At 46.2% G+C, this 71,753-nt stretch overlaps 1 protein-coding gene across 1 annotated transcript; it reads right to left on the reverse strand.

The window, feature by feature from the left end:
* Positions 1-238: 238 nt before the first annotated feature.
* On the reverse strand, positions 239-51,728 carry LOC114588079 (alpha-2-macroglobulin-like protein 1). The gene is made up of 37 exons (XM_077921568.1): positions 51,570-51,728; positions 48,894-49,077; positions 46,553-46,603; positions 46,035-46,173; positions 45,104-45,156; positions 44,604-44,624; positions 41,048-41,222; positions 40,051-40,135; positions 38,854-38,980; positions 36,719-36,833; positions 36,101-36,210; positions 34,135-34,296; positions 32,325-32,552; positions 30,243-30,306; positions 28,632-28,777; positions 28,291-28,437; positions 26,303-26,485; positions 23,853-23,949; positions 23,421-23,562; positions 22,916-23,141; positions 21,821-21,947; positions 21,209-21,330; positions 20,805-20,856; positions 20,350-20,433; positions 17,266-17,442; positions 16,133-16,214; positions 15,167-15,323; positions 14,822-14,896; positions 13,312-13,474; positions 8,199-8,359; positions 7,522-7,737; positions 5,945-6,066; positions 4,851-4,941; positions 3,164-3,232; positions 2,181-2,283; positions 779-820; positions 239-572 (listed from the first exon to the last, which is right to left on the reverse strand). Exons 1-37 carry the CDS (start codon positions 51,635-51,637, stop codon positions 547-549), a joined length of 4,392 nt encoding a protein of 1,463 aa, XP_077777694.1. The 5' UTR covers positions 51,638-51,728; the 3' UTR covers positions 239-546.
* Between the last annotated feature and the right edge of the window lie 20,025 nt (positions 51,729-71,753).

Below are 71,753 nucleotides of genomic sequence, written 5' to 3' on the forward strand. Positions count from 1 at the left end.
CAAATAAAATGAGTAACGCAACAATAACAAAAATAATGGTAGGCAAAGAAGATCGCACAGGGGTGAAGTACTGGGGGGGGGAGGTGAAGGGATTAATTGAAATTGTTAAAGATTGGTATAGGATTTAAGAAATTTAAATTTCCATAAAGCTCCTATAAGGGAAGCAGAAAGCAGCAAGAAATATCAAGTAAAGGTATTGGAAAAGAGATCAGCGTAAATGAAAACATGAGACTTATGGTTTTGCTATATATGATTTTATTTTGGAGTTGTCTGTTGTAAAGAATGTATATTATGTGAATAAAATAATAAAAAATTAAAGAAGAAGAAGAAGAAGAAGAAGAAGAAGAAGAAGAAGAAGAAGAAGAAGAAGAAGAAGAAGAAGAAGAAGAAGAAGTGCTTTTGTGCTTGCACACAGTGATCTTTGGAGCCAAGACATCATCTGTACATGACCTAACAAAGCAGACTCAAAACAATGACCTAAGATGGGAGATCTCCTGCAGCAATTGTGCTGTTCATCTGGGTTTGCTTCACGCCTCGGATGCAGAGCTAGTGGTGGTCTTTCTTTGTGCTCTCTGCGGGAAGAAATACGAAGAAAATAAGGCACCATATCTTAAGCCTTTGTGGGTCCAGGCCAGCCACCCATCATGATGTGGAAGGAGGGGAGTTCTCCTTGCACAGTGGATGCCTGCACAATTCCACCTAAAGCTCACCAGCGGCCATTTTGAGCATTATGTGACTCTCCTTTCTGACATGTGCCCAAGCCTCGTTCCATCCTTACCTGTGCTGCAGGGAGCGTTATATTCAACTTCCGCACTGTCATCTGTGTATGAGAGAGAACAATTCATGAGACAGAGATCGAACCCCAGAGCAAACCTCTCTCCCACCCCCATCAGCAGGAAGTCAGGGTCCTCCAAAAGTTTCTGAACTACAACTCCCATCATCCCTGACAATTGGCCGTGCTGGCGAGAGCACATGGGAGTTGGAGTCCTGTGGCATCTGAAGGACCTGAAGGAGAGCTGAAGGATAACCTGAGACTTCTAATCCCAGGGTCATGGCTTTGAGCCTCACGTTGGCCAAGAGATTCCTGCATTGCAGAGGGTTGGTTTAGATGACACTCGGGGTCCCTTCCAACTTTACAATTCTATGATTCTGTGTCCACAGGTTGCTTATCCCTGTTGCGGAATCCCACTCGGGGAGGGCGGTGTGAGAAGGACACAATGCCCCTTCCACCCCAGCCTCGCCCTCAAGGGGCTGGTGTCAGGGAATGGTCTGAAGATGAGGACTGGGGAATGCATTCCATGGCAGACCAGCTTCTCTCTGATGGAGAGCTGGAGGGGGAAGAATCGTGCGCTCGCCCTCTTGCCCACAGCATGTTCAGAGAGAGAGAGACAGAAGCTGAACAGCTTAGAGGGGGAGTTACCCAGTTATGAGATAATGACTACAGAACCAGAAAGGAGGGGGCAGCTAGCTGAGACATCTCTTGAGAGCGTGGAGGGCTCCCCTCCCCATGGACTTAGAGGTCTGAACGTATCAGAGAACAAAGGAGTCAGAGGGAGGGAGGAACTTCTCATTGGCGTCCAAAATGCCACAGAAGCCAGAAGGATGATTAGACTAGGCAACCATTCTCCTTGCGGAGAGCTATGTATTTGCGCTGGCAACATGATGCTGTAATTAAAGGACTATAAATCTATCAGCTGCTTGTTAATTCTGATCTGTGAAGTTATCAAAGGGAGGGGAGGACTCTCCATGCCTGACACCTGGGATCGAAGTGTGTACGGCTGCTGAAATCCTTCTCACGTTGCCCTCCCCAAGCCGCGTTGCGAGGCTGGGATCCGTTCAGATCGCAGCATCACAACGCAGTGCAGGGATGGCTCAGGGATGGCAGCGTGAGTAGCGCTCTCTCCCACCCCGATGCACCCAGGGCAATCGCCCTGGCAGAACCCACCACCACCACCACCCTTGGCAAAGGTAAGTGTGGAGAAGTCCAACTAGCATGACTTCACACATGCAGATGCTTGGCATGAAAACAGACGTAGAAGGATCGCAATGAAGGGTTCCTGAATGTCCCTGGCAGAGTTCTTTGGAGCGCGTATGCTTAGGGAGAAGGGGATTGGGAGACAGGCAGGATTGTGGTGCACTTTGAGATGAATGGTACCCATTTCCAGCAATGAGATGCTTACCTGAATGGTAATAATCATACACTTTTACTATTGCTGGCTTTAGATCCATCACTTCTGTTTCTTGTTCCACAGACACACTGTAGTTTTGAACTTCACTATCCAGCTGAAGACAGGAAAGAGGGGTAGGAGATAAACATGGCAGGAAGTCCATCAGAAGGGGTGGGGTGGCAAACAAATCTAATTAGGATCAACCACAATATGGGCTCGTCCACACGTCCATTTGCCCCACTGCTTTTGCCCCCAAAGAAATCTGGGGTTTACCGCTGAATCAGACCAAATGGCAATCGGGTTTTCCATGGCTTGATGTTCGTTCTGACTTAGCAGCAAAAAACAGGTTTTCCAGGGGAAAGCTGCTCGAATCCACATCTCCACCCCCATCATTCAGCCCGGAGACTAAGGTCCAGCTCCAAGAGCCTTCTGGTGGTTCCCTCCCTGCAAAAAGTGGGGTTACAGGGAACCAGGCACAGGGCCTTCTCAGTAGTGGCACCTGCCCTGTGGAATGCCCTCCCATCAGATGTCATGGAAATCAACAACTACCTGACTTTTAGAAGACATCTGAAGGCAACCCTGTCTAGGGAAGTTTTTAATGATCGATGCTTTATCGTGTTTTTAATATTCTGTTGGGAGCCTCCCAGAGTGGCTGGGGAAACCCAGCCAGTTGGGCGGGATATAAATAAATAAATTAATATTAATATTAGCAGAAGACAAGCAGAAAACTGTTCAGAACTGTACTTTCTAGGCACAGGGCAAGCAGAAGTGTGGATGAGCCCTTTGATAGGCAAGTTTTTGAGTTCCCCAGGACACTTCTTCTGGCTTAAGGAAAAAGAGGGAGTAAGGAAAGGTCTCCCAGCTAGGGCGGGCTTTGCTTTTGGTCCTTACTTCCATGCCCTCCTTGCCTGACTCAAAGGTGGAGCATTACCCCAGAACCCCTTCCACATATCCCTGATCTTTGTCAATCTGATAGATATCTGAGTAGGTCTCACCTGATCCAGGTAGATGTGGATCTTGTCAGGCTCAAACTCCACCTTTTTGACGAGGGGCTTCATTAGGAGCTGTCAGAATATGGAAGAAATGGGCACTGTGAATGAACAAATTAAGCCAGCAGCCCTAGGCTGCCATCCCATAAAACGTGGGCTCGTACAAAACAAGGACAACAGTTTTATAGATCCTCACAGTTGTTGCACAGATAATGACTAGAAGGTTCAGCACTCTGAGACACCTTACTGCAGAATATGGTACATATACGATATACAAAAGAGAAAAGAAGGATAAATATGAGTACATGGGACACTTTATAACATGCTTCATACAGGAACAGGGCACTGTTTGAAATGTGGAACTTCCCACACCTAGAAAAATAGGGGCTCAGTGTCACTTTAAATTGCGGGGACCAGACACCTTAATTCTGTCCACATCTTTGTCAGGATTGGCTACTTGGGGAGAGGAGTGGGCCACAGAACCTGTGGGAAATCTGGGCTTTGGACATTTCTCCCGCCATCCTACCTTCAGAGGGACAAGGCCAAACACTCGCCTTCTTGGGCCTGGGTTCAAGGCCAATGCCCTTCCATTCATTTGCAACATGAGTTGCAGGAAGGTAAAGGTAAAGGTACCCCTGCCCGTCAGGGCCAGTCGTGTCCGACTCTAGGGTTGTGCGCCCATCTCACTTAAGAGGCCGGGGGCCAGCGCTGTCCGGAGACACTTCCGGGTCACGTGGCCAGCGTGACGAAGCTGCTCTGGCGAGCCAGCGCAGCACACGGAAACGCCGTTTACCTTCCCACTATAAAGCGGTACCTATTTATCTACTTGCACTTAGGGGTGCTTTCGAACTGCTAGGTGGGCAGGAGCTGGGACCGAAAGACGGGAGCTCACCCTGCCGCGGGGATTCGAACCGCCGACCATGCGATCGGCAAGCCCTAGGCACTGAGGTTTTACCCACAGCGCCACCCGCGTCCCTGAGTTGCAGGAAACAACCCAGCAAAGAAGTTTTGCACTGATCAGTTAGGTGTTATTGGTGGATAAATTCCATGTTGTATATTATGCAGTGCAGCAGCAGCAGCACATCCGGAAAGAACGTGATTTGTTAAGAGAGGATAGTAATACATATACAATTTTATCTAAAACAGATGCACACAAAGACACACGTCAAGCAAGCAAGCAAAAGCAGGGAAGTGGTACAAACACACTGCCCTCTGCACATCCAGACAGTCTACCTCATTGCCTGATTCCGAAAGGAGAGCAGAGAAGAGAATGAAATATGTAGAAGGACCAGGGGAGAAGGCTGTGCCTGAGAACTGGAGATCAGCTGGTTTAGGAGGAGGAGGCTGGGCAAGTGGGGATGGAGTCTGAGAATTAGTCCCTGGGAGCTGGGCAAGGGAGGAGGGATGAAGAGAGATGGATGAATGGCTGAAGCAACCTGGAGCTTGTGTCTCTTCCTCAAAATGGACCCGCAGGAGCCAAGATCCCTCCTGAAATGCTCTGCTAACAGCTTAAGCTGTTTTTCGGACATCTTAATTTCATTCTTCAGTTCTTACTGTTGCTTGTGGATCTTAATTTTGCTTTTGCCTTATAGAAGCCATTCTGAATGACTCTACATAGCAGTGTTGTGGGATGAAACAACTAAAACGAAAGGATTACTGAAAGATGGGGAGAAGCCAAGCCAAATGGTCTTACCTGCTTCGCAGACTTCTTCACAGGGATATACCCAGACAGCATATGCACCTCTATTAGGACCATGTTGGTTTCATTGCGCTCCCCTGTGTAGCTAACGGGGGAAAGGGAAAGAGTGGCAGCTGAAAATCATCTGGGGAGATTTGGGATCCAGTATAGTCGAACCTTGGTTCTCAAACGCCTTGGTACTTGTATGTTTTGGCTCCTGAAATGTCCAAGTTTTTGAATGTTCTTTGGAAGCTGAACATGACTTCTGTGGCTTCCAATTGAGTGCAGGAAGCTCCTGCAGCCAATCGGGAGCCGGGCCTTGGTTTTTGAATGGTTCCAGGAGTCAAATGGACTCCCAGAAGGGATTAGGTTCAACAACCAAGGTACCACTGTAGTGAACTTCCTTTCCCCACTGCCTCACAAGTGAGCAGCCTGGAGGATGGGTTTAATCAATGTCTCGCTCTAGGCAGGGCCACCCTGAGGTGATTGCTGATGAGACTCACTACCCAGCTTGCTGCTGAGACAAAATGGTGGCTACAGCCATCAGAGCTGAGTGCTCCTCTCAGCCTGGGTGGCTGTGAGCAGCAAGCAGAGGCCCATCACTCCAGAGCCTTCCCCTTGCTTCCATTCAGCCTAAATTGAAAGAGCAGACCTCAGAAGATGCATGGCCTCAGGCATACATGCTACCGCCTCCATTCCTGTTCTTCGCAAATCTCCCCCCTCTTCCCTTCCAAATTCTCAGGCTCAGGGACTTAAAAGCAAAGAGCGAGAAGGCTTGCAAAAGCCTTTGCTAGTCTTTCCCTCCCTCCTTTCCCTTATAAGTCTCCATTCCATTGCGAGTATAAGGGATTTTGACAAGTGGGCAGCCCTATTAGCTTAGACAGAGCTCATGAATCTGAACCCGGCTCCAGGGGAACTCCAGCATGGGATGAGCTGGGAGGCAGAATTTTTTTATTTTTTTATTATTATTATTTTGCAAATATGTTGTAAATAGGCAGAACATATTTTTGCATGCAACTATTCACATGTTCCCAAAGCTTCACAAGCTGCTTCACCAGAGATGTGATTTTTGGAGCCCCTTCAGAAGCAGCTTAGCAGAAGTACAGTACCTGACTTGTACATGAACATCAAAATATTTCCTGGTAGTCTGGTTGCATTCCTCTGGTGATGTCTCTACACTCAGAGCAAAAGCTTCTGACGGTGGAGGCTCTTTGTGGTATCGAAGAGTAGTCTATGTGGGAGAAGAAAACTGCTGTATTCTGAGCTGACTTCTGGCGTCTTCTGTGATGTGTAATATAATGCTTTCATCAATAAGGGCCACTAGCTGAACGATAACCTTGCTCATTTGATTGCCCTTTTTACACATCACTGTCTTTTTATTTGTATATATTGCTTGTTTTATGTTGCCATGGCCATTGGCTAATGCGAATAAAGTTTATCTTATCTTATCTTTCATCATGTGCGCTATACAGTGGTACCTTGGTACTCAGCCGCCTTGGTTCCCAAACGCCGAAAACCTGGAAGTAAGTGTTCTGGTTTTCAAACGTTTTTCGGAAGCCGGACATCTGATGCGGTTGTTGGCTATTGTTCTGGGGCACCTGCACCAATCAGAAGCTGCACCTTGGTTTTCAGACATTTCAGAAGTCAAAAAGACTTCTGGAATGGAATTAAGTTTGACACCTTTGTTTTTGCTATTTGTTTTGCGTTTTTGCTTTTGAGGCTTTTTCAGTTAATTTGTTTTTGTGACTTTGTGGAACCCAGTTCAGCTACGGATTGATTGATTGTGTGACTGCGGAAATGGATACAAGCCCCCCACCCCACCCCATCCAAACAATGACTATCATCAGTGCATAATTTTAATTTTTATCATCTACAATACTGTCTTATTTCTTTTATAGTACAGTACACTGATTATTGCTTTCATTTTATGGATCAATGATCTCGTTAAATAGTAAAGCTCATGTTAAATTGCTGTTTTAGGGGTTGTTTTTAAAAGTCTGGAACTGATTAATCCATTTTGCATTACTTTCTATGGGAAAGCGCACCTTGGTTTTGGAACGCTTTGATTTTGGAACGGACTTATGGAATGGATTAAGTTTGAGAACCAAGGTACCACTGTAATATGTTTTTAAGACCTCTCTGTTGTTTGTTTGTTTGTTTGTTTGTTTGTTTGTTTGTTTGTTTGTTTGTTTGGGCTATAACCCATATTTGGCTGACCAATAAAATCTGATAATGATTGTGATGATGATATACAATATGGGCCACTCAATGAGTGTTCCATCACATTGTTTTCACCAGGAACTCTGTTGGAACTCTGGCCTATCCTATCTATTAACTGTTGGCCAACTTATACTCCCATTTATTTATCTAATTATTTCTGTTACTGGCGTTATTAACATCCCATGGCAAGAACCACCATCTGCTGAATCTGTGCTAAGGAATTGCCTTTCCCTTCAAACTTGCAACATTCAGTATGTTTCATTGGCTGTTACCCAGCTATCCTGCTGTGGAGCACGATGAACACGAATGCTCTTTTCATTTTCTCAGGACTGCTCAGGATCTGAGATAGCCCCCCCCCCCCCGTCTCTCCTTCCTCTGTGACAATCTGAAAAGTGCCTCAGTCTGTTGTTTCTATCCTGCTCCCCGTGGATCAAAGGTGAGCCTTGTTTGCGCCTTGTCCCCTTACCTGCACATAGGCACAGCCGTTCCCTGACACCTCCAGCTTGTATTGACCAGGAATCTCTGCAAGAGGGGCCTGTTGCAACACCAGCCGGTTCTTCTTGCCCACGTGGAACTCGTGCTGGAAACCCCCACTGGATTTCACCAGCACCTTCACATCTTCTGCCTCACGATAGGTCAAGGCTGCATACTTGGATAAAGCCTGCAGGGCAATCACTGTGTTCTGGGGAAAGCAAACAGTCGTCTTGGATGGTGGGGTGGAGATCCAGGAGACAAATTTTAACACTTACTGAGATCTTATAAACAATAACTCCTTTTGTCCCTCATCCTGCCACACCACTGCAGCCATTGAACATGGTGAACCTCAAATGATGGCTTTCGAGAGCCCAATAATTTTCATCACTTAAACACCAGCCCTGTGCTAGAATGTGCATTTCAAGGTGAATACCCAGGGATGACTGCAAGCAATAGCAAGGGACAGTGGGCACTCCCCCTAAATACTCCCTCCAGCTTTTTGGCAGAGTATATTCAGGCGGATTAAATCTTTCCTCCTTTAATCCTTCCCATCTCTTTGCTCCCCCCAAGCTAGTTTTTGTTCTGGAGTCATCCCTGCATTTGGCACACCCAAATACAGAAATTTGGTACCCTGCCACACCTCTTCCCTTGAGAAACAGCTGTCGCTACCTGTGTGGATGAAAGTCCTCCATAAAGACCCTGTAGGCTGGTGAGAGAAGGCACAACTTCAGAGGCGTGGTTGAGGACATCTGTGGACACCTCAGGTGTGCTGAGGAGAGCCAGCAGATAGTAGGCTGTTGTTTCTACATCTGACAAGGATACAATTCCATCTATAGAGGGGAAAGAAAAGAAGATGGGCTCATTTCAACTCCTGTAATAATAACCCAGAGCAGTAATTGGAGTGGGAACTGCTGATGCTACTAAGCCTTTATTTATCTACCATCTATCCATCTATCATCTATCTATCTATCATCTATCATTACTAGGCTGCCCTCTTGGATTCATTCATTCCAGGCACCAGGGATGGGAGCCGAGATTTAAAGTCTAATCATCCCAGCCACCAGCTCAGGAAATATTGAATCTTCTCCATATACACAGTACAACAATTAGCATTGGGGGGGGGAGGCTCCTGTTGACCCCAATGGAGGCTTTTCCTGGCACAAATTGCCGCAGCTGCATGCAGTTGTGATTTTTACTGAGATGGCCGCTATGGAGAGAAGACTTATACTTCCCTGTCCTTTTCAAAAAACTAAGCAGTGGGATTGCCGGGTTGTTGTGTCAAGTGTAGTTAGGCCCAGAGGCCATTCAGACTTGTTCTCTGCAGTGAGTCATGTTGGGCAGGGCACCACACCTTGAGTCTAGTCCCAAACCCCAGCATAAAGATATCTTTGTAAGGCAGCTGGAAAGGGGTACTCCCCTGTGTGAGTGCCTGAGGGCCCTGCTCCTGCCACTCACCACCTGGCCTAGGGCGGGGCCTGAAGCCTCAAAAGGACTGCTTTGCTGCCCAGGAGGACTCCCCTGTGTGAGTGCCTGAGGGCCCTGCTCCTGCCACTCACCACCTGGCCTAGGGCGGGGCCTGAAGCCTCAAAAGGACTGCTTTGCTGCCCAGGAGGACTCCCCTGTGTGAGTGCCTGAGGGCCCTGCTCCTGCCACTCACCACCTGGCCTAGGGCGGGGCCTGAAGCCTCAAAAGGACTCCTTTGCTGCCCAGGAGGACTCCCCTGTGTGCGTGCCTGAGGGCCCTGCTCCTGCCACTCACCACCTGGCCTAGGCGGGGCCTGAAGCCTCTAAAGGACTGCTTTGTTGCCCAGGAGGACTTCCCTGTGTGAGTGACTGAGGGCCCTGCTCCTGCCACTCACCATCTGGCCCAGGGCGGGGCCTGAAGCCTCACAAGGACGGTTGCTGTTACTGCTGCTGCTGTCCAGGAGGACTCGGAGGGGCGCAGAGTTCTTTTTAAAATGTTTTTAATTTTTTCTTTTGCTATTTTTGTATGTGGGGGGGTGGGGGTGGGATAGATGTTTGTTTGGGCTTGGGAATTTGTTTGATTTTGATGTTTTGTAACTTTTACAGTTTTTTTGTTTGTATTGCTTTATTGGGTTTTTGTTTATTTTTAAGGTTTTATTTTGTTCTTAAGGGGAGGGCTCAGGGCTGCCGGCGAGTGGGTCCCAGCCAACAAAATGACTGGGGCATGTTCCACAGAGGGGGATGCGCTGGGACAACCGATCTCAGTGATCACAGGTAGGAGGAGGAATTACGCTAAGACCAGACCATGTCATTACAGAGAAGGCAGGTTTAGTCGTTGTTTGAGGTCTATCCCTGCCTCCGGGTCTGGTCCTAACCGGGCGGATACTAGAATCAGCAAGGGATACCCACATGACTTGAAGGTGCTGCTGTGCAATGCCAGGTCAATGATTCATAAGACCACTGGCACCCATGACTTGATCATGGATGGAGGACTTGACCTGGCATGTGTAACAGAGACTTGGTTGGATGAAGTAGATGGGCCTGTCCTTGCCCCTGCTTGTCCACCAGGTTTCTCTTACGCACAGCAACCCAGGCCTTGTTGGCGGGGAGGGGGGTTGCAGTGATTTTTAGGAAGCTATTAGTTTGCACTAGGCGTCCTATTAGGAAGACCCAGTTCTCTGAGTGCATGTTCTGGAAGTTGGGCAATAGGGGCAGTACAGGATTTTTTTTTTTGTGTACTGACCTCCCCGCTGCACCAAGGATTCCCTGCCCGAGCTGCTTCAGGTCATGGCGGATGTTCTCCTGGAGACACCTAGTTTGGTTGTCTTAGGGGATTTTAACATCCATGCCGACACGACCTTACAAGGGGCCGCTCAGGACTTCGTGGAAAGCATGGCCTCCATGGGGCTGTCCCTGAATAAGTTTGGCCCAACCCATAGCCACGGACATGCCTTAGACCTGGTGTTTACCTCTATGGATGTGGGTGATCTGACACTAGGTAAAAGCGAAACGAAAGAATGCCATGGTCAGATCACTTCCTGGTGCGACTGGACTTCTCCATGATCCATCCCCTCTGCAGGGAGGTGGGACCGATTCGGATGGTCCACCCCCGCCACATAATGGATCCAAATGGCTTCCAGAGAGTGGTAGGGGATGCTTTATCCCATGTTGATGGCCTTTCAGCTGATTCCCTGGTGGCCCGCTGGAATGTGGAGTTAACCAGGGCTATTGACTGTTTGGCTCTGAAGCGCCCTCTCCGATTGCATGGAGCCCGGACAGCCCCGTGGTTCTCCACGGATCTGAGGGCAATGAAACAATCGTTGAGACAGCTAGAGCGCCGGTGGCGGAAAACTCATTCTGAAGCTGACCGGACACGGGTTACAGCTCAATGTCAAGCCTACCAAGTGGCGGTAGCGACAGCGAAGAAGACTTTCTTCACCGCCTCTATTGCATCTGCAGAAAACAGCAGCAGGAGACTTTTTCAGGTGGTTCGCAATTTAGCGGAACCACCTGCTCCATCGGGGCCCAGTACGGGCCACATGATCTCCTGCAATGATTTTGCAAAGTTTTTTGCAGATAAAGTCGCTCAGATTCGGAAAAAGGTAGACTCCACCGTGGGAGCAGGGCAGGGGCGGGAGAGTGCTAGAGTCCTGTCTAGTCAAGTTGTGTGGGATCAATTCCAATCTGTTACCTCCGAGGATGTGGACAGGCTGCTTGGACGAGTGAAACCAACCACCTGTCTCCTTGATACTTGCCCATCCTGGCTTATAAAAGCTAGTCGGGAAGGGCTGGGCGATGGGCTTCGTGGGGTGGTGAATGCTTCCCTCCATGAGGGAGCCTTCCCAGACCCGCTGAAAGAGGCGGTTATTAAACCGCTTCTTAAAAAACCATCTTTAGATGCGGCCACGATGGCCAACTATCGCCCAGTCTCAAATCTTCCATTCTTGGGCAAGGTGATTGAGCAAGTGGTTGCTGAACAACTCCAGGCACGCCTGGAAGAAGCGGACCATTTGGGTCCCTTCCAGTCGGGATTCAGGCCTCATCATGGGACTGAAACTGCCTTGGTCACACTGGTTGATGATCTCTGGCGGGCTAGGGACAAAGGTGAGAGCTGTTTCCTAGTTCTGCTGGATCTCTCAGCGGCGTTTGATACCATCGACCATAACATCCTTCTGGACCATCTTGAGGGGCTGGGAGCTGGGGGCACTGTCATACAGTGGTTCTGCTCCTTCTTTCTGGGCCGTGTTCAGAAAGTGGTGGTGAGGGATGAGTGTTCAGACCCCTGGGCTCTCACTTGTGGGGTGCCTCAGGGTTCTGTCCTCTCCCCCATGCTTTTTAACATCTACATGCAGCCGCTGGGAGAGATCATCAGGGGGTTTGGGCTGGGTGTTCATCAGTATGCGGATGATACCCAGCTCTACCTCTCTTTTAAATCAGAACCAGTGAAGGCGGTGAAGGTCCTGTGTGAGTGTCTGGAGGCGGTTGGAGGATGGATGGCGGCTAACAGATTGAGGTTGAATCCTGACAAGACAGAAGTACTGTTTTGGGGGGACAGGAGGCGGGCAGGTGTGGAGGATTCCCTGGTCCTGAATGGGGTAACTGTGCCCCTGAAGGACCAGGTGCGCAGCCTGGGAGTCATTTTGGACTCACAGCTGTCCATGGAGGCACAGGTCAAATCTGTGTCCAGGGCAGCTGTTTACCAGCTCCATCTGGTATGCAGGCTGAGACCCTATCTGGCTGCGGACTGTCTCGCAAGAGTGGTGCATGCTCTGGTTATCTCCCGCTTGGACTACTGCAATGCGCTCTACGTGGGGCTACCTTTGAAGGTGACCTGGAAACTACAACTAATCCAGAATGCGGCAGCTAGACTGGTGACTGGGAGTGGCTGCTGAGACCATACAACACCAGTCTTGAAAGACCTACATTGGCTCCCAGTACATTTCCGAGCACAATTCAAAGTGTTGGTGCTGACCTTTAAAGCCCTAAACAGCCTCGATCCAGTATATCTGAAGGAACGTCTCCATCCCCATCGTTCTACCCGGACACTGAGGTCCAGCACCGAGGGCCTTCTGGCAGTTCCCTCACTGCGAGAAGCCAAGTTACAAGGAACCAGGCAGAGGGCCTTCTCGGTAGTGGCGCCCTCCCTGTGGAACGCGCTCCCACCAGATGTCAAAGAGAACAAGAACTACCAGACTTTTAGAAAACATCTGAAGGCAGCCCTGTTTAGGGAAGCTTTTAATGTTTGATGTATTTTAATATTTCTTGGATGCCGCCCAGAGTGGCTGGGGAGGCCCAGCCAGATGGGTGGGGTATAAATAATAAATTATTATTATTATTATTATTATTATTATTATTATTATTATTATTATGGCTTACATCGCTATCTGTAAAATGGGAATAATAGTGGCAGGTCTCAGAAGACTGCCCTTACAGATAAACAAGACGAAGAGTTGGAAACATATAAAAACACTCTGAAATGCTTCTATCATCACAGTAATTGTGGATAATTCATTCTGGGTCACCAAAGGACTACCTGAACTGACATGTTTGTTTAGAAATAATAGAAACTACTGGGGAACTCAGAATTTACCCCAATAGCCTAAGCAGAAAAAGTTGCTACTCCAGATGTAGCAAAACAGCCGTCTCTGGAACAAGGGCTGTGTACACACGCCTGTCTTCTCTGCATACACTGCACTCCCCCTGCTAGTTCCCCACCAAGATCAAATCCTGTCCATGGTGAGAAAGAGCACAACCTTGTTGCATTTTAGGTCAGTTAATGGGCACACAGCCTTCCATTGCTCTGAATGAACCCCTCCTACCTGTTTTGTCAGCCCCTTCGCGCAAGTCTTTCAGGAGGTTCTGCCGTATCTCTGTGTCCCCAGACAACGTGAAGACGTAAGCCAGCAAGGCCTTGGGGTAGGCATCGTCCACAGAACTCAAGTTCCTCTTCAGGCAGCCCAAGGCATCATCTACCATTGTACGCTTTAACACAGTTTTAAAAAGACTCTGTTAGGTTGCTGAGTGGGATATGATCCCAGTCCAAGAGAACTGCACTTCTCTTAGGAGGTCCTGGGGGTCTTCTCACCAAAGTATACTTCCCGGGAATCCACAGAGGAGGCTATGAGAGCTATAGTGGAAATATATACAGTGGTACCTCAGGTTACATACGCTTCAGGTTACATATGCTTCAGGGTACAGACTCCACTAACCCAGACATATTACCTCGGGTTAAGAATTTTGCTTCAGGATGAGAACAGAAATCGTGCTCCGGCGGCGCGACGGCAGCAGGAGGCCCCATTAGCTAAAGTGGTGCTTCAGGTTAAGAACAGTTTCAGGTTAAGAACGGACCTCCAGAACGAATTAAGTACTTAACCTGAGGTACCACTGTACAGTGGAACTTCGGTTTTCAAACGTAATCCATTCCGGAAGACCGTTTGACTTCTGAAACGTTCAAAAACTGAGGCGCCAAGGGCAGTCTGCCAATTCAATAGAAAAAATTGTGGGAAAACAACAGATACACACAGTGGAAGCCATTCAACCTCCGAGGCGCGTTCGAAAATGGAAGCATTTACTTCTGGGTTTTCAGCGTTCAAAAATCGAAACATTCGGCAACGGAGATGTCCAAAAACTGAGGTACCGCTGTATAATTATCAGGTCAGACATCTCCCTGGTGTTTCTTAGATGGACAGAAGGTGGAGATCTTGTACTCCTGCCCTCTTTCACAGAGACTTCCAGGCTACAAGGAATTCCCTTCCAGCATCTGGACACAAGTTGAACATACAAATGACTCAGCAAAGAGTAGCATTTTATGACACATCTGGTGCAGATGTGGTAATTTTGTGCCCATTATCTGCCCGTACCACCATCCTACAAACTGGGGTCAGAGACATTCGCTCCCCCCCAACTTGAGGGCTGCATTCCCTCACGGACAACCTGCAAGTAGTGTTCAGAGCCAGAGGCAAAAACTGGACAGAGCAATGGAGGGAGTTTGTATGGTAGGCTACATTTGAGGCATGCAAAAGCCAGGTTTCTACAGAAGCATCAAGAGGCATCATGACTACAGTTTGAGGCATGTCTCTCCATCCAGACAAGCTGAAGGCACACCAGACAGGGTGGGAGGCCAGTTACTAGAACCTTTGAAAATCTTTGCCAGTAAAGTGGTTTCCCAGATGCTTCATGGAGTAGCGATATGGGGCATGGACCCAAATGCTAACAAAGCCTTAGAAATAGTGCAAATACGGAGCTGGTAGTTCTGCCCTGAGCTTTGAGTTGTACAAGGATTGATGGGGAAGTCACAAAAATTTGTGGAAATCCTAAGGAAGGACTTACATTCTCCTTCATGTTGAGCTCCAGCAGTGAGGCAGCAACGTAAGCTGTTAGTGAAATCTCATCATCCACGCCACCCTAAGGATGTCAGAGGAAACACAAGAGAAAAGTAAAGGCGCTTCCAGACTCCCACTGTTTTGAGTGGGATTCCATGACAGACCAGAAAAATGGAAGTTGTGCGATTGAATTAGTTTCGAGACAGCAAAGCTGCTCCCCACCTCTCCCCAAACTGGACCTTTCGTGATCAGGAAAGTAACAGGAAAATAGATTGGGAAGTGTGGGATAACAATTGCTTGATCTCATGTTGTATAATTTCCCCGCAAGCAAATGAATGCTCAGTGAAGGTACCTTTATGGCATTGTTGAAGACTCTTCCCACACTTTCAAAGCAGCCACTGGGAAGTTGGTGCTGCCCCAACCAGCGCACAGCATCCTGAATGTGCTTCTCATCAACATAGACATAAGTCTTGGCATGGCCAAAACCCTTAACCACAGCAGCCGTCAGCCTGTAGGATTGAAGCAAGAATAAATTTTAAAATGAGGGGCAACTCAGCTTCTGAACTACAAGGGATCATGCCCCACTATTTTTCATCTCAGCTTTTCTCCCACAACACTGAACAGAAAACAAGAAAAGTGACAGAAGCCGTAAGGAGAAAGCTACTAACTGATGTTGCATGGGGACTTCCTTCCAGCATGGCACTGACTTAAATTAAATAGGTAAATCAATGTGGGGAAAGCAAAATGTCACTTAGAGAAGGAAATAGTTTCCTTGAAGCTTTAAATTGTTTTATTCTGGATTGTTTTGTTTCATGTGTTAATGGAGCGTTTGGGGATTTTTTTCTTTAAAATTTAAAGTGGTATAGAGATGGAATTAATAATAATAATAATAATAATAATAATAATAATAATAATAATAATAGAAGAAGAAGAAGAAGAAGAAGAAGAAGAAGAAGAAGAAACATGTTGGTCATAAGGTTAGGCAATGCTGCGCAATAAAATGCTACACTAAACCTCAATTTTAATTCCCATTCCACCTGATTCCAGAAGTAGTAATAGTTTGATTTTGCCTCTTAGGGGACACCCAAGACCACCACCCACCCACCCACAGATTGATGGTAGGCTTCTGCCTCTTTAAGAGGCAACATCACCCTGAGACCAAAAAAGGTGCTAAGTGGGAACAAGGGCTGGCAGATCGCAGGCTGCAGGGTTGCCTGTATCACCTCCTTCTCCAATTGCTCGTGACAGCAAACTGCTCAGCCTGAATGGCCACCCTGACAGCTTGGGCTGGCTGGTTCTAGCTCTGCTGCCAACTCACCAAGTATTCCCCTCAGCATCATGCATCCCAAAGGCACTGTAAGAGCCGTTATCGCGCTTGTAGAGCAGCTGGCGCTGATACCCTGGCAGGAGAGAAGAACAAAGTGGCACTGGCAATGCTAGGAGGGACCCTGATTTTACCCGCTTACGGTAAAATTATTTAAGGGATTTACTGTTTTTTAAAAACCACCTGACTAAGTGGCCGACGAAGTTAAAACAAAACAACAATCAGCACAGAAAACAATGTAGGACTGCAGCAGTGGGAAGATGATTATAAACCAGTTACATAGGCAGCTCAGCATCTTAAAAGGCCTGGGAAAACAAAATAGAAAGAAGTGTTCTTCCGGTGCCGAAAAGACATCATGCGCCACACAGGCAAGGTTTTGTTAGGTTTTGTTAGTTGTATTAAGTGTCTATGAGACATTTGCAGTGAAAGATTTGGCTGGTTTTATATTTGGCTGTTTATACTACATAGGGCTCATAAAGAGAAAACAGCTCCAGGCTGTAATGGAGGCTGTGGGGAGAGAGAGACCTCTGATTTTAGGTCTGTTTAGAGTTATTTTAATTTAATAGGAAGATAATCCCATGCTGGACATGCACATGATGCTATTCAACTACTTAGAGGTATCATTATTTGTATCCTGCTCATAAAACATTGAATCATTTCCCCCTTTCCCCCTTTCCTTGTTTTTCTGTATCACTTTACCTCTTTATAATTGAAATTCCTTCAATAAAATATTAATACCCGAAAAGTGGACCAAGGGATAAAGTGGTTGTGGGCTGGGGAAATTATAGGACTACGTCAGTATCTATCAAATGGTGAAAAGAACCACCAAAAACACAATGGATTGTGATTGCAAATTCGCCATGAAATCTCCACTCCCAGCAAACACTTTTTGATCTATGAAGAACAATCATAAATACATCCTACAGATAAAACTGAAATTCCTTTCTCCAAGGCTTCCAATGTCTTCTCAAGAGCACCTCCCATTTGCATGAACAAATTCACAACTGTCTCCTTAACTTCTCTTCTCATTTGGCCAGTGATCTTCCAGACTTTTACTATTCGCACAGTTCTTGCCAATGAACACCTGCCTTAAGCCACATTCCGAGGAGAAAAGAGGACCTACTCACCACTCTGTATGTACTTTATTACGTCCTCTTTGAAGGTGGGGGTTGCCTGGTTGGTCTTCTCCAAGTACCGGAGTATGTGAATGTTAGGAACAAACTTCATCAAGTTCTGCTCACCGCATCCCAGGGGTCGCTGAATCAGAAGGTCTATATGTTGTATTGATGTGCCCATAATGTCCCCTAGATGTTGAGAAGATTGTTATCATTACCATTACCACCACCACCACCATCATCTGGAAACCAAGTCTTTTGAGGAAAGGCTGCAGGAATTGGGTATGTTTAGCCTGGATAAGAGAAGACTGAGAGGAGGTCTGGTGGCCATCTTCAAATCCTTAAAGAGCTGTCACATGGAAGATGGAGCAAGCTTGTTTTCTCCTGCTCCGTGGACCATATGAGGAAAGGAATCAATGGCAGCCAGAATTGCACATGGGTAACTTGCTGTCAGGGGTTCAGGGAGAGAGGCACAGATGAGGGAGGAGACTGAGAGCGAGGGGGAAGAATCCCAGAACGAGGAGGAGGAGGATGACAATGACTTGAGGGTTTCCATGAGTCTTTCAAGTGAATCGGAGGATTCCCAAAAGGGGGCGCCCCTGGTCAGGCCAAGGGGAGCCACAGGGGGGACTAGTCAGGAGCAGGGGAGCAGCAGGGGAACCCCGAGTGGGAGTTGGAGATCGGGGCCGGCTTCCCCGCTGGAACGGAGTGAAGAGGGTGGAGTTCCCAGTGTGACAGACGAAGCAGAGCAGGAAGCAGAGAGGGGAAGGAGATCGGGGCAAGACGTCCTGCCGGAAGGGGCGGAGAGTAGTACAGAGAGTAGTGTAACTGTCAAGAGGAAGGTCAGAGGCAGCGTACGCGCGCCAAGTTCAAATGTGGAGGCGCGCGGAAATGCGGAGAGCCCGGAGGAGGAGCCTGGTCCCAAAGCACGGAGGAGGGGGGAGCAGGCGTCTGGGGATTCAGCGTCAGGGGAATCCAGGAGGGAAGGAACCCAGGGGGGCAGAAAGACCCTGCGGAAAAGAAAGGACAGGAAGAGGTGGACCAGCACAAGCCTCTTAAACTGGTGTAGAGGCGGGACTGATTCAGAGGGGACTTCAGCGGTCTAAGCGTAACAGACGTGGGGCTGCGCGCCTCGGCTGTGGAGCAAACAATGTTCTTCAATAAAAGGTTTTGTAAATAAAGTGGACTTGGCATTGGTCTCTTGTGAGCTGGGACCTGAGGCAGCCCTGACAGTAAGTCCCCTCTCAAAAAAACGCAAAATTTTTTTTTGCAAAGCTCACGAAGTGTGGCAGCCATGAGCGCGGAGGAACAGATGACAGCACTACGGAACGCAGTCACCGAGCTCTCCACTGCGGTAATAGCCTCTCAGAAGAAGAGTGACGAAGCGGAGAAGCGATGCCAAGATCTGCAAGCCAGGTGGGAGCGTGCATGCAGAGAGGGGTTCCCAGGGTCCAGATCAGAGGGAATTGGACTTGGAAGGCGGGGGGGCAGTTTAGTTGCCCACTTCGATGGGAACCTGAAGCACTACCCCAGTTTCAGAGCAGACGTCCTATATGCACTGCATTTGCTTCGCAATGACTTTAAAGATGAAGAGGAGAAAGTGGGATTTATTGTGTCTCATTTGCATGGGGACGCTAGAGCGTGGCTGCGCAATTTGTGGCGAGAAGATGGCCCTGCCCGCCGCGATTCTGATGAATTTATCAAAGCTATGGACGCTTGTTTCCAGTCAACCGTGGATGTTGATGTTGCGCGCCGAGAGATGCATGGACTCCGGCAAGGCAAAGACACTGTGCGTCAGTACCATTCGCGCTTTTTTGCATTGCTGACTGTATTGGGCTGGGAGAAAGACTCCAAACCAGTGAGAGATTTGTTCTAGGAGGGAACGCCAGAATCAAGCCCGCCCAGGGGATCGTGCTCGGGGGTGGAGACGGAACCCTCTTATTGGTGGGACGAGCAACCAGAGGAGGACTGGCGCAGGAGGTGGAGGGAGGGGCCTTGGCCAACAGCACCGGACGAAGTAACAATGGGAGAGGAGACCGAGAACACTTTGGGAGACGAACCCGAGTTCGAGCACACATACACTGAGCTGGAAGCAGAGGAAATCGAAGTAGACGAACTGTATCCAGCATCTACCCCCGCAGAGACGCGGCTCCCAAAACCTGCGCCCGACGGGCGGGAGGGGGGAAGGGGGGCTTCGAGGGGGGGATGGATGTCAGGGGTTCAGGGAGAGAGGCACAGATGAGGGAGGAGACTGAGAGCGAGGGGGAAGAATCCCGGAACGAGGAGGAGGAGGATGACAATGACTTGAGGGTTTCCATGAGTCTTTCAAGTGAATCGGAGGATTCCCAAAAGGGGGCGCCCCTGGTCAGGCCAAGGGGAGCCACAGGGGGGACTAGTCAGGAGCAGGGGAGCAGCAGGGGAACCCCGAGTGGGAGTTGGAGATCGGGGCCGGCTTCCCCGCCGGAACGGAGTGAAGAGGGTGGAGTTCCCAGTGTGACAGACGAAGCAGAGCAGGAAGCAGAGAGGGGAAGGAGATCGGGGCAAGACGTCCTGCCGGAAGGGGCGGAGAGTAGTACAGAGAGTAGTGTAACTGTCAAGAGGAAGGTCAGAGGCAGCGTACGCGTGCCAAGTTCAAATGTGGAGGCGTGCGGAAATGCGGAGAGCCCGGAGGAGGAGCCTGGTCCCAAAGCACGGAGGAGGGGGGAGCAGGCGTCTGGGGATTCAGCGTCAGGGGAATCCAGGAGGGAAGGAACCCAGGGGGGCAGAAAGACCCTGCGGAAAAGAAAGGACAGGAAGAGGTGGACCAGCACAAGCCTCTTAAACTGGTGTAGAGGCGGGACTGATTCAGAGGGGACTTCAGCGGTCTAAGCATAACAGACGTGGGGCTGCGCGCCTCGGCTGTGGAGCAAACAATGTTCTTCAATAAAAGCTTTTGTAAATAAAGTGGACTTGGCGTTGGTCTCTTGTGAGCTGGGACCTGAGGCGGCCCTGACACTTGCATTATGATGTAGTGGAAAGAAAAGTCACCTCCTCTCCAGATCTCTCATATGGCCAGAGATGGGGAAGAAATGTGGGGGGGGGGGCAAATATCCTCACCAATGCAGGAGACAGTAGCTCGGCCAGAGCCCTCCACAATAGCTTCAGGCAGCTTTAGGGAAACCTCATCATGAACTGGGTCCCCTGAAAGGAGATGAAGAACAGGAATTAATGCAGTTGAATACACTAACCAAGTGGTCATAATCTGCAGTTGGACTTGCACACAGCGAAGATGGGACTAGGAGCTTGCTAGCTCAGTGAGTCTGTTTTTAGCCACTGTGTTATCTCAGCTGTCGTTCCGCCCCCTCTCCATCCCATCCCTACTCCCCTTGGCAAGCAGAGAGACAGAGTGTGTGTCTTGGGTCTCTTTTGCATCCCGCTACTGCCCTAGGGAAGAGACACGTCTCCAGCCCAATAACAAGCAGAGCAACACTTCGTCTTCTCTCCAACTTGCGTTCTCTGGGGCCCCATCACAAGCCAAGCTGCCCTGAGCAAGGGATGCAGCCTAAGCACACCTGAAGAGCAGAGGAAGGCATTGTGGGTCTCTTCTTCAAGGACGCCTTCTGGCTGTGGGAGGAAAAGAGAATGAGATGGTGAGTGGGACTGTTCTCTCAGGGGAATAATCTCCTTCTACTTTCTCTGCCTTTCCCCTGCTCTGTGTAAGAGCTCTCACAATTGCCAGGCCTTCCAAAGGATCACTGCCCCTGGCTGACATCACCTTAGAGATGGAAACAGGGAGGCTGTGCAAAAATCCAAAGGCCCTCTCCTGCCCAGCACCCAATGAATACAATTCACCCCCCCCCCCCAAAAAAAAACACCCCTGTTTAGGGGAGACCCAGAGTTCTGAATCAGTTGCTGGCACTTGATAACTGTGAGCCAAAGTTGGACATCAGGGGCTCAAGGCCACACAGACACTGACCTTGACCAGCAGGGATTTGACCACTGTGTCTGACCGGCCTCGCGCAGGTGTGGTGGAGATCTTATTGCCACACAGCTCATGCGTTTCCTCTGCCTCGGCGGTGACCGAGAGATTGACGTGCCCTAGAGGAAGGCAAAATTGGCACAGACCCATGATGAGTGCCAGGAACTCAGGAAGGGAAAGAGGCTGCTTGGAGGCCAGAGCCCCAGTCCAGCCCCACATCCACCAACATGCCCACCATGCCTTCAGTCTGGAGACAGATGTAAGGGACAGAGGTCGGAGCATAGGGGGTTCTTGAATGGAGATGGACCCCCAACCTCTCCTTTGTAGCCTAGTCCCCAAATCTGCCCTGATGCACAGCTGCCGTTAGCAGAAATTGGGGAGGGACACCCTCTGGGATGGGGAGGGAACAAACCCATAGCACATGCAGCAGGGGGCACTGTTATTATTTTCCACATCCCACTTAATGCCCAGTTGGCTTCCAAACAGAAGAATCCGTTGGTTCTGCCAAGTGTCCTCAGATGACAAGGTCTTTGGGGAAGAAAGAGAGGGACCCTTGGCAACCTCAACCCCGCAAGTCTCCTCCCACCCACTCAGGCGCCTCAACCTCACCCAGCTGAGTCGCCGTCACGTTCCAGGAGAAGGTGTGGGCCTCCTCAGCACAGAGGCAGGTGCTGAACTGGCAGGCCGGGCATGGCTTCACGTCCACCTCCTGCGACTCCAGCAGCTTCACTCTCACCTGGGAGATGCAGCAAAATGACCCTCGTGAAGCAGGCAGAGCAGCGAGTCCAAAGCAAGGGGCAAACATTCAGAGAAGAGGCACAGGAGGTGGGCCTATGCCAGAAGCAAGAGCCAGACCCCATGCCTAGGGGTGCCCCACATTGGGAAGTTGAGTAGGGCGTAGACTGTGCCCAGTAAGACCTCGGTAAGTGGGGTCTCCTCGTGCTTTTGGGGCACCATATTAGCATCTGTGAGGAATGCCACCCCAGATTAGACTGGCAAGATTTATTCACTCAACAAAGTTTACAGGAAGACCTCTAATCAAAAACCTTTGGGATTCGAGTGGGTGGCTTGGCTTCCTCACACAAACCCCTCATGGCTGTTGTTCTGTGAGCCCCTCATGAAGCTCTTCAGCTGGTGGCCTGGATTGTGGCTGTGGGGAAGAGGAAGGGGGCAGCAGATGGGCATCCCTAGGCCTTGGCAGCAGATCAGGCTGGGTGGCTTTTTGGCCTCTTCTGGTCTCTTGCAGCAATAAGGCTGTGTTGCATATGGGGGTGTGCACACACCACACATTTAAAGCGCACTCAGGGGTTGCTGTGGGAGGAAAACTGCAGGTTCCCAGGACTGGGGGGCGAGGAGGGAATGTGCTCTATGGACCTCTTCTGCCATGAAAGGGATGGGGCTGCCTTGTGCTTCCTGTTGTCCACACTTCTGTGGCACATCCAAAGTGGAGCTTCTGTTTCTTCACCCACAGGAAGAAATGCAAGCTGTCCCCTCAACACTGAATGCAGAGTGGTGGGGGGAGGAGGGAAAAGTACTGACCTGTCCCTTGGGAGAGACAGGTGAGTGCAGGTGTAGGAAGGGCAAGGCCCTGGTGAGGTCCAGCCCCCCAGCCTCCATCTCTATCTTGTGGGGTTCCTTCCACGCCTTTCTTTCTGGATACACATATAAGGGAAGCTTGTTTGCTTGTTCTCAATGGTCACTAACCTGGATACATTCCTTCATGTAATTGAAGACAGTGGACTTTAGCAGCAAGGTCTCCCCACGGACCACAGAATACGGCAGGCTCATATCCACAAAAAACGGCTGGAAGACCCGGAACTTGGCTTGTTGGGAGAGTCCGAAGCCAATGTCAGCCACACAGAAGGCATCAGCGTTCCACTCCGTGATCGTGTCCGGAGCAGTGACCGAGTGAGTTGCTTTCCCCTCCTCACTGAAGAACAGGAAGAGAGGTCACTCCCTCAGTTACAACAAAACTATGGATCGGTTTTCTGAAGGCTGAAGTTATATTTCCAAGGGAAAACCAGACTCCAGGCTCTGAGAAAGCCCAGGCTAGTCCAGACAGGGATCTGTGGAAAATAATTCTGTCTGATCCTTACATTGAAGAAGAGCTTGGATCTCAAAAGGTTCACCCCACACCCCTGCTACTGATATCCCAGGTAGATGGCATCATCTCAGCGGTTATCGTCCTTCCTTAGCAAGGTTCACTTACTTCACTGATACTAAATCCCAGACCCAGGTCTCTGGAAAGTATGTCCTGGGTTTAGCTTTCTCTTCCTTCTTGCTTTCTGTAGAATCAACAGCCTGAGGCTTCTCGGAAATCACATTCTCATGCTGAACACTTGTGAGCAGGCCTGGAGATAGGAGAAAAAGATCTCAAGTCCATCAGTAAAGATGAATCCGCAGGAGTGTGGCCAAATTTCTGAGGGAGATTATGGTGGCAGTGATACAGCGATGCACTGCACCCAGCAACGAAACCATTGACTCAAGGGATGGGATGTCGAGAGGGAGATCCCGCTTGGACATCATGAGGTGAGCAGGAATCAGTGGAAATAAAAGCCTTGAAAGGCAGAAACAACAAAAACTGATTTCTCTACTTGGGGACTTTCCAGCAGTGAAGCAAGCAAATGACTGTGATTCTCACCTGTTTCAAAGCCACTTTTTAAACGTCTTGTTACTGGCAGATCACAGGAAACAGGCTTTTTAACTTGCATGTTGGTGAAAACTTTCATTCGCATAAGCTGTGGGAAACCAGGAGAGTGGAAAAGTGAGGTGTGAGTATTTGACTCCCAGTAAATTAGCAAAGATATATAAGAATACAGACCACTTCAGGTTACAGACACCTGAAAGCAGAGAGTTGGAAGGGAGGAAGCACGTAACTATACAGTGGTACCTCAGGTTACATACGCTTCAGGTTACATACGCTTCAGGTTACAGACTCCGCTAACCCAGAAATAGTACCTCAGGTTAAGAACTTTGCTTCAGGATGAGAACAGAAATTGTGTGGCGGCAGCAGGAGGCCCCATTAGCTAAAGTGGTACCTCAGGTTAAGAACAGTTTCAGGTTAAGAACAGACCTCCAGAACAAGTTCTTAACCCGAGGTACCACTGTGCTTCAAATATGTGTTGGAAGTGCAAAGAAAAAGAAGGCACCTTTTATCATATGTGGTGGACTTGTAAGGAGATAAAAGCATATTGGTAAATAATATATAATAAGTTGAAAAAGATGTTTAAGATAACCTTCATTAAAAAAAACAGAAGCCTTTTTATTGGGAACAGTAGGCGCAGAGAAACCCAAGGGAGTACAAAAGACTTTTTATGTATGCAACGACAGCAGCCTGGATAGTCCTAGGCCAAAGATGGAAAGAAGTCAAAATATCTACAGAAGCCAGTCAAGCTTGCAAAAATCTATCACCTGCCCGATAATAAGTGTTGGAAATGTAAAGAAACTGAAGGTACATTCTTTCACCTTTGGTGGACGTGCCCAAGGATTAAGGCTTTCTGGGAGATGATATTTAATGAAATGAAAAAGGTATTTAAATATACCTTCTTGAAGAAACCAGAGGCCTTTCTCCTGGGCATCATGGGCCAATTGGTGCCAAAGAAGGATAGAACTTTCTTTATGTATGCCACGACAGCAGCAAGAAAATTTATTGCAAAGTATTGGAAGACACAAGATCTACCCACCCTGGAAGAATAATAATAATAATAATAATTTATTATTTATACCCCGCCCATCTGGCTGAGTTTCCCCAGCCACTCTGGGCGGCTCCCAATCAGTGTTAAAAACAGTACAGCATTACATATTAAAAACTTCCCTGAACAGGGCTGCCTTAAGATGTCTTCTGAATATCAGGTAATTATTTATCTCTTTGACATCTGATGGGAGGGCGTTCCACAGGGCGGGCGCCACTACTGAGAAGTCTGGTTCCCTGTAGCCTGTAGAATGGCAGATGAAGGTGATGGACTATATGGAACTGGCAGAAATGACCGGCAGAATCCGAGACCAGGGAGAAGAGTCAGTGGAAGAAGATTGGAAGAAATTTAAAGACTATCTACAGAAATATTGTAAAATTAATGAATGTTAGAATGATGTTGGATAAAAAGTTAAGTGGTTTTTAGCTATAACGATATAAGGAATATGAAAAAATGGATTATTAATAGGTAAAATTTAAGGTTACAATATTTTTAAGATTAAAGACTAGGATAAATAAAGAGGGAAAGGGTTTGCTGAACTAGTAAATTGAATTGGAATACAAAAAAGGGAGGTGTGAGGAGGTCTGGGAAATAAGCAAATGAAGGATAAGATGGGATTGTTTTTTAACTATTTTTATTTTGTATTTTTCTTTTTTCTTTTTTCATTTTGTAAAATTCTAATAAATATCTTTTTTTAAAAAAATACCTACAGAAGAAGACTGGACAACAAAGCTGATGGACTATGCAGAGATGGCCAAAATCACTGGAAAAGTCAGGAACCAGGACGATATAAACTTCAATAAAGACTGGGGAAAGTTTGTAATATATTTGAGAGCACAATGTAAACAATTAAAAACATTAGCAGGGTTGAAATAACACTTGTAATGTGAGAAGAACTATGGATTTAAATAGAGTATTATGAAAATCTGGAGGAAGATATGATATGCAGTGAAAATGTTAATAAGAGGACTCCAGGGAGGGGAGAATGGAAGTCCGTGAATTCAGAAAAATTCTACGATTTATGATTTTATTTTGTGTTTGAATGTAAATTTGCATTGCAAAGCTAATAAAAAATGATACAAGAAAAGGAAAAGCAAGGTGTGAAAGACCCAGCATTAGGAGGTGGTCCAGTCTGGCACCAGTTCCACCTCCCTCCCAGTCATGATACCGCCCCTGCTTCTGCTGGGAAGTCCTGCCTATTTGCCTAGAGCAGATTTCAATGGGCAGAGGGGTGAGGGGATGAGAGAGGGGAGTCAGGGCCACCCATCAGACATGGTTTCTTTAAACCTGGGACCGTCCCTGGAAAACAGGGGCCCTGGGAGGGTCTGTAGGGTGCATCTCATGGAAATGAGCAAGGCACCTTTGGGAGAAGCTAAACTCGGGGGCAAATTCTACTCACCTTGAACAGGCTAAAAACATCGGCCTCACTCTGAGCCCAATGGGCTCCCTTCAGGGCCCTCTTTTGCTTTTGGCTTGGAGCCAGAGGAGGCAGGCAAGGATATGGCTCAAAGTCTTCCAAGCGATAGGGAAATCCTCTTCCAGAAGTTAAATACAAGAAATCGTAACTAAAACGACCGAACACCTGAAAGCAGAGAGTTGGAAGGGAGGAAACACGTAACTATACAGTGGTACCTCAGGTTACATACGCTTCAGGTTACAGACTCCGCTAACCCAGAAATAGTGCTTCAGGTTAAGAACTTTGCTTCAGGATGAGAACAGAAATCGGGCTCCGGCGGCGTGGCAGCAGCGGGAGGCCCCATTAGCTAAAGTGGTGCTTCAGGTTAAGAACAGTTTCAGGTTCCGGAACGAATTAAGTACTTAACCCGAGGTACCACTGTATTCAGTGTTGATAAAGCCGAATCATACTGGTTGAGCCCCAGGCCAGACTGAAGCCCCTTTTTGTCTGCTGACAAAAGGGAGGCCACAGAGGCAGTTGCCCTGGGTGCAAAATTTGTTTCGGGTGCAAAATTCCAACACACAGAGCTGCATCAATACAGCCACGTGCTTTCGTCACTAGCCTCCACTGCAAACAGCTTCTCCATGCAAACTAGGAAGTTACATCTCCAAACAACAAATCGACTCTATGGCTGCGATCTCCTGGGTGATGCGGATGCTTTAAGCAGTTGAATGTGCATATGTACTCCGTCCGTTTCCGTTTCCCTCCCTCCCACCCTCCACCCACCTCTGCACGGCCCCGGCAGCTGGCAACCCATGCTACGCCACTGTGAATCAGTATTTCATTTGTAAATGCAATCGCGCCGCTCAGGCACTGCACTGCATGCAATACAACACTGTGTCTCCCTTCTTAATGATGTGCTTGTCAGGCAGCAGAGGAACCAACCCCCCACGGCAGGTTGCCAGGAATGGACAAGACAAGGGAATGTCCTTACCATCTGCTTTTATTCAATATTCACAGAGAGTGGCTTGGGAATGTGACCTCTTGGAATAATGGCGTTGCTCCAAGTGAATCTCCACCCCCTCCCACTTCCTCACGAGTCATCTCTACAGTGCTGGGACGTGCCCTCTGCTCTCCTACTTTCAAGGCCCGTCATGTTCTGGGAGAGAGGGGGTCTGGAATGCTATGCTTTCTAAAGACACTGAGTCCGTCAGCTGTTGCCCCTCTAGTGCTTCTTCTTCCTCCTCTTCCATTATTTCCCAGCTTTCCCCCTCATCTGCCTCTGAGCTGTGATCTCCCTCAAAGCCCTGATTTTGACCTTTAAAGCCCTATGAGGCCTAGGACCCACGTACCTACGGGACCACCTCTCCTGGTGTGCCCTGCGGAGGACCTTAAGGTCCACAAATGACAACATTTTGGAGGTCCCAAGTCGCAAGGTGGTTAGATTGGTCTCAACTAGGGCCAGGGCCTTTTCAGTACTGGCCCCGACTTGGTGGAATGCTCTGTCACAAGAGACTAGGGCCCTGTGGGACTTGACATCTTTCAGCAGGGCTTGCAAGACAGAGCTGTTCCGCCTGGCCTTTGGTTTGGACTCAGCCTGACTCTTATGTCTCCCTCCCCTTATGGTTTTGATAACACACACACACACACACACACACACACACACACACACACACACACTATTTGAATGGCAATGCCTATCAATTGGGGGGGCTGGCCCCCTCAAAATTGGACGAAAATTTTCTTGGGCAAAGATGCCTTGGCCCCTAGGAGTTGGCGCCTATGCATCAGCCTGAAAATTGAGAGAAAAGAATAGGGCACAGGGAAGGGACACTAATCTAATTAAGCAGCCCCAATGTATCTATGTGGAGTTTGCTGTCTGTCTGTTTGGTCGTGAGTCGCTTTGGGTTGCCCTGAGCAAGATAATGTGACTGACAAATTTAATAAAGAATAATAAACTAATAATAACTGAGGAGGATGAGCGTCTTTACTTTTTTTGGTGTCAGCGTTTCATCTTCCAACAGGAGGACACTCTTGTCGACAGCACGGAGAGAGCACAGAGCACCAGGGGCAGCCTCGACTTGCAGACTGACTTTTGATCCTGGAAGCTCCTCCTCCGCAGAGAAGTCCAAAGTCACCTGTGGAAGGAGGCGAATAAAACAGGAATGGTCAGTTAGGACACCTGCGGTGACGAGAGTGGATAACAGGTAGCACCAGGGCAAGAATGTCATGGAGGATGGTGGAGAAAGAGCGAGTATTGTGAACAGCAAAAAGGATCTGAAGATTTGCAGGATGCAAGGCCTCACCCTGCCCCACTTGCTTCCTTACCCACCTTATGTTTGAAGCACTTCTGTATCTCAAACTGATCCACGTCAGCCGCCACCTCGCCATCCAGAAACACAGTGTACAGAAGAAGCCTGACTGTGGGTGCCAGGTCAGAGCTGGTAGACAAGGTGAGGGAGAAGGTGCCTTTCAGAGCTGGATCAGGGGAAAGGGAGAATGGAGGGGAAGGAGAGAGAGAGAAGGGGGGAGAGAGAGAGAGAGAGAGAGAGAGAGAGAGAGAGAGAGAGAGAGAGAGAGAAGTCATGACTTACAACATGAGAAAAAAAATCCCTGTGCATCTCACTTCTGCTAGATGGTGGTAAAGCAAAGAAAATCAAGGAGACCTACCCCAAACGCAGCCAGCCCACCTGTGCGTTGCAGAGTATTCTAACCCCCATGTCTTGAACTTAATAACCGATTTATTGCTAATAACCAATTCCATTCTGCACTACACAGCAAGTTCTTTTTTAAAAAAAACAAAATCCTATTTCCATCTATCAGTCCGCTATGGTAATTCGCCTTACTTGGAAGACACTGACTGTGAATCGTATGCCAACAAGCACTTTAGAATGAGATTCTTTGCCAAGTGAAAAAAACTCAGGAGTCATTCATGAGATTTAAATCTGTTCAGTGTCAGAAAGTTGTGCCCAGGATATGTGTGTATGAGAGTCAGAGACACACACATTGGATGTGCATTGACTCCTGACAAATTCTGGATGTTGGGGCTGTCAAAAACAGGGGAGGAGGGTAGCCAAGCAATCGTCTGTTTAATCTGGGCTTTAAACCCTGAGGGTTGCATTCAATTCACTTTTACTCAGAGTACACCCACTGCAATCAAGGGCTATGACTAACTTAGGTCCATTCATTTCAGTGGGTAAAAATGACAGTGGTGCCCCGCAAGACGAATGCCTCGCAAGACGAAAAACTCGCTAGACGAAAGGGTTTTCTGTTTTTTGAGTCGTTCCGCAAGATGAATTTCCCTATGGGCTTGCTTCGCAAGACAAAATGTCTTGCGAGTTCTTGCGAGTTTGTTTCCTTTTTCTTAAAGCCGCTAAGCCGTTAATAGCCGCTAAGCCGCTAATAGCCGTGCTTCGCAAGACGAAAAAACCGCAAGACGAAGAGACTCGCTGAACGGATTAATTTCGTCTTGCGAGGCACTGCTGTAGTTGCATGCAACCTTCATTAACCACACGGTTGGCAGAGGAAGCAGATGGTGCAGGTGAGAGTCTCCCACTTGTGGTAACTGCATGTTTAATTATGGTTTCACATCTGAATCAAACTTGGAGTTGTGGAAGCCCCCAGTACAAACTGGGCCCGATCTGAGGTGTTGAACCTGATGGGGAGACAGACAGCTGCGTAATGTAAGCTGAGTGGTTAAGACATTTTCAAAGTTTCCTCTTTTGAAGTCAAACGTGACTGTACTAGGATTGCTTGGTGATGGTCCACCAGGCACAGTGGTGTCTCCAATTGGTTCAACAATCTCATACCATGTCCTGGGTGCTATTAAAGTTCGTGGCCATCTCCTCATTCTTGAAAGACACACCAGACTACACAGATTAGGCCCACCAAACATTATCAGCTTGGCCAAGTGTGGTGCTTCTCCGATGGATCTCTCACTTACTCTCATCCTGGCCAACAGGAACGGTCTTCTGTCCACTGGAGACAATCTTCCCTTTGGACACAATCTGTAGGGAGATGGTTTGTTAGGCCAGGGGCAAAAGGAAAAGCCTCCCCACCCTCTTTGGCAGTAGAAATACAGGAAAGGGAGCGAGAAATGTCGGACAGGAAGCAGCCTGCAGAGACTGTGCGATGGGTTTTGCTAGGGGAGGCTCATAGATTAATAGAAACCACATTTGCTACTTCAGAACGTGAAATTGGGGGCAATAACCAGGAAAGCCTGCAGCTCCCTGTCCTCTGCGCACTGGGCACAACAGCAACTGTTGCGTGTGAAGCCCTTCACTTTTATCTGAGATCTCAGCAAAGCTTTCCACGCAACAAGCCATGGATGGAATGAACCACTGAGGCTGATCTATCTCAGCTCAGCTTCTGCCATATCTCTGCTGATGGCTGGACAACCCATACAGGAGCCACAAAGGCCACTGGAAGGTCCCTGCTGTTTGGATCCAAAGAGATTCACAATGAGCAAGAGAAACAGAAATACTGGTGCACACTGCAACACAAATACTATTCTCAATTCTGCCCTTTTCCATCTTCTTGTTATATTATTCCATTTTCATTTCTCCATTTCAACCGTTTCTGCTGTGTTGCCTTCACTAATCATTTAATTTTATTCCCATTTTTCTCTCTCTCTGTTTTCCTTTTGCACTCCCCTTTCCTTTTGCATGTACCCATTATTCCTCCATATACGCCATTCATTCTTTTCTCTCTCACACAGTTCTCCACTGTCCACAAAGAATTAGAAGGGGGTGGCCCAGCTACAGCCCAATTCGTAACCTCAGGGGCTGGAGAGAAACAGAGAGAAAGAAGGAGAGGTATACCTCACCAGTGGCAGAGCATATGCCCACAGTGCTTGAGACATGCAGGCATAGAGGGCACCCTCCCATGCACCACAGTCCAGGGGAGGAAAAGAGCAGGGAAGCTGCTGCCCACTCTCCTCCTGCCCTCCGCCGCTAGGCAAGGCCTGACCCGATGGTGGAGCTGCTGCAGCTGGGTGCACTTCGCCATGACCAAGGAGAGCTGATGTAATCCACTGGGAGCAGTCAAGTACAACATTCCTTGTAATGCTAGAGCAGACATGCGAGGGAATGTTTGGTCCAGCCAGTCGAAACTTCCTGTTCCTCCTGGCTGGAACATCCTTCCTTTTGCATGTGACAGAAGGTGGGTGCGACCTAACCTGCCCAGGTAACAAAAGGACGAGTCACGCAGCACCACTCTCTCTCTTTTCCATCTTGCTTTCATCGTGTGAACTGCCGGACTTCTAGCTTGCAGTCACTGGGATTATTCCCCCATATGGGGTAGATCCACATGTACATATTTGTAACTGTCTGCCTTCAGGGATCCAACTGTGAACCGATGTAAGTAAACTTCTTTTATTGACCTTAAATAAGATTGTGGCGTCTTTATTCTTTTAAGAGGGATTCAAGGGAACTTACCAGGAACTTACAATTCAGTCTGAGACAGACTGAACTGTATAATCGTCAGAGGCTCACACGAGCCTGCAACCAGCTATCGGCTGTGCTTTGTAAAGGGGAAGGCACTCTGCTAAGTAAAGGAACTTGCTAACACAAGTTAGGAAGGATATAAATAAACAATATATCCTCTCCTGTCACCATTAACATTCCCACACACACACCCTGGGTCAAGCGTGACCTGGGGACAGAGCTACTGCCAAGCATGAGTGCCGCAGCCTAAGTGTAGTGTCTTCTTACTTGGAGCCAGACTCCAGTGAAGGAGCCTGCTGTGGATATGTGCCTGTTTGCGCCCCCTCACAAAATTGTGCTCCACTATGCCCCTGTACCTCACTCACAGACTCCCATGAGAGGTTGTGGACTCTCCTTCCTTGGAGGTTTTTAAGCAGAGGTTGGGTGGCCATCTGTCATGGATGCTTTAGCTGAGATTCCTGCATTCCAGGGGGTTGGATTAGACCCTCGGGGTCCCTTCCAGCTCTACAATTCTATGATTCAATTCTGGCTCTGGCCCCCAAATAATATAGTCCTCGACTTTCCCTAGACCAGATGCTCACCAAATAATAGAAATCTACATGGTCTGCATCAGGGCCCAGTTCTTTCCGGTCTATGATGTAATCCACCAGGACTTCCTGGTCTTTTCCACAGGGCAGCTCTTCCTCCACATGCTGGATCTCCAGGAAACTATTGCTCTCAGAGTAGAAGGGCTGCAGCCACATGAAACTTTCGGATTCCGACATTATAAGACTCTCAAAGCCAGTCACATTCTCAAGGGTGTATCTACCCTATGGAGCAAAAAGAGAACAGCAAGGATCATAATTAATTTAGGGTGTTTGGGATGACAATCAACAAGAGACGACTGGGTGGCAATACAAGGCATGTGAACCTAACATTAGGGCACAGTATATACTACACATGTAAACCAGTCTTCACATCTTTGTAACTGTCGTGGCTCCCAGCTAAGAATCATAGAAGAAAGTAACAATCTCTTCAAGGACTTCCTTTTCATTGTGGTGATTTGTGCTTGCAATGGTATTGAGGCAGTTCTGCACAATCCTGCTTTCAATATTATCTGTACCTGCCCAGTGTTTTGGGGCAGACATGCTGCTTTGTTTGCAACTACTACATGCTCCTAAGCTTCCTACAGAAATCCTTTAACTATGTAAAAGGTAAAGGTAAAGGAACCCTGTACGGTCAAAGGCGACTATGGGGTTGTGGCGCTCATCTCGCTTTCAGGCCGAGGGAGCAGGTGTTTGTCCACAGACAGCCTTCCAGGTCACGTGCCAGCATGACTCAACCGCTTCTGGCACAACGGGACACCGTGACGGAAACCAGAGTGCACAGAAACGCTGTTTACCTTCCTGCCGCAGCAGTACCTATCTATCTACTTGAACTGGCATGCTTTTGAACTGCCAGATTGGCAGGAGCTGGGACAGAGCAACGGGATTCGAACCGCTGACCATTGCGGGGATTCGAACCGCTGACCTTCCGTTCAGCAAGCCCAAGAGGCTCAGTGGTTTAGACCACTGAAACTATATATACCACAAATGCTCCCATGCCCAAGAAATTGGCCAATTGCCTACCCTCAATGGTGTTGTACTCTGCCCAAGGGAGCAGATTTACTGTGGTGCTTCTGGACCCAGCTTTGTCACTAAAGTTCAGGTACTGTGGTTAGAACACGGGTGCCCCAAGGCATTTCAGCACCAACTTCAAGATTCTACTTTTGGTAAATGAAACCATCAAAAGCTTGGATCCAGTTTCCCTGTGAGATCGTCCTGTTTCATATATGCCCACTCAACTGATGTGATTTGTGGAACTGGAACAGTTCCATGTGCCACACGCTAAGAAGACCAGGACAAAAGAACTGGATAAAATAGTGGTCAATTGCAAAGGTGATTCGGACATTTAAGCTGGCACATTCTATCTGAGAACCCCCTGCTATTCTATCGTATGCAACAAATAATTTCTAGGAGATGTGACCGTGGTCTATTGTATTTGCAGTGCCTTATGTTTTGGTGGTTTTTATGGTTATTGTTGTTTTTCTTTTTGTTTCCTTTGCGAATGGTGCCATGGCCTTTGGCTAGTGCAATCAAGTTTATGATGATGATGTGCCACACGGTATTCATGCAGCATTTGCAAAACACCAACCTTTTAGTGTGGTAGCACTTTGGAACTCCCCTATTGACGTGACAGAATAAGCAGAAGTGTGGACAAGCCCTAAGTTCCAGAAGTAAATAATAATAATAATAATAATAATAATAATAATAACCTATAGGAAAAGCAACCCTAAGGAAGGGGGGGATGCACAGGAAAAAGCATCTCCTCGCCCCACCTCTTCCTTAAGACATGTCCAAATATTTAACTCACCCTTATGGAAACCATGTCGTGCCACTTGGTTGTGTCCAGGGAGAAGGAGACTTCACCATTCTCATCTGTGACATAGGAAGTGGTTGTCTCCACATCATCAACGTCAACTGTGAGATAGACAGTCCTGTTCTTGACAGGCACTTTATTGACTGAAACCATCATCTGCGTGAATAAAAGGGAAATAAGCCAACCGCCTAACTTCTTTACAGCCAATTGTTCTCACACACACAAATATATATATATATATGCTGAGGTATTTGTTCACTCCTGTGGGCAAGAGCACAGCAACACTATTCAGATATTGCCCCTCAAGGTCTAATGATAAGGAGAGGGGCTGAGCTATCTTAGGATATGAATGCTCTCCTCCAGGTAGTCTGTCTGTCTGTCTGTCTGTCTGTCTGTCTGTCTGTCTGTCATGGACTGTAAGATTTCTGACTGGCATTTCTGCTGCTAGCTGAGGCAGTTCTAGGGCAGTGCAAGCAGTGTGGCTGCAGGGGGCACCCCACTAATGCTATAGGGCAGGGGGTGCTGAATTTTAGCGTGGCACAGGGCACCACTGAAATCTGAAAGCCCAAATTCTGCCACTGCTGCTAGCCCTCTCCCCTATTCTGCTTCCCTACCACAACATACAATATGAAGGAAGAGGCATCATGTGTGGCTGATTCACACATTTATTTTGGAAGTTGTAAAGCCTGAGTGTTGTAAAGGCTGACATTACTACCTTGTTTTCATGCAGAGTGCTGTTTATATCAAATAGTTCCTCCCCGTGAAGAATTAAAAGCTTACAGTCAGGGCCGAATTTAGGTTTGATGAGACCCTAAGCTACTGAAGGTAATGGGGCCCTTTATATGTCCAGCTGTCCTTTGTCAACAACAAATTGTTGCTGGTTTTTTGTGTTGAATATAAGCTATATGGTAATTTATGGACCTAACAGGTATCTAAAGCCATTTGCACATAACAAAATATGTATTTTTTCAAAGTACATCCAGTTTTTTTCCTTTAAAGTTTTTTGGGGGCCCCAAGAGTGGTGCCCTAAGCTATAACTTGTTTAGCTTATATGTAAATTTGGCACTGCTTACAGTGGTGAAATGGCTCAGTGCATCTGGCTGTTAACCAAAAGGTTGCTGGTTCAAGTCCACCCCCGGATTCCCACATTGCAGGGGACTGGTTTAGATAACCCTCAGGGTCCCTTCCAGGGCTTTTTTCAAGCCAGGACTCACCAGAACTCAGTTCCGGCAACTCTCAAGCAGTGGCGGAACTTCATGCTCCAGTACTGGGGGGTGGAGAGCAGGCGGGGGCGGGGCGCGCCGCCCACAGGGGCGTAATGTGCATCCTGGGGGCGTGGCATGCTGCCTGTGGGGGCATGGCACCCAGCGCGGGGGGGGGGGCAGCCGTGATGGCACCCTGCCGGAATCACACTGCCAGGGGCAGTGCGCTCCCCCCGCACTCCTCTTCCTCCGCCAGTGCTCTCAAGTGGGTGCCCTTGCCATTAAAGTTGTACCTTGGATCCCAAACACCTGGCGACTCGAACGTTTTGGCCCCCGAAGGCCGCAAACCCGGAAGTGAGTGTTCCAGTTTGTGAACTTTTTTTGGAACCCAAACATCTGGCGCAGCCAATCGGAAGCCGCGCCTTGGTGTTCGAACATTTTCGGAAGTCGAATGGACTTCCGGAATGGATTCTGTTTGAGAACCAAGGTACGACTGTGCAAGAAAACAAGGGAAGCATTCATAGTGAGTTCCGGCACCTCTTTTTATAGAAAAACAGCACTGGTCCCTTCCAACTCTACAGCTCTATGATTCTAAGATACTTCATCAGAGAAAGGCTGCTTTTCAATGTATTTTTTGGGAAGGTAAACTTTCATAGAAGGGCTATGTCACAAAGGTATCGTTTCAGTGCCTACTTCAAAAAGTAAGAGCAAATCTATCCTAAAGACTGCTTTATTAAACAGAAAGGATAGGATGTTACCTCTCCTGTGTATGGGAAACCTTGTTTGTAGAATGGATTGAGTTTGCTAAACTCCACCTTGACTTCCTTTGCGGCAATAGGCAAGACACCGTATCCTGTCTGAGTCACTCCTGCATAGAGAACAGGCGGGTTGGTTTAGCACAGCAACTGGAATGCTACAAAAAGGACAGCAGTAGGTTTGACATTTCTGCAAAAGTCCTAGACACATTGTTAACTAGACCTTACACAAAACTGCAAGGACGTCACTCTCATGAGCATGTCTACAGGGAGGCTTCCAGCACTTCCATTCTCTTAAACAAAAAACTGGTGTCACAGCTCACTGAGTCAGATATAACGACTTGTGAGAAATGCCATTTCTCTTGAGGAAACTGTACCACCAGGACAAAATTTGTTGTGTGAGCTGCAGAGGATCCCTAGGTATCTGCAAGGCAGGTCATATGTGCCTTGAAAAATCAGATGAAATGGAGGAATGAACCCAAGCCCTGTAAATAGCCTGATACAAAAGCAACTTTCAATAGCCTAAGGGTTTGAAAACAGTTGACTGGAAAAAATCAGAAAGCCCAAAGGTGAAAATTGTATGTTCCCATTTCTTGTTATTTCTTGTTATTTCCTTTGTACCTGTTCCTTTCTCCTCCAGTTCTGCCACAAAGGTGACATACTCATTATAGCCGCTTTGAGAAAGATTTAAATCAGACCCATTGATAGTAAAATAAGCAAAGCCGGTCTCATCTGTCTGGAGATACAAATAAAAGAAAGTACATTAGAGACTTCCTGTTTGCCTGCCATTTCATGCAGAGGATAATATGGGAGTAATTATCCTCCCCAACCCCCCAACCCCCCCGGCTGGGGCGGCAGCTCCACCCACTGATCATCCAACACCTGCTGCCCATCCGGAAGGAAGAAGGGGCAGGGGGTGCTGGGTGCAATGTACCGTACGTTATTGGCAACTCTCCAAAGTGAGGGTCGCCAAAGAGAAATGTTGGATCACAACAAGAAGATAAAGAAAATAAAGAAGAAAAACTACCGTAATTTCACACAGAACTACATAGGACTAATCCACTCCCAAAATGAATTCAGAGGCTGTTAAAAATAAATGAAGGATCAACATCGGGAATGTTTTATTGGGACTACCTGGGTTATTTAAGGAACGCAGCGCAATGTGAGATCATCACTCCCTGAACGTCAGAGCATGGGAAGTTACCCAAAGATACAAAAATCGGCATAAAACTTGGTCTTTTTGATTGTATTATAATTGGGAATATTTTTAATGTGTTTTTTATTGGATTGCTAAAATGGAAAATTTAATAAATATTGTTTAAAAAGAAAGTACATTAGCAAAGCTGTACGTGTAGATTCTGAGATACTGAGCTGCTGCACCTGCTGTCAATCAAGTCAGCCTATACACTATCTGGATGGGATGGAGCAGAGGAATTGCAAATAAAAGGTGATTGGAAGGGTGATTTGAAGGCACAGGAGGCCATTCCCTGGCTCAAGCTGAGCAGGTCTGAGTCTGGTGGTGGGATATAAATGCAACACAAGAAAATAAATAAAGTAGCCCTCCCTGGTTGTCTGCAGCCAGGGTAACATTCCATAAGGCATCATGCGGTAAAACTTGGTTGGCTGGTTTCTAGATTTGGAGTGCCTTAGCCTTGCACATTATTTTTTCAGACTTGTACTAGCCATGCAAAACAAGAAGCACGAGTCAGGCTCTGTTGTGGCAAATGCTCATTTGCCCCGAAAGCAGCAGCTGTGCATCTTGTTCTCCCTTCTCTTGCTATGACATTAACGTGTTATCGCCACATCCACCTAAGCTATTATTGCTATTATTATTATTATTACTTATTAAATTAAATTTCTATACTGCCCTTCATCCGAGGATCACAGGGCAGTTTACAATTTACAATATGTATTAAAGCAGAGACATCACCTTGCCGACAAAGGTCCATATAATGAAAGCTATGGTTTTCCCAGTAGTGATATATGGAAGTGAGAGCTGGACCATAAAGAAGGCTGATCGCCGAAGAATTGATGCTTTTGAATTATGGTGCTGGAGGAGACTCTTGAGAGTCCCATGGACTGCAAGAAGATCAAACCTCTCCATTTGAAGGAAATCAGCCCTGAGTGCTCACTGGAAGGACAGATCATGAAGCTGAGGCTCCAATACTTTGGCCACCTCATGAGAAGAGAAGACTCCCTGGAAAAGACCCTGATGTTGGGAAAGATGGAGGGCATAAGGAGAAGGGGACGACAGAGGACGAGATAGTTGGACAGTGTTCTCGAAGCTACCAGCATGTTTGACCAAACTACGGGAGGCAGTGAAGGCAGGAGAACCTGGTGTGCTCTGGTCCATGGGGTCATAAAAAGTCGGACACGACTAAACGACTAAACAACAATATGCAAGGTGCAATAATCATGGTCCTCACCTTTAGAAATGGCATCTTGCATCTGTTACAGATTCACATGATTAGGGGTATGAACCACACCTAGCAAAATAGGGACTGTTTTTGTATGAGGAGCACTGAATGCTCACTACCAAACGGACAAAATAAGATACTGAGGCATTCTCCCTATAGATCAATCTGGCACAAGGCAGATGTTTCTGATGCTCTCCATCCACCTTCTTCGTGGACATAGAGAAATGGAAGGCGAGCGCAACAGGATGAGGCCTCCAGTCTCTGAACCAAAGGGTAGGGGCAGATAACTCATCCCAGCCTCCATTCTGTCCAAAGACAGCCCCCTCCCATTTATCTCACCTGAGCTGTGTACTCGTGTTCAATGTCCGATAATGTTTCATTTGTATTACGCATATGAAAAAAAAATGATAATCCTCTAGTGAAGCGGAGCTGCACATTTCCTTGAACACGCTTCCCATATGTGTACCTAAGGCACAGGAGAGAGGGAGTGGAGGGAGATGGGGAGAGAGAGAGAGAGAGAGAGAGAGAGAGAGAGAGAGAGAGAGAGAGAATACCAATGAAAAAAATATGTTTTAGTCTAAAGCAATTTGTCTTCAGGAGCTCACTAGAGGTCATTCAATAAGATTATCACCAGTGGCATAGCGGGGGGGGGCAGTTGCCCGGGGCACAAAATTGTTAGGGGAACAAAACATCAACACCCGGTGCTGCCTCAGTACAGCTACACGCTTCCGTTGCTCGGCTCCGTTGAAAACAGCTTCTCCATGCAAATCAGGAAGTGACTTTTCCAGACAATGGAAGACGCTTCTTTTTGTATCTCTGCGACTGTGATCTCGTGGATGATGCAGATGCTGTTAGACAGTTGAATGCACATGCATACTCCATCCGTTTCCCTCCCACACATCCCCTTCATGTAGCCCCGGGCACGAGCAACCCATGCTATGCTACCCACAGAAATCCATTGTCAATGTGCAAGGAAGAATTCCCTGATAGACAATTTGATGTGCGGAAGGGTTCTCTGAATGTAAAAAGCTAGGGGGGGGAGCACAAATGCAAATGAACAGCTGCTTCCATAAACAGAATGAAGTGAGCCAAAACAACCGTTTTAATACAGAGGGGGAAATCTTGGAAGTTTGGGCACCATAGCACATTATTTTATTTTCATTTTTAGAAGTACAAAAATGGGGGTGAGAGGGGACAAGAGCAAACAATATACTGGTGCTACCTTACAAATTTATATTGGTTCTACTCTGATTTGACAGTCATAGTTTTACCCTCTCTTCCAAAAAAAATGCCTGAAAATCATAATTTGGCTCAGGTGCTAAGCATTCTCTAGCAGATTGCTTCTTTCTTGTGGTTCCCTACAGGGAAGGAATAGCAGTTAAACAAGCTTGTCCCTGCATTATAAATGTGCATTGAGACAGAGAAGGAGAAAAACAAATAGACCCAAAGGGATGAAGAAACACATGTCAACACAGTAAAACTGGGTCTGGAAAGGTCCCATTTTAGGAACATTGTTTACCATGAAATTTTACTTACTTGCCACACACTTTGACCTGGAATTCTTCATCTGCTGTGGTGACCAGTTTCGGAAACTCAATCTCAACTTCAAATTTAGGCAGCTCTGTAATGAGCCAGGAAGAGAGACGGAGAAGAAAGTGAGTGGATAAAAAGTTCCACATGCAGCAGCTGCATCACCAAAACTGAACAATGATCCTTCTGCACTTTAAATTATTTTTATTATTTTATTTATATACCACTTCTCTGATAAACTGGCTTCTAAGTGATTTGAAAGTAACAAAACATCTTTTTAAAAAATCATACATAAATAAAATGTACAATAAACCAATTCCATCAAAATACCGTATTTTTCGCCCTATAGGACGCACTTTTCCCCCTCCAAAAATGAAGGGGAAATCTAGGTGCGTCCTATGGGGCGAATGCAGGCTTTCGCTGAAGCTTGGAGAGCGAGAGGGGTCAGTGCGCACTGACCCCTCTCGCTCTCCAGGCTTCAGGAAGACACCCGCAGCCTAGGCAGCCCTGCGGGAGTTGCCCTGCAGAGCGCCCCTCGCGCCGGGAGTTATAATCTGGGTTCAGATTATAAACAGATGTTGGTGAAGGGAGCTTCTCCCTTCATCTCTCTGCCCACGTGGCAATGAGAGGAGAAACGGCAAGCAATGGCACTGAGTGATTTCAGTTTTACACCACCATCTTTTGTGTGCCAACTCACATATAAGAATAACAGTTTTTAAGATGGGAGTCTAATTAAGGAGCTTGCCTTTCTTTCACTTTTTATTTAATAAAATAAAATTTAAAAATCCAAACATCTAAGGCAACTAGGATTCCTAGCCAGGACAGGTATGCTGTAAATTCAATCAATAACAAAAATACTGTATCCCTATTGCTACATATTATACCAAGCAGAGTGAAAGGAAGGAATAATAATAATGTAATAGCCTGCATTCCTTTTCTTGTTAGCACATGCGTGAGCGCACACACAAACTGCAACCAAAGTGGTCTCCCTTTGAAATCTCACCATATTCTGCCACAAAGATCTCTCTTGTTGAATCCTCACGTGCAAAAAGTAAACTTCCAACTGCTATGATGTACCGTCCCTCGGCTGCTTCGGAGGCCAGAGGGAAAGACAGGTCCACAAAGCCATTTTGAGGCTTCACATCCACCCATTGGCCTATTCGGTTTTCATTAGGATCCTGGGCACAGGGATAAGACCAAAAAGACTGTGATGTTTGTGTGGTTTGTAACATCACAAAAGCAGTCAAATACAACATTTCCTGTTTGCCCAGAGCGGACACACAGGGGAATGTTGCTGCAGCCAGGAGGACTTCCTGTCACACCTGGTCTGGAGCATCCTCTCCCTGTATGTGACCAGGTAGATGGGTGTGACCTTCTGAGACCCCATAAAAGGGCTGGTCACACAGCCCTCTTTCCCTTGATGCTCTTCCTCTTGTACTATCTTAATACTTTTTGCTGTGTGCTGGCTCTCGGCCAGCAGCACATGGGCTCATTCCTCACAAGAGGATGAACCCACACTTTTCTCTGTATCTGTAACTACAAGCTATAAAGTCTGCCTTCAGGATCACACTGTGGACTGAATGTGAGTAAACCTTATCATTACTTTAAAAGAAGATAGTAATCGTCGCCGTCGTCGTTTTAAGAGGGAACAAAAGGGGATTTAAGGAACAAATCCAATCCGGACTAGCAAGACTGGAGTGCTTAACTCAAGTTATTCTCACGAACCCAATCCATTAGCTTCCTGCTATGTACATGGTACAGGGACGCGGGTGGCGCTGTGGGTAAAAGCCTCAGTGCCTAGGGCTTGCCGATCGAAAGGTCGGCGGTTCGAATCCCCGCAGCGGGGTGCACTCCCATTGTTCGGTCCCAGCGCCTGCCAACCTAGCAGTCGAAAGCACCCCCGGGTGCAAGTAGATAAATAGGGACCGCTCTACAAGCGGGAAGGTAAACGGCGTTCCGTGTGCGGCTCTGGCTCGCCAGAGCAGCGATGTCACGCTGGCCACATGACCCGGAAGTGTCTCCGGACAGCGCTGGCTCCCGGCCTATAGAGTGAGATGAGCACACAACCCTAGAGTCTGTCAGGACTGGCCCGTACGGGCAGGGGTACCTTTACCTTTACCTATGTACATGGTAATGCTACAAGCTCACTAGCGTGAGTGAGGAAGGATAATATTAATCAATATGTCCTCTTCTATTGTCCTCAACATTCCCACAGTTCATTCACTTGGCTGCAGTCATCAGCAATACTGAGGCTGTGCCCCAACAGAGCACTGTGCAATTGGCCCACAAAAGTTGACATACCATATTTATCCGTGTATAAGACTCCCCCATGTATAAGACGCCCCCTACTTTGGGGTACCACAAATTTAGAAAATGGGCATATGCACTATCCGTGTATAAGACGCCCCCACATTTTAACCTTATTTTAAAGTTTAAAAAAACCCTAGTCTTATACACAGAAAAGTACGGTACTTCTGTTTTTTCAGTCAGCATCTTTCTTGATATTCTGCCGCTTGCCGTCTACGCCGGCGGATGGGGCTTGGGGGGAAAATATCCTAGCCGTGGGTTTGCTACCTTGCTTGTTTTTGCACCCGCAATCATTTCCCTTCCATTCCACTACTCTGTTGCTGCGATCTTTATTAGCTCCATTCCTTTACCCACCAGATCCCAATATCTGTAGCTATATGACGGACTGATAATTATTATTATCTGCTATCGCACCCACTTCTGAGTATACCCACAATACTCCCTCCTCTGCGAAGGGGCAGAAAGCAAAACTCATGCAAAGGGGTTTTATCTCCTGGGATCTGTGAAGGAGTGAGAAGAGAGCTGTCACAGAGGGAAGATGCTATTTAATATTGTTGCATAATACACTGCAAAAAAACAACAACATGGAAGGGACAGTATTGCATACCGTATTTCACCACATTTTTTTGTGCTGATTTTTCCTTTGCAAACAAAGGGGGGGGTGCAACCATTACATGAGGAAAAAACCTGGTGACCATGTAGGGTTGCCATATGTCCGGAATTTCCTGGACATAGCCTGGATTTGGCCGTTGGAAACAGTGCTGATGGAATACAAGTGAGGTCCCAATCAAAGAAGAATTTAATCAACTTAAATTGATGGAATATGTGCAGCTTGCAGATTTAACATACAGAATAAGAGGAGAAGAAGAATATACGTTTAAAGAAGACTGGAAAGTGTTTACTGATTATTTGGGTGAAAGTTAAGTACATTTAAAAACACTGGTAGCGTTAAGATAAATTCAGCAGTGTAAATATGTTTTGATGGTGTAACAATGTATTACTGAATGGTTTAGTTCATGTTAAAATATGCAGGGATGTATGGTGTGCAAAATGAACCATGGAAAGAGAAGAAGGGAAGTCATTAATTTAAGGTTGTCCAAATGATTATCTTGATATGCAAATTAGAAAAACTTAAGAAAAACTATTTTTTTTTAAAAAAGGAAACTGTGCTGAAATATCCGGGAAACATATGACAGCCCATGTCAGTAGTGTAGATTTTGGCAAATTTCCTTTAACAACAAAAAGCTTTGCCGAAACCAACTTTTTGTGTCTGGATTTTCACCTTTTGAAATATGGCAACCCTACATGGTGTAGTGAGGAAACAAGTTGATCCATGCCCAGGGCTGGATTTTGGTTTGATGAGGCCCTAAGCTATTGAAGGTAGTGGGGCCCTTTATATGTCCAGCTGTCCTTTGTCAACAACAAATATTGTTGCGGGTTGAATATATGCTATATGGTAATTTATGGACCTAATAGGTATCTAAAGCCATTTGCACATAACAAAATACGTATTATATCAAAGTACCTCCAGGGGTTTTCTTCCTTCAATTTTTTTTGGAGCCCCCAAGAGAGTGGAGCCCCTAGCTATGGCTTGTTTAGCTTATATGTAAATCCAGCACTGTCCGTGCCTTAATGTATCCACCGTACAGTTTAGATCTCGTGGGAAGAGGCAAGTCTTGTGAGTCTCTTGTGCCTCAGTTTCCCCTCTTGTTTGCCTGTCTGCCTGCCCACCTCCACCTGTTGCCTTCGGCCAGTAAGAGCATGCGCGGTGAAAGTAGCCCTGCAACTATTATGTGGGGACTATTCTGGGACCATTTTGGGGGTCAGAAAAAGGAGAGAGCGACTATTACGGGGTGGCGACTTGGATGTGATTAAATACAGCACTTCCGCACGGTTTGTTACTATAACAAATAATTCTCAGTCTCTCATATAGCTACAATTATTGGGATCTGTATATAAATTTTGTAATTTATGATTCAATCGCTCACCCCTCCCCCTCCCCGCCATCTTACATTTTACAGTATTGTGTAGATATGCAAAGAGGTCTCAAAAGCCATGGAGGTTGCACACTGGGTCAGTATGCACGTGCATGAAAGTGAAACGCCCCTTTCCACCCCCATTCCACCCCCGCCCCACCCTTTTCATGACATCTTTTATGACATTTCCAAGTCACTTCTGGATTTGGCACTGTGCCCATGTGCATGATTGTGCACCAATCAGTCATGCCTAAAACGGCAATTGCCTGTACTTACAGTCAACTGTATCAAAGGGATCTGCAAAGAATGAAGGAGAGAGACAAGAGTCAGAAAGAGCACAAAATCAGCCTCGTGAGGAAAAGAATAGCCTCCAGTTCCCGCAAAATTCTGCAAAGCCAGCAAAATAATTTAGATCAAGTGAACAATGCCTTGCGTAAACCAGTCGTCTCTGACCTGCTGCCCTCCATACATTTTGGACTACAATTCCCATCATCCCTAGCAAGGCCAGCCTACCCATGAGGCGAGGTGACTGCCTTGGGTGACAGAATCCACCAGGACAGCAGATCCCAATTGATCTTTCTTTCCCCCCGTTGGTCCTGTTGTAGATTTCCCCTCACGCTTTCTTCCTTGGTAAGGAAGGAGACGCCATTTTGGCCTCAGGTGCCATAATGTCTTGGACCAGAGAGGCAATGACAAGACCCTTCTGGTATGAATGTTTCTGCACAGACCTTGAATGGAAAGCCTTCGCTCCTTGTGATACCGGGAGTAATACTCACCGTTTCATCAATGGCCTTAAATTCTTCATCAAGCCTCACAATGCGAAACCTGACTAAAAAAAGCAAATGCATGCATGTTATTTGCTATTGAAAAGAATTTTTTAAAGAGTGGATGTTCTTCTGTCTTAGGCTCTGTCTTATTTGAGTTTCATTCTCTACTTCATGTTGCTGTATCTTTTTTTAAAAAAAGAAAAGAAAACAGAAGTAGGTGCTAATCTTTCGTCCCCCCCCCCCCTTCTGTTTTTCCTGCTATGTTATTTGCAGCATAGATTTTGCTTATGCTAATTTAGCTTGTGTGAGCTTATGCTCCCCTGCAGATGATCAGGGTCTACTGTAGCTTAGCAACTTAGCTTTTACAATGCTTATTGTAATAGTTTCACATCACCCCACCCCAAAATATGAAACAGCTGCTTCAGTCACCTTCCAGGTTCTTCTGGCCACTCATGCAGACCCTCCAAGTGTCCCTATTTTCCAGCGATAGTCCCAGATTTACAGAAGCCATCCCTGTTTCTGATTTGATCCCAGAATGTCCTACTTTTCCATAAGGTAAAGGGACCCCTGACCATTAGGTCCAGTCGTGACCGACTCTGGGGTTGCAGTGCTCATCTCGCTTTACAGGCTGAGGGAACTGGCCTTTGTCCACTCCGCAGACAGTTTTTCCGGGTCATATGGCCAGTTTGACTAAGCCGCTTCTGGCACAACGGAACACCGACATCGCACTTTTGGGCATGCTTTCGAACTGCTAGGTTGGCAGGAGCTGGGACCAAGCAACGGGAGCTCACCCCGTCACGGGGATTCGAACCGCCGACCTTTTGATCAGCAAGCCCTAGGCTCAGTGGTTTAGACCACAGCACCACCCGCGTCCCTTTATTATGGAATAGGACATCCCTGTTTTCATCAGAGAAATGTTGGGGGGTATGATCATGCCTACCTGTCTCTCCAGGCTTGTAAAAGGGCTTGTCTGGCTCTATAATATGCCTGACATAAGCATCCTGAACCAGCACCTTCTTCCTTTCCAAAAAGATGGTGTTACCCGCTCGTATTATGACATGCACACTGGCCAATTCTTCCTTCACAACATAAAGGAGGGGGGAAAAACTGTTTCAACAGCAGGAGGACTGAGGAGAGAAGCATATTTTGCAGCTGGAGAAGATACCAGAGCATCCATCCAAAATTGTGACCCTCTTCCCCCCCAGGAAATAGGGAAACAAGATCAAAAATTCTTCACTTTATTATCCACACACAAAAGCTTTCTTTGCTTCCCTCTCTGCCCAGACACACTGTGGTTTGCTCCTCCATCCTTGTCTCTGCCACCCCATTTCCTCCCCCCTCCACCTCACTTTCCCCTCTTCCTCCCAAGTTGTTCATACAGTCTCTCCCTCTTCTGTTACACAAATCCTTCCAGTGATCAGAAGGAAGGAATGGTTGGAAGAAGCAGCAAAGACTTACGGGTGATTGTTGTTCTCCCACTGGCTTCCTCCTGGGAACAAAGGCTGGGACCTAAAGAGAAAGAAACTGATTGGTAGATGAAAAAGAGGGGAGAAAAGTAAAATTCACACAGAACTTCACCTGTGCCATAGAATGGTAGAGTTGGCAGAGACACCAAGGGTCATCTAGTCCAGCCCCCTGCAATGCAGGAATCACAACTATTGAACCTTAATCATATTACCACAATCTAATTCAAAAATGCACCTAAATAAAATTATAATACAGTGGTACCTCGGGTTACATACGCTTCAGGTTACATACGCTTCAGGTTACAGACTCCGCTAACCCAGAAATAGTGCTTCAGGTTAAGAACTTTGCTTCAGGATAAGAACAGAAATCGTGCTCCGGCAGCACAGCGGCCGCAGGAGGCCCCACAGTTTCAGGTTAAGTACGGACCTCCGGAATGAATTAAGTACTTAACCCGAGGTACCACTGTACATTACTTGGCAGCGTTGGTTTTATTTTTAAAGGTACGCACAGCTATTTTTGACCTCAGAACACGTTCAGATTGGTCCACAATACAGTGGTGCCTTGCAAGACGAAAAGAATCCGTTCTGTGATTCTCTTCGTCTAGCGGTTTTTTCGTCTTGCGAAGCAAGCCCATTGACGGATTAGCGGATTAGCGCTATTAGCGGCTTTTAGCGGCTTTTAGCGGCTTATCTGCTGATCGGATCAGCTGATAAGCGGCTTAGCGGCTTAGAAAAAGGGGGGGAGGGGAAAAAACCCCGCAGGAACTCGCAAGACATTGTCGTCTTGCGAAGCAAGCCCATAGGAAATTCGTTTTGCGAAGCACCTCCAAAACGGAAAACTCTTTCGTCTAGCGAGTTTTCCGTCTTGCGAGGCATTCGTCTTGCGGGGCACCACTGTAAATACATCCACATGAAACAGGCTTGTAAAGAGGAACTTGCCTATTTGCCTGGAAGTGGTTCTGAGGATGTGTAACAATTACCATTTACTCTGGCTCCAACGTGCTCTCGCCACTAGTGTTTGAAACCGAGTACACATGGCGTGAGCAGCAATCCATCTGAACCCTGTAATTCCTGAGAAATACTGCTGGTTGGTTTGCTTTCCCTCGAACCCGCTTCCATCCAATTTAAAAAACACAAGCAACAGCTAAGCTGAGGGGTGTAGATTTTCAACATCCATTCTAAATGCAGAAATAGATGATGGCTTCACTGCATAGGAATTCACAGGCAGCTAGTCAGAGCTTTTTCCGCCCTTTCTCTTTCGGGCTATGGGTGTTTGCCCCAAACAACTTACACTGATATTTCATTTATTGAATTTATATCCCATCCTTCCTCCTGAAACAGCAAACACGTCCACATTTTTAAAAGCATCCTAAAACAGTTGGAACATTCTAACAGCCATTGCAGTTAAAGACATGTAAAACATCTGTGTGGGCAGATGAGCTCATAACAATTGTCTTGGGTTCAAAGCATTAGCGACCTTACTTGCAATAATAGGATAATATTCGGGGGGGGATCAGCTGTTTTGGCTAGAGGATGGGGACAGGAAAGTGCTTGGATGAATGCAACCTGTCACTCCCAGCCCAATTCAAAGTGTTGGTGCCAATCTTTAAAGCCCTAAATGGACTCGGCCCAGTATACCTGAAGGAGTGTCTCCAACCCCATCATTCAGCCCGGACACTGAGGTCCAGCTCCGAGGGCCTTCTGGCGGTTCCCTTACTGCGAGAAGTGAGGTTACAGGGAATCAGGCAGAGGGCCTTCTCGGTAGTGGCGCCCGCCCTGTGGAACGCCCTCCCACCAGATGTCAAGGAAATAAACAACTATCTGACTTTTAGAAGACATCTGAAGGCAACCCTGTATTGGGAATTTTTTAATGTCTAATGTTTTACAATTTTTTATGTGTTGTAAGCTGCCCAGAGTGGCTGGGGAAACCCAGCCGGATGGGCAGGGTATACATAATAAAATTATTATTATTATTATTATTATTATTATTATTATTATTATTATTATTATTTTGCTGGACCTTTGACCGGACACTGATATGACTATTTCCACAGATAAACTGTTGTCCCTGCAATATTATCTCTCACCTACCCGGCCCCCACTTCTTGCCATAGGTTTACATGGGTTGGACTGGGGCAACTCGCCATATGATCATGGCACCAACTCACATGGTGTGTTGTACTAAGCCTTAGGAGGGGTTCACTGCAGCGATGGCAATCTCTACCACAGCTAGTGTGCTGCCTTGTTCCGTCCTTCACTGTGACCAGCTGCCCTTATCTAGCTAAGAAGTGAGAGCATCTTCTACTGAGTGGCTTGCAATGGATGAAACTTGCCTGGAAGCTGATGCATTCGTGGGTCCCTGGCTTCTCCACATCCTTCTCCAGCAGGGTGTGGTTCTGCAACGTCATCTCTAACGTCACTGTCACGTGGCCCGTCCCTGGCAGGGACATCAGTTGCACACAAAACTTTTCTGTATTGGGATGGCGGATGATTGCTGGGAAGGCCACCAGATAGCGGCTGCGAGAGAAAAAAGAGGGGGACATCCTATGATCTGTAAGGCCTTTCCTGACAGTTTTGGAGAAATTGTACTTTAGCAGTTGTTGCAAAGTTGCTCTGTGGGATCCAGACAATTTTAATTAAGTTACTTTATTTTTTAAAAAAATATTAAAGGTAAAGGTACCCCTGCCCATACGGGCCAGTCTTGCCAGACTCTGGGGTTGTGCGCCCATCTCACTCAAGAGGCCGGGGGCCAGCGCTGTCCGCAGACACTTCCGGGTCACGTGGCCAGCGTGACAAGCTGCAACTGGCGAGCCAGCGCAGCACACGGAAACGCCGTTTACCTTCCCGCCAGTAAGCGGTCCCTATTTATCTACTTGCACCCAGGGGTGCTTTCGAACTGCTAGGTTGGCAGGCGCTGGGACCGAGCAACGGGAGCGCACCCCACCGCGGGGATTCGAACCGCCAACCTTTCGATCGGCAAGCCCTAGGCGCTGAGGCTTTAACCCACAGCGCCACCCGCGTCCCTAAAAAAAATAAATTAGTTTTACATTAATTTATACATAACATGGGTGGCACGGTGGGTTAAACCACAGAGCCTAGGACTTGCTGATCAGAAGATCGGCGGTTCAAATCCCTTCAACGGGGTGAGCTCCCGTTGCTCGGTCCCTGCTCCTGTCAACCTAGCAATTCAAAAGCATGTCAAAGTGCAAGTAGATAAATAGGTACCACTCTGGCGGGAAGGTAAATAGCATTTCCGTGCGCTGCTCTGGTTTGGCAAAAGTGGCTTAGTCCTGCTGGCCACATGACCCAGAAGCTGTACGCTGGCTCCCTCGGCCAGTAAAGCGAGATAAGCGCTGCAACCCCAGAGTCGGCCATGACTGGACCTAATGGTCAGGGGTCTCTTTACCTTTATACATAATAACTTTAACCATTTCAAATCATAAAAAGAAACGGTTATTTCGAACCTTCAGACCTCCTCCCTTCCCTCTATGGGTTCCATTCCCCCCCCAAAAAAATATTCTTTTTCTTTTACCGTTATCCATCTGTTATATAATCATGGATACCAAAGTTCATTTCACATTACAAGTGTCATTGTATCCCTGCCAAGATTTTAATTACGTTACAGTCCCTTATCGGGGGCGGGGGGGAGACATTACTCAGTAATTGCTAAGGCCTTTGGCCAAACAATAAACTGAAGCAAACAAACAAAACAACCTAAAAAAAAAAAAAACTTTTTTTGTCATTGGGTGAGGGATGCAATTCTCCTGGGCAGCTGCAGGGTGTGGCAGATAAATTAGAATTATAGAATTGGAATTAGAGTTGGAAGAATTAGAGCTGGAAGGGACCCTGATGATCATCTAGACCAGGAGTAGTCAACCTTTTTATACCTACTGCCTCCTAATCCATCTTTCCTGATGGTAAAATTTCCTTACTGCCCACCAGTCTCAATGGAAGGAGGATTCAGCTTGTGCCGTAGAGAACCCCCAACCGCCTACCTAGAATCCTGAAATGCCCACTAGTGGGCGGTAGGGACCAGGCAGACAACCCCTGATCTAGACTAACTCCCCAAAATGCAGGAATACGCAGCTGTCCCATACAGGGATCAAACTTGCAACCCTGGTGTTATCAGCATCGTGCCCTAACCACCTGAGCTATCCAGGCTCAGCTTAAAGGTTAGGCATGAGGGAAAGTCACAAAACTGGGGCAGGAGATTAGTTTAGATTATGTATGGTGTGGGGAAAGTTTTCTCCTAGAACCCAGCGGAGCTGAATGTTGCAAGAAATAACTCCCCACAGCATACAGTTAAGCTATGGCATTTGCTCCAGCAACAAGCAGACTTCTATGTCATTCAGTGGAAATTGTTTCTGAGTAAACGTGCATAAAACAGAGCTGCATGCCTGGGAGCAGAATACCTGGAGGTTCTCCATTCAAAGCAATTCAACAAGTCAATTTAAACTCGGTGCCTGAAAGTGCTCTAAAATCTGCCTCTGTGCGGAAGATAACCTGAGCCAATGCGACCCACATATGAAAGGGAGTTCAGCATTGTCACTCTCTGCCCCATGTGTCCATCTGCATTCTTTCTTTCTATTTAGTTTTTTATTTATACTTTTCAAATTTATACATCTCATTAACTTTACAATCCATTTAACATTTCAAAATTTGGCTTCCCTCCCCCCTCTTTCTGCGGTTCCTTAAATTTATTATTTCATATCTTCTGCATATCCAAATTCATTTAAGTTACTCCTTTAATTGTCTGCTATAAATATATACTCTCATGAAACTGCAGGTTATTACAATAACACTGCTGATGTTTTTATCTGTTTACAATTTATCTGCAAATATTCAATAAACCATTTCCATTCTTTTATAAAGGGTTTGTTATCTTGATTTCTTATTCTTCAGGTAAGTTTTGCCATTTCCTCATATTCCTTAAGTTTTTGTGCCCGTCTGCACTCCTATTCCACTATGAAACTGGCTGAGCAAAGAGAAATGGAAAATTAAAATCTTACGGGTCCGATATGACTGGAGCTGTGAGTGAGAGTACAGTCAAGGCACAGAGGAGTGGGGCTGCCCCCATGGCTGAGCTGTGATGGGCAGCAGAAACTGGTTCTCCAGACACCCAGCACTGGAGATGCAGAGATCTAAATACCCTCCTAGTGATCCCTTTGTGGGTCCACCCCTGTATTTACTGTATTTACTTTACTAAGTAATCAACGTCCTCTCCAATGTCTATGACGACAGGGCAGCATAATGCAGCTAATACAGCCGATAATTTCTTGTCAATAGGGCATTGCGAAAAATTTGTTGCAGTTTGACTTTGAGATGCATCTGAATTGAGCAATGCAAAGGGCAGCATGCAGAGAGACTCATGGAATATCTGTGACACGGATACGCCATTTACCTTCCTGCTGCAGCAGTACCTATTTATCTACTCGCACTAGAGTGCTTTCGAACTGCTAGGTTGGCAGGAGCTGGGACAGAGCAACGGGAGCTCACCCCATCACCGGGATTTGAACCGCTGACCTTCCAACTGGCAAGCCCAAGAGGCCACCACACCACCCACTTGCTAGAATACAGCAAAAATAGTGTTGGAGCAGAACAAACAATGTACAGTATTTGACGAGAAGAGAAGAAGAAGAGTTTGGACTTGATATCCCGCTTTATCACTACCCGAAGGAGTCTCAAAGTGGCTCACAATCTCCTTTTCCTTCTTCCCCCACAACAAACACTCTGTGAGGTGAGTGAGGCTGGGAGACTTCAGAGAAGTGTGACTAGCCCAAGGTCACCCAGCAGCTGCATGTGGAGGAGTGGAGACGCGAACCTGGTCCACCAGATTAGGAGACTACCACTCTTAACCAACACACCACCCTGGCAAGGAGCAACCCCCCGAAGCCCTTATTTAGAACCAAGAGAGAGGGTGTCTGTACAGTTAAACTGGGCTGTTGTAGTTTAAGGGACATAGAGATTTTTCCCTGTGTGACATGCTTTCCTGAGAACTGCCAGTCTCAGAATTCCTTATGCAAAGGAGGAGGGAGGGGGAAAGCGTCATGAATGCAGATTCCAGGGACAATGGAAGCCAGTGCTGCTGGAAGGACTTACAGGATAGATAGATATAGATGATAGATAGATAGATAGATAGATAGATAGATAGATAGATGATAGATGGATAGATTCTATTTTCAGTTATGTGTACATAATGATGTGCTGTTTTGAGGAACAACAGAAAAGCCATCAGTAGTTATTTCAGATATAGCATATTTACTTGAGTCTAATGCACACCTTTTTTTCCAAATTAGGCTATGAAAAATCGGGTGAACATTAGATTTGATGGTGCATTAGACTTGAGTAAATATAGGACTTGCATCTGAATAAACATGGCTGGGATTGCGCATTGCTGTCCTTCTGGAAATATGTTATGTCCTTTCAACTCCAGAATGTAAGGGAACATCTGCCTGAAAACTACCTACCGTACTTTTCCATGTATAAGACTAGGTTTTTTCCAATAAGGATCATGCTAAAAAGTGGGAGTCGTCTTATACATGGGTAGTGCATAGCGTAGACGTTTGATTGGTTGCTGCCATGGCTATCAAAGGCTTTTGTGCGTGTTATTGGTTGCTGTGTGGGTGGTGCTGATTGGGTGACGCTGTGGCAATTTGCAGCCTCTGCTGGCTTGGGGACAGATGAGAGGCGGATTTAGCGGTGCGCGCTTGTGAGCGATTGTCAGCATAAAAAGCTCAACAACTCTGGGCAATCCTCTGCAAAAAAGATCAACAGGTTTGTGCCATCTCCCCCCATTTTCTAAATCTGAGTCCCCCAAAATAGGGGGCGTCTTATACATGGGGCGCATTATACACGGAAAAGTACGGTACATTTCCGGTTTGGGAATCAAAATCAAGGGATAAAAATGTTGGGGTGCGGGAAAATCCAGCACTTGACACAGCTGTGCATTTCATCCCACAAAAATCAGCAGTAACATCAGGCTCGTTTACTCTCAGCCTGCTGTTTATGGAAGTTTATATAATGATCCGGGATCTATGTGACTGTATGTCTTGGAACAGATTTAGAAATGTGAACTTTATACTTGCTGAGAAGGTCAGTTAAACATACCTGGAAAGTACAATGGGTCAGTGACTCCCAGTCACTATATCAAGATTGGCATCAAGGTGAAGCCTTCAGGTTCAATCCCCCACAGATGTTTCAAAAAGCTTTGATAAAGTCCCTCACAGCAGGCTCCTATAGAAACATTAGCATTTATAGACTGAGGGCCAGTCTTCTGACAGACAGGAAGCTGGTTGGGGATCCAGAAACAGATGGTCGGAAGAGTTAAAATGGAACAAACGGTAGTGTTCCAAGCAGGGGTACCAACTTGAATAAAACATTCAGTGGAGCCAGGAAAGCCCTGCCCTGCATAATCAATCACAGATGCACACCACTTGAATGGCAATGCCCATCAACTTTTTTGTGGGGGAAGCCCCTTCAAATATTTTATTGGGTGGGAGCAAAGGGACCTTGGCCCCCTATGAGTCAGCTCCTATGGTTCCAAGGAAATAAAGATAGTCAGAAGGCAGAACAGGGAATAGGGATTGAGCCTGGGCTGGATGGGGGTCACACTGCAGACACAGGTTTGCAGTTTGGGTGTGCTCCTAGATACCCAGGTCTCTGTGGTGGCCAGGAGGGCATTTGCACAGTTATAAAGCTAGTGTGGCAACTGCGCCCCTTCCTTGAGATGTCTGATTTGGCCGCAGTAAAACACACCTTAATTGCATCCCATTTGGAGTACAGCAGTACCTCGGTTTTCAAACATCTCGGAAGCCGAGAGCTTCGGTTTCTGAATGCCGAAACCTGGAAGTAAATGCTTCGGTTTTCAAACATTTTGGAAGTCAAACAGTCTTTTGGAATGGATTACAGTGGTACCTTGGTTTACAACCATAATCCATTCTGGAGGTCCGGTTGTAAACCAAAACAGGTTGTAACACAAGGCGCACTTTCGCCAGTGGGGCCTCCAAAAAAAAAATGGGTTGTAATCCAAAAAAAGGGACACACACTTCTGGGATTGACGTGGTTGCAATCCAAAACAGTTGTAATCCAAAACAGTTGCAAACCAAGGTACCACTGTGCAAGATTCCAGGTGCATACCCGGGATTCTTGTTTCCTTTTGAAAATGAGGCACAACAGAGACTGTGGTGTCATTATGGCATATGGTTTATTTACACATATAGACAACCTGAGCCTATGATGGAGGGGCTCCAAAAGGGTCTTGTTTCTCTCATAGTTGCAGCCTTGGATTCAAACAGGAATCAAACATTGTGCTCCACTTCTCTGGCTTTCTAGCTTGCAGGGCTTTTTGTTGTCGCATCCAGCTGCTAGCTCACATAACCCATAACCCTCTAAGCCCTAGTTCTTCACATTGCTCTCTGACTCTCTCTCTCTCTCTCTCTAGGTCACATCACTGATTCCCTAAACTCTGGCTTTATCTGTTGATCCCTTGACCCTTTGTTCTCTTAATGGCTCCATCTTCCAGGTGATTAATGGCTCCATCTCCCAGGTGATTACCATAACATAGGAAGGTTGTTGTTTGTTGTTGTTGTTTAGTCATGTCCAACTCTTCATGACCCCATGTACCAGAGCACACCAGGCACTCCTATCTTCCACTGCCTCCCACAGTTTGGTCAAACTCAAATTAGTAGCTTCGAGAACACTGTCCAACCATCTCTTCCTCTGTCATCCCCTTCTCCTTGTGCCCTCCATCTTTCCCAACATCAGGGTCTTTTCCAGGGAGTCTTCTCTTCTCATGAGGTGGCCAAAGTATTGGAGCCTCAGCTTCAGGAACTCTCCTTCCAAATAGGAAGGTAGCCTGACTTCTGCTTTTACCACAGCTGCAACAGTGTGAGCTCTGACTGCAGTAAGCAGGTCAGGGCATACACTAGTACTGTGAGGGGCAACATTTGGCTAAACGACCCCTGAAAAGGCTTGGAAGGAAGCTCAAGTCAAAGGAACTTCGGCAGTGTCTTTTTGGAGTCCCGGCACCCCTCGCCGAAAGAAAAAAACAGCTGAGGGGGGGGGGAATCCAGGCACAGAGAAGAACATCAAACAGACCGGTGAAAAGCCTCACATCACTGAAGCAGCGACAAGATGGTAAAATCTCTATTTCTATATTAAAATAAACGTAAAGTGGTAGCAGCAGCAATAAAACCTAAAAGGAAATAAGACAAGGGGGGAGAAGGGAACTCGGGGGGGGGGGAATCCCTCACGGAGCGAGTAAACCCAAAACAAGATAAAGAGTAAAAATAGCGGAGAAGTAATGCTACCACAAAAGTAAAGGGAAGACAGAAGAACAGAAAAAATATGGAGAGAGTGTGAAGAAATCACTCAGATTGCAATTAAACTATTTGAAAAGCACACTATCTGAAACGGACTTACTACAAAGTGCAGTGCAAGGCGGAGTAAAGCAGCTGCTTTGAAACTGAATGTCCTTGACTTCCGGGTTAGCGCCATCGGCAATGGTGGAGTTCCTCTGACCGAGAGGAACCCGCTCCGTGAAAGAAGAAGAAGAGTTTGGATTTGATATCCCGCTTTATCACTACCCTAGGGAGTCTCAAAGCGGCTAACATTCTCCTTTCCCTTCCTCCCCCACAACAAACACTCTGTGAGGTGAGTGGGGCTGAGAGACTTCAAAGAAGTGTGACTAGCCCAAGGTCACCCAGCAGCTGCATGTGGAGGAGCGGAGACGCGAACCCGGTTCCCCAGATTACGAGTCTACCGCTCTTAACCACTACACCACACTGGCGAAGGCAGAGACCCTCTAAAAATCCCAGGCGGAGGAAGCCTAGGAATGTGGGATTCGGCTGACACCAGGAGCGCCTCCCCTACTCGCAGGGAAACCCTTTTTCGGGGATCCGAAAGCGACATGGGGTGAGTGGCGCAGTGTTTTGAATCAACTGCTACTTTTACGGAGTGAAGCCGCACAGCCGTTGCCGGAGAACACTGACTTTTTTCCTGTGGACAATTGGACTTTAAACAAGTACCCGTGAGTAGAACGGAAAATTTTAATTTGGCACTGAAGCGGGAAGGCTCTAAACAGGAAGTCCGCCTCCCGTTTTTTGTAAATAGATTGAAGCAAAAACTTTGTAAGCTAAAGTCTGGAAAGTCGTATATAAAGGTCTAAATTTCCTTCAGTTATTACCATCAAAACCCCTCTTGGAAGCAGGAGAAAAGGGGGGGAATTTTTGACTGTTTAAGCCTGCAGGAGAGAGAGTAAAGAAAGATAATTTTCCACCATCTCAAACCTGGGAACGGGGTGTCAGAGACAGAAATTTATGGGGAAGTTCATCGACTGTGAATGGAACGTCTTTTGACAGGTAGTAAAAAAAAAGAGAAACAAATTGACTCCAATGTTGCTTCTTGCATTCAAGAGAAACAAAGTATTTGAAAAATGAAAGTAATTTTCTTTTGTTGGTCCTGCTTTCAAAAGATGGATACAAATAGAAATTGTCTCCTCTAGAGGGAGTTTGTTAATTTGTTGCCGGAGTCGATCTGGGGATTTCACAGCTGTAAGATTAGGATCGTGAGACCAGACTCTGACCTTGAATAAAAATGTGTTTACAAGAAGTCTTGGTGCTTGCTTTTTGCAAGACAAGTGCTTTGCTGGAGCAGATGCATGAGAAGATGGATTTGATGACTGTTGCAGTTAAAAACTTTGGACAAACGGTGAATACCCATATAGAAACCATTCAGGAACCAGTCCAGGAACTTGTTTTGACAGGGCAAGCGCAAGTGCAGAAGATAATGGATGAGGTTGCTGTTGAACCTCAAGTAACACAAATGGAGAGATCCGAGGCCTTGCAGGAGCATAAGCCGCTGTTCTCGAAGTTTGAATCTGGAGTGGACCGGGGGGGGGGTCTGGAGTTGTGAGGGCTCTTAATTTTGGAAGGACTTTGAAACATGCTTTTAAATACTTTTTGGATTACAGTGCTGACTGTGGGGAATGGGACTGTGGGGAATGGGCTGATCTGCTGAGGAGAGATGGAGATATTTTTGGATTGGAGTCCTCCCGAGACCTACCCCCCAATGAGAAAGGAAAGAAATTAAGAAAAAGATCAGCAAAAGACAAAGTAAAGTGCAGGTATAAAGAACAAAGGGAACAAAGAAAAGAAATGGACAAATCGAAAAAGGAGATGGAGGAACAAAAAGCAATCCAGGAAGCTACTGGGGATGCACTAGCAATGATACAGATGCAGATTAAAGAGAAGACTTTGAGATTCAGAAATGTTCCAGAAGAGGAGAAGGTGGATATTTGGAAGAAGATGACTGAAACTTTAGCAAAGTGGCTACATTTACAGGAAAAAGACATAATAGAACAGAGAAAATCTTCAGCGTGAACTCAAGGAAAGCAAAAATGAACAAATGGCCGGCAGACTGCATCATTGTATTCACATCGAATTGGATGAAAGATAAGATCCTCCAAGCAAAGAGTAAGAACAAATTAACCATAGATGGAAAGGAAATAATAATTTTACGGGAGGTCCCATCCAGGCTGATAAAAAAAGAGACAGCAATTCCAAATTCTAACAAAAGCACTAAAGGCCAAATCAATATCCTTCAGATGGGAATACTCAGTGGGGATTTCCTTCAACTTTAAAGGAAAAAGAAGACGATTTGAGACATTTGAGGAAGCAGGTATGTTTTGGAGGAGTATCAAGGAGAATTAGGAGGAGGGAAAAGCGAAGTAAGAAATGAGGAAGGAAGAAAGGGAGAGCTATCGGATGAGGCGGAAGAAGAAGAAAGAGCTCAGCAAAGGGTGGAAGGATAAAGAACTATGCCAGTGGTAAATAATCAGACCAATAACTATTACAAAAACCTTCTCCTTTACCACTGCAGATAATTTAAACTCTTTCCACTAACTTTATAATTTTTAAACTAATAACGAATGAAATTTAAATTGTTATCTTGGAACGTAAATGGTTTAAATAATAGGAGGAAGAGGCAGAAAATAGAATGTATCTTAGAGAGGCAGAAGTGGGACCTTGCTTGTTTACAAGAAACCCACACTAAGCATAAAAGACTATTAGTAAAACCAAAGCTAGGGAAAGAATTCATCGCATCTGATGTAAGAAAAAAGGGGGGTTGTAATGTATGTTAAAAGCAAATATGAACCAGAATTGTTATATGAAGATAAAGAGGGGAGAATTGTAATAGTCAAAATATCACTAGAGGGGGAAGCAATTGTGGTAGCGGGAATCTATGGATCAAATAAAAGAAAATCATAATTCTATGTTAATGTAAGATAATTATTAATGGAATATATAGATATGAGAATTATTGTGTTAGGGGATTTAAATGGAGTAATGGAACCAGAATTGGATAGATCGCAGAAGAAGAAGGGGGGAAATGAAGGGAAGCTGCCAAAAAGCTTTGTGGAAATGGTAAAGATTTTTGATTTAGTGGATATATGGAGATATAAATATCCTGTCGAAAAGGAGTTCACATATTTCTCAGAACCAAAAAATTCGTATAGTCGAATCGACAGTATATGGATTACTAAGGATATGACAATTGAAGCAGAGAATGCCAAAATATTACCAAAAACACTTACAGATCACAATCCAGTATCATTAACTCTTAAAGGAAAAGAGGAGAAAGGGGGGGAAAGGTGGAGAATGAATGTTTTCTTATTAAAAAACCAAAAAGTAATACAAGGAGCCAGAAAGTTGATGAAGGAATATTTTGAAAACAATTGGAGGAAAGGGACAGATGTTAAAACAGTGTGGGATGCTGGGAAGGCAGTTGTTAGGGGATATTTCATACAACAAAACTCAATAGCATATAAGAATAAAGAAAAAAAGAAAAGGGAGCTTTTAGAAGAAATTAAAAGGAAGGAAAAATTGGCCTATGCAAGCAAAAATAAAGAGAGATTAAATCAAGAAATTAAATTACTGAGAGTAGAATATAATAAAATTATAGAACAGGAGGTAGAACAACAAATCAAATTTTGGAAATATAAAAATTTTGAATGGGCAAATAAACCAGGCAAGATCATTGCCTGGCAATTAAAGAAACAAAGAAATGAAAAATTAATAAATAAAATAAAAGTAGAAGAGAGGACAATAAGGGATATGACAGAAATTTAAAAAGAATTTGAAAAATATTACAAAAAAAATATATCAAAAAGATGAAGTGCCAATAGAAGAAATAGAGGAATATATAAAGAGAAATAAATTAATAGAGATAGCAGAAGACCACCATAAATTATTAAATGAACCAATATCAACCGTAGAAATTAAGGAATCAATTCAAAAATTAAAAATAGGGAAATCCCCAGATCCAGATGGCATACCAGCAGAATACTACAAAGAAATGTTAAATGAATTAATCAACCCACTAAAAGAAGTAATAAAGGAAGCAGTAGAGAAGGGGAATATTCCAGACTCTTGGACTCAAGCGTATATAACGCTCCTGCCAAAACAAGGTACAGATTTGGAATCTGTCTCAAATTATAGACCCATTTCATTGTTAAATTCGGATTATAAAATTTATGCAGGATTATTGGCTAACAGGTTAAAAAAAATTATAGGAAAAATAGTACATAAAAATCAGGCTGGATTTGTGGAAGGTAGACAAATAAAGGATAATATTAGAAATATAATAGACATAATGGAATATCTACAAGTAAGAAGAGATAAACAAGCAGTCCTGATTTCAATCGATGCGGAGAAGGCTTTCAATAAAATCTCATGGGAATTTATGAAAAAACTATTAAAAGAATTGTGTCTAGGTGAAAAATTCCAAAAAGGTATAAATGCAATATATAACCAACAGAAAGCAAAAATTATTATTAATGGAGAGTTTGGAGATGAAATCAACATCTTTAAAGGTACAAGACAAGGATGCCCCCTATCCCCAATGTTATTTATAATGGTATTAAAGGTTCTATTAAAGAAAATAAGGCAGGACAACGAAAAAAGAGGAATAGCAGTTGGTGAAAAAAGATACAGGTTAAGAGCCTTTGCAGATGATGTTATGATCACAACAGAAAATCCCCTACAATGTACACCTATAATATTGGAATGCATAAATGAATATGGCAGATTAGCAGGATTCAAATTAAATTATGGGAAAACCAAAATATTAGTGAAAAATATGGAAGAAAAAGATAAAGTGAAATTACAAGAAATTACAGGATTGGAAATTAAAAAGAAAATAAGGTATCTTGGAATAAATTTAACAAACTATAGATTTAAGTAATGAGAACTATGGGTAAGCATGGAATGAAATAAAAAATGATTTACAAGTATGGGGGAAAATTAAATCTTTCTTTACTAGGGAAAATATTGGTAATAAAGATGAACATATTACCAAGGATGATGTTTTTATTTCAAGGTATCCCAATACTAGGAGGAGATAAATGTTTTAATAATTGGAAAAGAGATTTGGCTAAATTCGTATGGTCAGGGAAAAAGCCAAGAATAAAACACAAAATAATGATAGATAAGAAGGAGAGAGGAGGACTTGGTCTCCCTGACATGGAGTTATATCATGATGCAGTGGGTCTGACCTGGCTAAAAGAATGGATCAAATTAGATGACTCGGATGTATTGGATTTAGAGGGAGTAGAGACGAGATTTGGATGGCATGCCTATCTAATAGATGAAAAAGTCAAAGTACATAAAGGCTTCCTAGGGCATATAGTCAGAAAGTCTATATATAAAATATGGGAGAAATATAAAAGACTCCTAGAACCGAAAACTCCCTGGTGGGCATCGCCGGCAGAAATTGTCGCAGTGAAAAAATTAAATATGAAAGAAAATTGGGCTACCTATAAAATTGTATTAAAGGAAGAAAACGGAGAATTGGAATTAAAAGATTATATAGAAATTAAAGTTCATATTAGTGATTGGTTCCAATATATTCAAATTAAGTATAGATTAGCGAAAGACAAAAAGTTAGGATTTGAAAAAGAAATATCAAAATTCGATAAATACTTAATACAAGAAAAATTTTAAAAAATCTAAATTGTATAATCTGATCTTAGAGTGGGAAACAAAGGATGAATTGGTTAAAGCATCAATGATTAAATGGGCGCAAGATATTGGGGAAAATATTATGTTTGAACAATGGGAAAAATTGTGGAAAGAAGATATGAAATTCACTGTGATGGGATGATGAGCTGCTTGTGCGTAAAAGCGTAGTCCCTCAGAGTCTGTGCACGTTCACAAACCTCTGTCTGTGACGGAGCCCCTCAGACATGGCTGCTCTAGTCACTTGCAGATTCCGACAGTGGTTGCTTTCGGAATCGTTTCCAGCATAAAAGCTCCTTAACGGAAACACGTCTTCTGGACTCACGGCGTGACAGTTTCCGGCGAGGCGTGGGTCTCCCTATGGGAGCTTCAGATACCTCCCCACTGTTCTCGCTGGAAGCGTCTCTGAGCCCTCCCTAGCCCTCCCTCCTGCTCGCATTCCCTCAGAGATCCACTCCTCCCCCGGCTGGTTCCTGCTTCAGCTGTTGAGTCTCTCCCAGCCTCCCTGAGCCCCTCCACCACCTGTTCCTCCGATGGCAGTTCCCTGACATCCACCTCCCCTCCAGGGCCCCCTTCACTCCCTCCCGTTTCCTCTCCTCTGGGAGGTGAGGAGGTAAAACCCCAAAAGGAATCTTCTTCATCTTCAGACGTCTCGAACATTTCCCTCCATCGGTCGCCGTCCCGGCTCGCTGAATCCTCCTCCTCCTCGGACTCTGTGAACCCCTCCAACTCCTCTTCTTCGTCGGTGGTGGCAAAGTATTCCCTCCGGAACCTCGCTACAGGCTGAGGCTTGCGTGGGAACCTCTGATGAAAAGTTTCTATTAAAACCTCGTCATTGACATCCTCTGCCCTGACCCAGGTGTTTTTCGACTCCGGTTCCCCTTCCCACATTACCAAATACTCTACTTGATCTCCCTTCCACCTGGAATCGAGGATCTCCGCTACATGGTAGCTTTGTTCCCTTTCCTCCATTGCTGGTCCCCGAGTGACCCTCCCTTCTCTGTCCCCTTTATACAGTGACAGCAATGACCTGTGGAAAACTGGGTGCAGCTTCATGTGGTTCGGTAACCGGAGTCTGAAAGCCACTGGGTTGACCTGTTGTGTGATTTCAAATGGGCCCAATCTTTTGGGTCTTAACTTTTTACAACCCCCTTTGAAGGGTAACCCTTGGGTTGACAGCCACACTTGGTCCCCCACCCTAATGGTTTCACCTTCTCTCCTGTGTTTGTCTGCCTGCCTCTTATATTCCTCCTTGGCCCTGTCTAAGTTAAGTTGGAGCTGGCGATGGATCGCTTCCATTTCTTCTACGAACTGTTCGGCAGCTGGAACGCTCCATCTCTCCCCTTCCCCCCCTGGGAAAGCCCTGGGATGGCACCCGTAATTAGCCAAAAAGGGGCTCATCCCCGTGGACACGTTCTCTGCATTGTTGTAGGCAAATTCCGCCAATGCCAACTTCTCCACCCAATCATTCTCTCTGTCATTGACATAACACCTCAAATATTGCTGGAGGATGCCATTGGCTCTTTCCGCCTGCCCATTGGTCTCAGGATGCCGGGCAGTCGAGAAATTAACCTCTACCTGCAGTAAGCTCATGAGCTTCCTCCAGAACCTGGAAGTAAATTGTTTCCCTCGGTCAGAAACCACCCTCAAGGGGGCGCCATGCAACCTAAACACATTTTCTACAAACAATTTAGCTGTTTCTTCTGCCGTGACAGCATGTGAGCAGGCTATAAAGTGTGCCATTTTGGTTAACAGGTCTACCACAACCATGATGGCTGTTTTCCCTCTGGACCTTGGCAGATCAGTCATAAAATCTATGGCCACTGCTTCCCATGGTCTTTCTGGTGTGGGTAGCGGTTCTAATAACCCTGCCGGCGCCCGCCTTTCCCCTTTGGCTCGCTGGCATTGGTCACAACTCCTCACATACTCCCGCACGTCTTCCCTGACCTTGGGCCACCAAAATTCCCTGGTCACCAGCCACATGGTTCTGTGTTGCCCAAAATGCCCCGCTGTGGGGCTATCGTGCAGCTGCTTGAGTACCTTCCCCCTCAACTCTCCTTCAGGTATATATAACGCTCCCTTGTAGTACAACGCCCCGTTTCTCTCCTCAAAACCTCCGGGTTTATCTCCCTCCCTCCTGAGTCCCCTGAGTTTGTCCTGGGCGTATTCATCATTCTCCGTTCCCTCTACCAGTTCTCTTTGCCCCACCAATGCCGCCCCACACACCCAGCGGTCCTCTGGAATGACATGTCTTTCTTCGGGTGCTCCCTCCCCCTCCAAATATTCAGGTTTGCGTGAGAGAGCGTCCGCCCTAACGTTCTCTGGGCCTGGCACGTAACGAATCTCAAAGTTAAATTTGGAGAACTCCTGGGCCCACCTCAACTGCCGTTGGTTGAGCACTCGTGCCGTTCTCCAATACTCTAGGTTCTTGTGGTCAGTGCACACTTGCACCTTATGTTGTGCGCCAATTAGCAGGTGCCTCCATCTCCGAAAAGCCTCATGAATAGCAAGAAGTTCTCGATCGTACACCGTGTAGTTCCTCTCGGATTTGTTCAGCTTTCGCGAGAAAAAAGCACACGGCCTCCACTCTGACTCCTCCTTCCCTGGCTGCAGAAGAAGCACCGCCCCTATGGCTCTGTCTGATGCGTCCGTTTCGACTCTCATCTTTTTTTGTAAATCCACATGCAGAAGTTGTTCTTCAGAGGCGAAGGCCCTTTTTAGCTCCTCAAAAGCTCGCTCCGCCTCCTCAGTCCAAACGAATTTCTTCTTACTGCTGAGACAGTCCGTAATGGGCGCCGTCAGGTGGGCAAAGTTTCGGATGAACTTACGATAAAAGTTCCCAAACCCTAGGAACCTCTGCACATCCTTCTTTGTTTTGGGTGTTTTCCATTCCAGCACTGCCTGGACCTTGCCGGGATCCATGGCCAATCCCTTGTCTGACAGGCGGTACCCCAGGAACTCCACCTCCTTGGTATGAAACTGACACTTCTCCAGTTTCACCCACAGCCGGTTGGCTAGCAGCCTGCTCAACACTTCTCTGACGTCTCTTACATGTTGCTCCTCATTCTCAGAATACACCAACACGTCATCTAGGAAGGCCACACAATTCTTGTAAAGCAAAGGCCCTAGTACGTGGTTCATCAGCGATTGAAAGCACGCCGAGCCTGCTTGTAATCCAAATGGCATAACGAGATATTCAAATGCCCCCAAAGGGGTGAACATGGTGGTTTTCCATTCATCCCCTTTCCTTATACGTATCAGGTTGTACGCCCCCCTTAGGTCCAGCTTTGTAAAAATCTTTCCCTTCCGCACCCTGTTCAAAATGTCATCAATCCTGGGCATGGGGAAAGCCAGGGGCTCTGACACTGCGTTCAGGGCCCTAAAGTCACACACAAGTCTCGGCTTGTCCGTGTTTTTTTTATCCACAAAAAACACTGGGCTACCTCCCACCGCTCTTGACTCTCTGATGAAACCTCTCTTCAGGTTTTTGTCAATAAACTCTCTTAGCACCTGTATCTCTCTGTCTGACATGGCATACAACTTGCCTACAGGGAGCTGTGCCCCAGGCAGTAAATTGATTTGACAATCCAAGGGTCTATGCGGTGGTAATTGGTCAGCTTCCCTTTCGCTGAACACGTCGCTGAGATCTGCATATTGTCGTGGTACCTTCACTTTCTCCGTTACTTCCGTCCCTGCTAGGGTAGCTTGGGCTCCTGCTGAACCCTTTCCCTCCTTGCAGTGTTCTAAGCAATGTGCGGAGCCAAAGGAAACCACTCTCTGATGCCAGCCCACCAGCGGATCATGTAACGCCAGCCAGCTCATCCCCAAAATAATGGGAGCCCCTCCCAAGGTGGCCACATTAAACGCTATCAGTTCTGTGTGCCTTGCCACCTTCATTATCATTGGGACGGTCTGCAAGATGACTTCTCCTCCCAACAGTTCCCTGCCATCGATTGTGGTCACCTGCAGGGGATTGCTTAAAGGGATCGTCCGTATCTGGTGTTCAGCTGCAAACTCTTTGCTCATGAAATTGCAGGAGCTGCCTGAGTCCAACAGCGCCTTTATCTTTAGAGGGTATCCGTTTTGCAACTCTAGTGACACTTCTATCACTAGGGCAGGTTTAGGAGGTTCTGGCGTGGGCACTTTCACTGCTCTTTGGCCTGGCTGCTGTGCCCCGACGGTGGCAGCCAGGCGTTGGCTTTTACTTGCTCCGGTATTTCCTCCACTCCTCCCTCCACAGCCCCCACCATCCCTTGCCATTCCTTCCTCTGGGGGCATACTCTGGCAAAGTGACCTGGCTGTTGGCAGAGATAGCATTTCCAGGCGCCTTTTCCCTCCTTCTTCCCCCCTTCACTGGGCTTTGAAACTGCGCGCGCGCGCGCTGTTCCGATTTCCATCGGCTCTGCAGGCGGGAAAGCTGGCTCTGGAATGTCTGGAATGCGGAACTCCTTGCAACGTTCCCCCTTCCCTTCCCGCCTCTCCAAAGCTCTCGCCTCCTGGCGCGCTCCTATGGTCAGCGCAGATTTGGTCAGCTGATCCATAGAATCCGCCCTGGGCCCCCGGGAAAGCTCATCTTTCACCACCGAAGCAAGACCTTCTTCAAAAAGCATTTGAATGGGTTCCGCCGATAAGTCCCACCCCAATCTGTGCACCAGCATGGTGAATTCAGTCCAGTACTCACGGACAGATCGGCTTCCCTGCTTGCAAGCCATTAGCTGTCTGCGCACCACTCCCTTCTCAATATCGCTGGAAAACATGAGATCCATTGCACGAAAGAACTTCATTGTGTCCTTTAGGATGTCATTATGCGTTGCCATCAGGGGCCGAACCCAGTCCCGCGCCCCCTTTTCAAGATGCCCAATCACGAAAGCCACTCGCGATTCCTCGTCAGGGAATTCCTCAAACTGCACATTGAGAGCATATTGCATCTCTGTTCTAAAGGCATGGTAGTCCTTGGGGTCCCCTCCAAACTTCTGCACCAATCCTGGTACCTTTCTGGTGAACTGGGTGGTTTTCCCCTTCTTGTCTGCATCCTGCGCCCTTCTCTCCTCAAGCCTCGCCGTCTGCAGCGCCAGTTGGATCTCCAACGCTCGGTACCTTTCTTCCAAGCTTGGACCAGCTCCAACCCCTGCTTCTCCGGTTCCGGCTGGATCACTCATGATGCCTTTTCCTGCACCAGCAGCTTACAAAGACTGTCGGAATGCTGTGATGGGATGATGAGCTGCTTGTGCGTAAAAGCGTAGTCCCTCAGAGTCTGTGCACGTTCACAAACCTCTGTCTGTGACGGAGCCCCTCAGACATGGCTGCTCTAGTCACTTGCAGATTCCGACAGTGGTTGCTTTCGGAATCGTTTCCAGCATAAAAGCTCCTTAACGGAAACACGTCTTCTGGACTCACGGCGTGACAGTTTCCGGCGAGGCGTGGGTCTCCCTATGGGAGCTTCAGATACCTCCCCACTGTTCTCGCTGGAAGCGTCTCTGAGCCCTCCCTCCTGCTCGCATTCCCTCAGAGATCCACTCCTCCCCCGGCTGGTTCCTGCTTCAGCTGTTGAGTCTCTCCCAGCCTCCCTGAGCCCCTCCACCACCTGTTCCTCCGATGGCAGTTCCCTGACATTCACTATGTGTTATATATTGAAAGAAAATTACCTCAAAATACAACATAGATGGTATTTAACACCTGAAAGAATAGCAAAAATGAATAAAAATTGTAGCGATGTCTGCTGCCGATGCAACACTGGAAAAGGTACTATGATACATATATGGTGGGATTGTTTAAACATCAAACAATTTTGGGAAACAATATATAAGAAAATGAAAAAAAAATTCAGATATTCATTTAGGAAAACACCAGAAGGTTTTCTATTGGGAATAGTACCAGGAAGCCTAATGGAAGAAGACAAGACCTTATATTTATACGCAACAGTAGCCGCAAGGCTATTGATTGCAAAAAATTGGAAAAGTGGTATTGTACTGACAAAAATAGAGTGGCTTGCCAAATTATTGGAGTACTACAATATATCCAAAACAATGGGAGAAATTGGAAGGATCTCAAAAGAGAAGATAGATAGGGACTGGAAGGTGTTTAAAAGATACTTGCAACACCATATCGAAAAATCAGAACTCCTATTAGAATAAACAAGTTCCATTTCAAATACTGAAATACTAAATAAGATATATATACTAAATAAAATACTAAAATACTAAAAGTACTAAATAACAATGTGTAATAGACAAAGAAGTATGAAATTAGGTTAAAGGTGTGTGAATTAGGTTAAAGGTGTGTGAAAGAAAGTAATAGAAGTGGAAAGAAATTGCAATTGAGTAGATTGGAAGTCTAACACAAAGGTAGGGTGAGGGTGGTGGATGGGGATGGGAAAAGGAATTATTTGTGGGATTGAGTGTAAGTATGTTTGAACACTTTTAAGGATTGTATGAAATGTATGTTTGTATGCTTGTATATTTGTAATATATGTGTATTAATGATGAATTATTTTAACAATAAAAACTTATTATAAAATAAATAAATAAATAGGAAGGTAGCCTGTCTTAAATAGCTTTGTTTAGATTTTAGCACCTGCTGGATCCAGGGATCCACAAACTCATAACATTATGGTAGGGTGAAACAAGCCACAATCTTGAGTTCAGACTAAGGCTGTGTACACATGTCTGTTTACTCCAGCTAGCCCTGGTGTCTGAAGCCGATGTCAGCTACAATCCATCGCTATCCTGCAGTTCCTTGAGAACTAAGGTAGTTCCTTGAGAACTACCATTGTCTGATGTGTTTCCCTCAAACCAGCTTCCATCTGATTTGAAAACATAAGCCACATGCATTTCAGAAAAGCTGAGGTGTGTTCATTGGAGACTGCCGTTGCATAGGAGTTGGTGGGTTTGGAAGGATGGGGGAAGGTAATTTGGATGAAGACATCTGTACGTGCAAATTTGACTTGAAGGTGAGGGAAAACGATCTCACTGTGTTCTAAGCTGGTAATGTGTACAGAGCCCTGGGTTTGCCCTTCATGCTTTGTTTACCACAGTTCATCTACCTTTCTGGGTAAATTTGCAAACCAGAGAAACTGTCTTGGGCCCCAAACAACACTGCAGCCAACAACACACCACAAACTATTATTCTGGCCACAACAAAATGGTTCTTTCAAGCGTAGTTTCAGTGAGGGGAATTGTGTGAGGGGAAATGCAGCCATGACAAGCTGCACCTGCAGAAATTCCCTCTTCTACACAACTGTCAAAGGTGCAGGGGGAGGGGCCTGTCCTGTTCTGCACCTGACCACCCTACTTTTGATCCCAAAATTGATTAATTTTTATACCCTGCCTTTTCCCCTGACAGGGACTCAAGGCAGCTTACAGATAAAAATAGGAACTGCTTAAAAAACCGTTTAAGCATAATTAAAACTATCTATCTATATGTAAAACCTATGAAAAAACCATACAATAGTTACAATAAAAACAGCATAGCACCAGCCCTTTCATTAAAAGCAATCAGTTCCCCAAAACCTGCTGGAGAAAGGAAGTCTTCATCTGTCAGTGGAAGGACCTCAAGGAAGGAGCCAGTCTAGTTTCTCTAGGGAGGGAGTTTCTCAGCCTGGGAGCAGCCACCGTGGGGGCCCTCTCTCCCGTCCCCACCAAGCATACCTGTGAGGGTGGCAGGACTGAGAGAAAGGCCTCCCCTGAGGATCTCAGGACCTGGGCAGGTGCGTGTGAGGGAATACGGCCTGAGAGCTTGGATGGCTACATAGGTCATAACCTTTGAATTGAGCCTGAAAACAAACCTGCAGCCAGTGGAGCTATTGTGACAAGAGAGCTGTCTGCTCCCTACAACTAGCCCTGGTCAAAACTTTGGCTGCAGCTCTTTTCAAACTTTTCAAAATTCAGCCCCACACAGAGTGCAATTCAGTACAGTGGTACTTCGGTTCCAAACCTACAGTGGTACCTTGGTTTGCAACCGTTTTGGATTACAACTGTTTTGGATTACAACCACGTCAAACCCGGAAGTGTGTGTCCCTTTTTTTGGATTACAACCCCCCTTTTTTTTTTCCTTTTTTTTTTGAGGCCCCACTGGCGAAACCTGTTTTGGTTTACAACCGGACCTCCGGAATGGATTATGGTTGTAAACCAAGGTACCACTGTAATCCATTCCAAAAGACTGTTTGACTTCCAAAATGTTTGAAAACCGAAGCATTTACTTCCAGGTTTCGGCATTCAGAAACCAAAGCTCTCGGCTTCCGAGATGTTTGAAAACCGAGGTACCGCTGTACTCCAAATGGGATGCAATTAAAGTGTGTTTTTTGAAACATCTATGGGGGATTGAACCTGAAGGCGTCACCTTGATGGCAATCTTGATATAGTGACTGGGAGTCACTGACCCATTGTACTTTCCAACTATGTTTAACTGACCTTCGCAGCAAGTATAAAGTTCACATTTCTAAATCTGTTCCAAGACATACAGTCACATAGATCCCAGATCCTTATTTAAACTTCCACAAACAGCAGGCTGAGAATAAACGTGCCTGAAGTCACTGCTGATTTTTGTGGGATGAAATGCACAGCTCCGGAAGTTATGATGGATTTTCCTGCACCCCAACTTTTTTATCCCTTGATTTTGATTCCCAAACCAGAAATGTACCGTACTTTTCCATGTATAACACGCCCCCATGTATAAGACGCCCCCTATTTTGGGGGACTCAGATTTAGAAAATGGGGTGAGATGGTCAAACTTGTTGACTTGTTGATCTTTTTTGCAGAGGACACACGCACCGCTAAATTCACCTCTCGTCTGTCCCCAAGCCAGCAGAGGCTGCAAATTGCCACAGCACCAGGGTTGCAGGTTTGATCCCTGTACGGGACAGCTGCATATTCCTGCATTTTGGGGAGTTAGTCACCCCCATTTCTGATTTGATCCCAGAATGTCCTACTTTTCCTCATAACTTTCCCCACACCATACATAATCTAAACTAATCTCCTGCCCCAATTTTGTGACTTTAACTGTTCAAATATATCAGATTGTATGTATTCAAAAACATAGTCATTCCATTTTTCCATTGTCCATTTATCCTTTTCTTTGTATCCTAATGCAATAACAAGCATACCAGCTAAGATCATAATTTTAGACCAACTATAGTAAAAGTTCCGTGCTTTACTTGCAAGTAAGCACATCCATTGTTGGTTATGGGCAGGAGATAGGGCACTATCACACAAAACACCCCTCAAGTTGTAGCAAAGATTATCCACTCAAATCTTCCCTGGGTTCCCGATTATGTGAGAAGCCTCCTCAAATTCACAAAGCAATGGTGAACAGGGTTACTCAGTCCTTTGGCTGTTTCCTTGGATGTTAATCCTGCTGGGTTCAATGGTGCTCATTTCAAAGTTAAGTGTGCTTGAAATTGAGTCCTAAGAGTGAGATCCAAACCCCATTCTGATGCTCTGGACTGAAGGAAGTATGGATAAGGCAAGAACCCTCTGGCAGTGGACAACTTATAGAAATTTAATAAACAAGAGGGTAAAGGTAAAGGGACCCCTGACCATTAGGTCCAGTTGTGACCGACTCTGGGGTTGCAGTGCTCATCTCGCTTTATTGGCCAAGGGAGCCGGCGTACAGCTTCTGGGTCATGTGGCCAGCATGACTAAGATGCTTCTGGCGAAACAGAGCAGCGCACAGAAACGCCGTTTACCTTCCCGCTGGAGCGGTACCTATTTATCTACTTGCACTTTGATGTGCTTTCGAGCTGCTAGGTTGGCAGGAGCAGGCATCGAGCAATGGAAGCTCACCCCGTCGTGGGGATTTGAACCGTCGACCTTCTGATCGGCAAGTCCTAGGCTCTGTGGTTTAACCCACAGCGCCACCTGCGTCCCATAAACAAGAAGGAGGAGAGTATAAATTAAAAGTATTTAAGGAATTATGTGGAAATTAACTACATGCTTACAATATCATCATTTGAATGAAGTATTTAAGAAAGATGGGGAACAAGGGTTTGGGGAACAAATATCACAACTGGAGAGAGACCTGTTGGAATGTAATGTAAAAGTGTTGTCTAAAATGTATAAACTATTATTAGAAAGGGAGACAAAGGATGAGCAAGTAAAATCTTCTATGATACACTGGGCAATAGATATCGGTCATAATATAGATATGGAAGCATGGGAGCGATTGTGGGAAATGGATATAAAA

This window comes from Podarcis muralis, chromosome 17 (assembly GCF_964188315.1).
Source record: "Podarcis muralis chromosome 17, rPodMur119.hap1.1, whole genome shotgun sequence".
Taxonomy (NCBI): Eukaryota; Metazoa; Chordata; class Lepidosauria; order Squamata; family Lacertidae; genus Podarcis; species Podarcis muralis.

Bases quoted from the DNA above. Each gene is read 5' to 3' on its own strand.
- LOC114588079 (XM_077921568.1), bottom strand. From the start codon at position 51,637: ATGGGGGCAGCCCCACTCCTCTGTGCCTTGACTGTACTCTCACTCACA. The intron at 34,297-36,100 runs GTAACATCCTAT...TTATTCACGCAG, and splicing joins GTTTCCCATACACAGGAGAG to ATGATGGTTTCAGTCAATAA. The intron at 23,142-23,420 runs GTAAGTGAACCT...CCTGTTCTTCAG, and splicing joins TGGGATTTAGTATCAGTGAA to TGAGGAGGGGAAAGCAACTC.